The 68959-nt window shown below is 48.2% G+C and overlaps 5 protein-coding genes and 1 long non-coding RNA gene across 10 annotated transcripts in view; 5 read left to right on the forward strand and 1 right to left on the reverse strand.

The window, feature by feature from the left end:
- The window catches only part of RAC2 (ras-related C3 botulinum toxin substrate 2 (rho family, small GTP binding protein Rac2)), a 9127-nt gene extending 4624 nt beyond the window's left edge, over window positions 1-4503 (forward strand). Inside the window, exons 4-7 of the mRNA XM_017823487.1 lie at window positions 1293-1355; window positions 2045-2204; window positions 3121-3255; window positions 4030-4503. Of these exons, the coding sequence (XP_017678976.1) occupies window positions 1293-1355; window positions 2045-2204; window positions 3121-3251 (354 nt within the window). The 3' untranslated portion in view covers window positions 3252-3255; window positions 4030-4503. The remainder of the gene's footprint in view (window positions 1-1292; window positions 1356-2044; window positions 2205-3120; window positions 3256-4029) is intronic.
- Window positions 4504-7321: 2818 nt separating this feature from the next.
- SSTR3 (somatostatin receptor 3) lies at window positions 7322-12656 on the forward strand. 2 transcript variants are annotated; one of them, XM_017823301.1, is made up of 3 exons: window positions 7322-7438; window positions 9566-9733; window positions 10549-12656. In XM_017823301.1, the coding sequence occupies exon 3, from the start codon at window positions 10604-10606 to the stop codon at window positions 11807-11809; it is 1206 nt and encodes a 401-aa protein (XP_017678790.1). In that variant the 5' UTR covers window positions 7322-7438; window positions 9566-9733; window positions 10549-10603; the 3' UTR covers window positions 11810-12656. The 2 variants fall into 2 exon arrangements, with proteins under 2 accessions (XP_017678790.1, XP_017678789.1); XM_017823300.1 differs by lacking the exon at window positions 9566-9733.
- A 10148-nt stretch (window positions 12657-22804) lies between these two features.
- On the forward strand, window positions 22805-28019 carry C1QTNF6 (C1q and tumor necrosis factor related protein 6). The gene is made up of 3 exons (XM_017823495.1): window positions 22805-22978; window positions 23876-24113; window positions 25495-28019. The coding sequence occupies exons 2-3, from the start codon at window positions 23882-23884 to the stop codon at window positions 26040-26042; spliced, it is 780 nt and encodes a 259-aa protein (XP_017678984.1). The 5' UTR covers window positions 22805-22978; window positions 23876-23881; the 3' UTR covers window positions 26043-28019.
- Window positions 28020-40242: 12223 nt separating this feature from the next.
- Window positions 40243-55060, forward strand: IL2RB (interleukin 2 receptor subunit beta). Its single transcript, XM_017823494.1, has 10 exons — window positions 40243-40454; window positions 41708-41805; window positions 42133-42259; window positions 43789-43900; window positions 45096-45204; window positions 46187-46335; window positions 46757-46943; window positions 48692-48788; window positions 50575-50659; window positions 52034-55060. Exons 2-10 carry the CDS (start codon window positions 41724-41726, stop codon window positions 52853-52855), a joined length of 1770 nt encoding a protein of 589 aa, XP_017678983.1. The 5' UTR covers window positions 40243-40454; window positions 41708-41723; the 3' UTR covers window positions 52856-55060.
- On the reverse strand, window positions 45060-47596 carry LOC108501526. The gene is made up of 3 exons (XR_001876198.1): window positions 47449-47596; window positions 46491-46584; window positions 45060-45168 (listed from the first exon to the last, which is right to left on the reverse strand). It is a non-coding gene; the product is annotated as an uncharacterized LOC108501526 (long non-coding RNA).
- Window positions 55061-58064: 3004 nt separating the features above from the next.
- Window positions 58065-68959, forward strand: part of TMPRSS6 (transmembrane protease, serine 6) — an 18871-nt gene continuing 7976 nt past the window's right edge. The window contains exons 1-10 of one of the 4 annotated variants that reach the window (XM_017823362.1): window positions 58065-58774; window positions 60427-60583; window positions 60753-60895; window positions 61085-61152; window positions 62393-62577; window positions 65261-65302; window positions 66173-66377; window positions 66715-66851; window positions 67410-67522; window positions 67989-68098. In XM_017823362.1, coding sequence (XP_017678851.1) covers window positions 60427-60583; window positions 60753-60895; window positions 61085-61152; window positions 62393-62577; window positions 65261-65302; window positions 66173-66377; window positions 66715-66851; window positions 67410-67522; window positions 67989-68098 — 1160 coding nt within the window. In that variant the 5' untranslated portion in view covers window positions 58065-58774. Of the gene's footprint in view, window positions 58873-60426; window positions 60584-60752; window positions 60896-61084; window positions 61153-62392; window positions 62578-65260; window positions 65303-66172; window positions 66378-66714; window positions 66852-67409; window positions 67523-67988; window positions 68099-68959 lie in introns of all 4 variants that reach the window. The other 3 variants (XM_017823361.1, XM_017823364.1, XM_017823363.1) reach the window with 3 other exon arrangements.

Here is a 68959-nt window from a genome sequence, read left to right on the forward strand (position 1 = left end):
TCCCATGAAACAGTGACAGGACTGTTACTATCTCTGCATTTTTCTGAGAATATCTCTATTGATATACAAGTGCCTTGAAACCCAAAAGTTAAAAGACAGCTAAGGATATTTTGGAGCCTTTATCTAAACTTCCATTACTGGTATAACTGAGCAAGAAAAGCAAGACATTCAAAGACACTTTTGAAGCCAGCTGACACTGACTTCAGTGTGGGGCAGATGCCTTACACAGGCCTGGTAAAAAAAATCTCCTTTTGTAAAGTTAGAGTGGCTTGAGGAATTTAGGAGCTGAGGCAGGATCTTCTCACATTTTTGTGAACCCACTATTCTGGATTCTGCCTTTTAAAAGATATCTGATGTGTGGACACCTGTTTGATCTGCTAATGCCTGGAGCAGAACAAATGGATGCCTCAGATACTGTGTTCACCATTTTTTTATCACACTGACAGAGTGATTTCAGGGTTTAAAGATCATCTTCCCTAGAGAATGTTTTTCAAGTAGTCAGTTAGGAAGCTCAGAAAGACCCTGCTGCATCAGGTGCTGGTCTGAAGGTATAACCAGGTATAAGCTGTTTGCTTAAGCTGCATTCTGCAGTCAGTACAAGCAAGCATAGTTAACAACATGCTCGTACCCGCTCTAGGATGCATCTCAAGGGAAGGTGGGGGAATGGTTCTCCTAGGTTGTTGTCTCTTATGGTTCTAGAAATATGGAAATGGATAGGTGGGTCTGACACCACTGTTCCAGCTAGGTGAAGCTGGATGAAATAATTATTACCTTGATGAGCTGGTTTGGTTTGGTTATAATGGAAGTCTAAACTCTGCCATGCCATGCTATGTATCTCTTACCTGGAGAACTGAAACTCCACCTCATCTGAGTCCTGCATGTGCACTTTTTGGATTGAGCCTAGCTCTGTCTCAGCTGTAGGCAAAATATTATTTTGGCCTGAAAGCTCTCTCGTGTTCTGTGAGAAATGAGCAGGACACTGTCAGGCCATTTCCCATGAGGATGAGTGTGCCAACCACAAAAACCCCATCCTCATAGCTGACCATTTGGCTCTTCTGATAGTGGTGGCTATGGTTACCATGAGTCATGGGAGCAAACATCCTTCTCTCCTCCAGCGGCAAGAAGCAGCAGTCAGGACTAGGACTGTGTTACATTGTGAGAGACAGCTTCCCCTGGCATGACCCTCTGCTGCAGAGGGAGTGTGCTTCCCACACAGATCTTCTCTTCCCTCCCCGACTCCTCATGCCATCCCATGCTCTCATCCTAACTGCACCATGGTTGTATGCCTACAGGATGTCTTCCTGATCTGTTTCTCCCTTGTCAGCCCGGCATCTTATGAAAACGTCCGTGCTAAGGTGAGACAGAGTATGCTGGTCCATCAGGGGGCAAGGGGGATGAGGTTGGTGGTGGTCTTGCAAAGACAGTGACTGTGGGAAGAGACTACCAATAGAACGTCTAGGTTTAAAGTGGTCATATCTTTTTTCTGTGGGTCAGAAGGAACTAAAATATCGGCCTCCTTCAGACGCCTTTTCTGGTTCACCTCAAAGAAGGTGGCCAATCCTACTAATGGGCTAGTATTCATCTTGCTGGGCTGTTTTGCTGTCAGACCACAGACTTATATTCTGATGGCATCTTTCAGCCAAGACTGTCAAAGCACAGACATGCAGGATCAGTCCATAGGGTATGAGAAGCAGGTACCCACAGCCTTTAGATGAAAAGTGAGGGAGTAAGGGAGAGACTAATGAAGAGAACAGCAGTATCTCCTTCCTACCACTTTCAGGTTCCTCCTGGATGGGAGGGTGAAGGGTAGAGAGCAGATTTTGCTTTTGCTTAACAAAATTTGAGCTCCATGTCAGGTTTTGCCTGAGGATTCAGCAATAGGGAGTGGCCTGGACCAGGTTTTAAGGTCCAACAATATATGTGAGGAAGGACAGGCTGTTAGCTGTCTTGCTGACATTTTTTCTGGAGTGCCTCTTTGTTTCCCTTGTGCATGCCCATATGTATGACCTCTTCTCACATCTTTGCTATTTTGCTCCACTGGTAGTGGTTCCCCGAGGTGCGGCACCACTGCCCTAGCACTCCCATCATCCTTGTGGGCACAAAGCTGGATCTTCGTGATGACAAGGACACCATTGAGAAGCTGAAGGAGAAGAAGCTATCCCCCATTACATATCCTCAGGGCCTTGCTCTGGCCAAGGAAATTGGTACGTGTTTGGGGAAACATCTTGAACCTACTGAAAGGAGAGAGACAGAAAATAAGGGCTTCCCCTCAACCTACTAAGGCTTTTGTAGAGGTATCTCACAGTGGAATCTCTGAGAGACACGAGGAGACACATCAAAGATCATGGGACAAAATGTATTTTGGGAGAATCAGGAAGGACATCTGCTTATTAAGGAAGACTCAATCTGGCAATGTTCTCTCTGGTCACCATCCTCCACATAAACACACAAATACACGCTTTTACATTCCCCTCCCCTTTTACTCTGCTACTTCTATCTGGGAACAATATTTTTCTGTGAAAGCCACATCTGCCTTGTGGGCAGAGGCCTCTCCTCTACATCCGGAAAGAGGTAGAAGAGTGAAGTTTTTAGCATCTCAGGAAGAGTTGCAACTGCAACTTCCCCTCTCTGCTTCTGTTCTTCTGGGGCTTATACATGCAGCCCCAGGTATGAGCTACCATTCAGCTCAAGGGCATCAGCTCCCCTCTATACCTCAGAACATGCATAAATGCCTGCTCCTCTCTTCTCAGAGGTGGCACACAGAGGTAGGAGAGAGGGTAGGAAACAGTTTAAGAGAGAAGTTTTCAATCAGGAGTTCAGCAGAGGGGATGTCTGGCCAGGATAACATAGCCAGACAATGGCTCTGCTCTGGCTACAAAGGTGGAGAATAGGGAAACCTTGGTCTTGTACAGCTGGCAAGCTTTGCCTAAGAAAAGACTGTGAGTGAGCGAAGTGTGTCCTGACAATGAGTAATGTCCTTGATCACTTGACATATATTTATTCAATTCGGGCAAGAGGCGGGTGCCTTGCTTTCTAGCACAAGCAACAGAAACCTGGGTACCCCACTGCCTACCCCAGCTCCCTTCCTCCCCATTACAACACCCGGCTTCCTCCCAACAGACTCTGTGAAATACCTCGAGTGCTCGGCTTTGACGCAGCGCGGCCTCAAGACGGTGTTCGATGAGGCCATCCGAGCAGTCCTCTGTCCACAGCCCACCCGGACAAAGAAACGTGTATGCAGCCTCCTCTAAGCAAGTAAGTGTGACAGGGATTCCAGGGAGTGACACAAGTGACACTTTCCTGTTCCTGGACCTAGATGGTCAGGGCTACTGGGTTCCTGTGACCTGCTGAGCCTGGTGGAATGGGTCATCCTCAAAGAGAGAGAGGGAGACAGCAGTCCTGCTTGGGGAAAGGACAGGACATAGGATGATGGACCCCAGAACAACTTCCCCCTCCTTTCTGTTTGACTATGGGCAAGTTTGCTCCCATCTCCTGGTGCAGGGCTGCCTAGGATTTTCCACATTTGTCCTCACAGACAAGAACTGTCTGTCCTTCTGCCAGAGGGAACTACATCCAGGCTGCCCTGGGCATGACCTGCTCTGAAAGCTATGAAGCCGTAGCCTTTGTCTAGAGGAATGGAAAAAAAAAAAAGAAAAATAATTAAAAAAAAGAAAAATCTGTTCCGTATTCATGGCAGCTGCCCAATGGCCCTTCCTCTTACCAAGCCCTGCTCACCTCAAGGGGGTTTTTGTGTTGCCGTTCATTGGCAGGCAGCAGCTTTTCCTCCAGAACTCCTTTACTCCTCGTATTGTCCCTAATTGCCCTTCCACTTCAGATCAAGTCAACAGAGGGAGGAGAGAGGCTTCAGCATGAGAGGCAAAGCTGGCCAAACTTGATGGGAGAGAAGAGTGGGAGCTTCCTAATTGGGACCCCGCCCCTTCATACTCCCACCATCACCAGGGCAGAGGGAGGGAGGGCAGGAAAATAGTTGAGCTGGTATTAGGAGGTCTGTTGTGTTTTTGGCTATAGATCCTGGCCCCATCCTGACCTCAGGTGCTGCCCAGCACACAGGAGAGTGACGGCTCCAGCTTCCCAGAGCTCAGCACCTTGTGGCGGTCATTGTGCTTTTTTTACTTCTGCCAGCTTGAAAGACTGTTGTGGGTCTGTAGCACTGGTGTGTTAGTTTGCACAACTTCCCCACACTCAACTCACCCCACCTGCTCCTGCCCTTCTTACTGGGCCCCTGAGGTTACAGCATAGTGAATAAGACCCAATAAACAGACCATATTCTTGCCATGTCTGCGAAGTGTTGCACCATGGGGGGACACAGCCCTGAAGCAGTGAGCAATGAGACAGCTGGGTGGAGGCACCTACCAGCTGTGCCCCTCCTTCAGCAACAACAAGCCAGGCAGAACCACACTGAGCTTCATGAGCCCCAGCCACTATTCGATGAAGAGACACGGCATGATTCATGCACCAAGTTGCTAAGTTCTCAGCTGAGACCCCTGCGTTCCTCAGTAAAGTGCAAATATTGTGTGCAGTGGGGTGATTACATCTTCGCTTTTGCCTATCCTCTTCTCAGTCTCCATGTGTCCAAAGGAAGAGTCGTCTCCCCTCCAAGATCCACAGAGGATGGGGTGCAGGCTTTGGGAGGGGACACCCAGACCCAGATTCCTCTCTGTGAGGACTGCCCCTGCAGGTTGCTGTGGACATCCTTTCACCAAAACACTGCTGCATTAATCTTCCTAAGCTCACATCCCAAGGAGTCATATCAGTACTAGCATTCACGCATACTGCTAGGCACAGTCAGAAAGAGAATAGGGAGGGGGAGGGCAGGGAAAAAAAATTAAAGAGGGAGGAATGAGTCACCAGTCCAGACAAATTGCCTCCAAGACACTAAAATTAAGCTGAAGAGAGTGGTCCCAGAGGTACTATGGATCTGGCAGCTGTGAGCACCTGCCTTCCTGATGCATTGCAGGGACTTGAGAGTAAGTGTTACAGGGTGGCTGCCACTGCCACTGCTTGCAGGAGGGAGGAGGGCTCAGGGTGCAATGATTGGCACTGCAAAATCCTGCAGTCCTAGGAGGGCACAGAGAAACTATGGAGTTGGGTCAGGTTATCATTCCTGGATGCAGCAACACTTCTGAGCTTCAAAGGCTGCTTCCTGCACTGAGGAGGTGCATGGGTAGTGCCAGCTACAACCACCACAGTGAAGCCCCCGAGGTACCCTGCTGCCAGGGAAATTTCTGCAATTTCAATTCATGGTTGGATCTAAATAAGGCAGTTAACTCAGTGATGTGACACATTGCCTACTGATAAAGTCCAGAGCAACCCTGGAGGGCATCCTGTGGCAGTAAGTCCCACAAATATCTGCATTGCACATGGGCTGCTGGATGCTCAGGGCCCATCCAAAGGTAATGTAAATTATGTCAGCGTAAATCCAGATGCACAAAAATTAAGTCTCTGGTATGGGCATATACCTGTGGAAGGGCAAGGGACACAAAGCCCTTGAGAATGGGATCTAATCTCCTTTAAAAATTCTAAGCATTGCTCAAACCAATGTATTCCCAGTGGTTTATTACTTCCTCTCTAGTCTTTAAGCCTTGGCTTTTACCTTCTCAATCTGCCTCGTCCCCACAAACAGCAATACTGACCATGTGCATGAAACAAAATTTATGTATCTTCCTACCTGTGGAGGTGCACAGGCTGAGCTCTCATCCCAACAAAATTTAAGCAGTTTGCACAACCCTGTTAGAGCTGAGAATGGGGCAGGACTTGGAGCACTGGGGAAGCGATCTGGAGACCTGGAATTTGTGATCCTGTGACTGTGCTTACGCTAGCAAGTCCTGCAAGGGTCAGCAGGCCTTCTTAGAGCTCTGCTGTTGTTTGGCTCTGTTTCTTCTAAGACAGGAACTGAGGGGCTCCTGCATGGTGCTACAGATACTTGCTCTGCCATGGCAAAGAAAACCTCTGGGTGCTACCCATGCCATTTTTTCCACAATGAGGCGTCATATCTCTTGTGTGTCTCCAGATAGCATTGTGGTGAAGTTCCGGCCTAAGGCAGCCTGACAGCTTTGAAGTCCTGTACTGCCTTCATCAGCTCACCTATGATCAACACTGGCTGAACATAAAGTTGCTCAAATAGATTTGGAATGCCAGATTAAACCCTGGCTATGTTCTGCTCGCAGAGATACTGCCTTCTTCTGTTAAGGCTGGAATTGGCCCTAGGGGCCTCAAATGCTTGCAACAGCAGTGCCAAATGTCAAGAAGTGGGTGACTGCACAGCACGAACAGTCACCGATGTTGGCTGCAGGGCCAGGAAGGGGGTGAGAATGACAGGAAAGGCCTTTGTGCAGGGAATGGAATGGGAAAATCCTCATGTCCTTCCGGGGAGAACTGTTCAAACAAAGGATGTTAATTGCCTTCCTAGACCCATTTCTTCTGGGTCTACATTTCCAGCAGAGATGAAATCTAGTAGGAGAGTTCAGGGCTGTTGAACTAGAGCATTTTCCCAATGAAAGTGCAAAAGACAAGAGATTGTTCATGGAGTCAGATAAGAGAAGGAGTTGAAACATACAGCCCCCTATTTGGCTGTCTGCCCTCATCTCCATCCATCTGGAGATGCTCATAGGGCAGAATAGAAGGGACAAGGGTTTGTGTGCTTAACATCTACCTCGATTTCTGAGCATCTTGCCAGCCAGAAGGTTTTGCCGTGTCCCTGCAGCTCTGAGCAACATGTGTCCTGCTTGCACGACCCTCGGAACAGGGAGGCCGTCTCCTGGGTGCCTGCCTAGGGAAGCCGAGTCGAGTCACCCCCTCCTGCACACCGCTCTCCCACCACATAGCTGCTCTCTCTATCCCTCTTCTTCCTCTCCCTCTCCCCTACACTGTCTTCAGCTTCTTTTACCGCACTCCTCATTCCTTCATCCTCCCCGTCTTCCACGCTCCTCTATCCTTTTGCCCCTCTCCTTGCACCTCTCTCTCCTCCTTCTATTCTCCATCCCGGTGTCTCCTCCCGCTCCTCGTTCTCCTGCCCTGTCGTCCATCCCCTCCTTCTCCTCCTTCTCCTGCCGGTGTTTCCGTGCGTGGCGCCCATTGGCTGCCGGCACCCGTCCCCCGGTGCCGCCGCTCCGCTCCCTCTGCCCGAGCCCCGCAGATGGCGGGGGCAGCGAGGGGGACAGACCCTCCGGCGTGGGGCTGAGGGACCGCGCAGCCCCGGCCGGCCGCCCGCGGGCACGGCCGTGGGCCCCGCTCCCACGCCAGCCACGGAGTGGGCGATGGGCAAGTGCGGGAAGAAGGACTCGCGTCTCCGGTAGAGCACAAGTGGGCGCGTTGCCTCCGGGACCGCTCTGCTCTACCGCTCTTAAGAAAGGGGAAGGGGAAAACATGACACGGATTCTCCCGGTGAAGCAGAGGAAAATGTACATCCCGACGACATGTAAGTACCCGGCGGCTCTGCCCGCGTTTCCCAGATGACACCCGTGGGCGTGAGTCCATGCAGAAGTTAACTCTGCAGTCCCAGAGAAGGAAACCTGCCGACCTCCCCCCCCGGCTCCCCACCCTCCAACTCTGCCAGTCCATCCTGGTCCGTACCAGACAGCTCAGCCTCAAGGTGAGACGGCGGAGTCCTGAGCTGGAGCAGGGCCATGGGAAACCGGGGGGGACAGGTGGGGAGGAGGACAAGAGGGGCTGCAGGTTATTGGTCTCTGTGGTCCCTCCCAGCTTCTATTCATGTATTGTAACCAGCTCGAGGCTCAGCTCTGAGCATCCACCTCCTCCTTTCATTCAATGCAGATATATATATAGATATATATATATATGATATATATATAATTTATTTGTTTTTCTAAAGAAAGCAATAGCACCAATTTTCCATCTCTTCCTACCTCTCTGCCTTCCTTCTGCTCTCCGGCTGCATGAGCCAGGTACATTCTGGTAGCACCTGTTAGCAGATCCCAAGCCTCTTGCAACAGGTGCTGTCCACAAAAGGGACAGACTCCAAGTGGATGCCAAAACACTATCAGTCTGAGGCCAAGGTTCCTCCCCAATTCCTACCTATGCTATGTGCTGCCAAAGCAGCCAGCAGAGTAGATCCAAGCTAGATGAGGCACTGGTATCCAGTGATTGGTCTGTCAAACTATCCAGAATGTATGACATGGTGTTTGAGCTGGTGCATAGTACTTAACAAAGTTAGAACGGCAGAAACAGACCATACCTGCTTAAAGTTTCTTCACTGCATCTCTCTGAGCAGGAAAAATGAGTTTATTGAAAATCCATGGGGTTTGCTGCATGCCCGAGCATTTTTGATAGGTTTTCTGGGGCCCTGAAGCTGGGTTTACTGTATTGCTAAACCACAGCCTGAACAACAAGCTTTGAGGTCTGGACCCCAGATACTTCTCCAAATGCTCTTCAGCCCCAGCATCAGAATCTTTATCCCCATTTGGTATTTGGAGGGCTCTCTTTTCAAATGTTTGGCTTTTTTTTTTTTTAATTCATTTGCATGCAGGAGGAACATCCAAAGGAATTCCTAACTACATCCTCACCTTTTAGAAGATCATCTTTTTATGAACATACTGTTCTGGCCTCTGCCAGCCTTTTCAGGGATCTTTGTACCTAGAGCAGCCATTGCCCTCCTTTTTCCTCCAACAAGTGATTTGTGTCATTAGAACAGCATTGGAAAAAATATCAGAGGAAAGACTCCTCAGATTAGAGTTTCAAACCACTTTCTACTCTGCCCATTCATTACAGCCACTCATGATGTGTGGGACAATCCAGTGCTGCAGGACCCCAGTAGATGGGCTTCTATCAGGACAGTGTGTCACAGCCCAAGGCACCTGCAAATAAAGAAAATTTAAACAATTCCAGTCCTCCAAAGCTCAAATGCTTCAAAGCAGGAAACATTCATGCAATAGCCTGTAGAAATGGCCTTAAGACATAGTTGCCCAACTGTGTTTTTATGGGGCCTACCAGATGAGGTTCCTTCAGTATAAGATTGGATACATCTGTGGAGTTTGTTGGGTTTGCTTGTCTGATATCCAATGAATCCATCTAAAGCTCAGGTCTACCCCAGTGTTTCCAGAACTTGGTATGACATCTACAAAAAAATAGAATAAAAGCTGTAATATTAAGACATTTGTGAAGGAAGTTGTGATGCCAACACATTTGGGAGAATAGTCTTTGGAGTGTTTCTGGCCTCCTGAAAGTAGTTAAGATTGGGATTCCTTTCCTTTGAGATTCCCAGTTTTAATTTCAATAGAAAAAGAGCTTCAGAGTCCTAGGAGATTTGTTTAGATGTGTAAAGGTGAACCTCAGGGTCCTTGTTCCCTACTACTAAGTCATCCTCCCTTCCAACAAGTTAATTCATCAGGAGGATGACCCTGTCAGTCTACACCTCCAGAAGATTTTACCAGAGCTAGACTGATTCTGAAAGCATCACAAATCTCCCCTTCATAAGGTTTGCCAGGGTATCTCTGGTCTGTAGTATGTGCTGGGCTCTCTATTTCACATATCTGGAGCCCTCACAAAAGGCACGTCTGTCCCTTAACTGTCTCTTCTCTCCCTGCAGCTTCTCACCCAGTGTCAGCAGCGACCTCATGGTGAATGGAGAACTTGTTTGCTCAAGGCTCTCTCTCTAAGTGAGCCGAGCACTGTTTCCATGCCAAACCCTGACGTGATGGGCAATTGGGCACCTCAGATTAGGAGGGCTGGGACGCTGCTTTGGTGTTGCAAACAGGTGGGCAGGCAGGGCCTCTGTCATTAGCAGTGTGTCACAGGGTACAGAAGGAAACAGAGAGGCAGGGAGATTGAGAGAGAGAGAGAGAGAGAGAGAGAGAGAGAATGAGAGAGAGAGAGGGAGAGACAATAAGGCAGAAAATCAGAGAGAGATAAAGAGAGACCTGGACTGATCCCTCTTAGTATACTCAAAATAATCTGGCTCTTCCTTTGCTCTCAAACTGCCATAACACAAAACAGCTACCCTCCAGCTCAGGTGCTGACTTCAGCCTCTACTGAGAGTGAAGGTGCTTTTGCTTCTGCTGGTAGAGCCAACAATAAACTGGCCAGTCCAAACAGAGTTTCAGAAAGCAAGAGAATACTCAGAGAATGGGGGAGTCAGAACTGGAATGGCTTTGTTACTGGATGCTTTTCCCTCTTTGGTTTCTAAGGTACCTGCCACTCATAAATGAGAATCAGGCCTCTGGTGACCATGTCCTCACTATTGGAGCTATTAGCAGAAAATGAGAAATTTCCTTGCTCTTATCCTAGTCTGTTGTTATTTCCCTAGAGGATCTTTCCGTAGGAGAGACAATCCATTGGCTCACATTGAGCCATATCATTGTTTGACCCTCCATGCCCACTGTGCCTCACAGGACTAGATGGGTTTGATATTGTCCTAGATTTTCCAGTGGCTGCCAGCATCCACAAACTCACCTTGACTTCCCATGCCTGCCCATATCTAAAACACAGTTAATGTAGTGATTTTATCTGTGGCTTGTTCAGCTGTCATGTCCCCAGTATCAATGTGTTTTTTTCTCCCCCTCTCATTTCCAGATTGCTAACTGATCCTGCGAGGACACTGCCCCCTGCCCTCTTCTCTGCCTCTGCTATGAACACTTCTGCTTTCAGCCTCCCCACACCGGCAGTGTCGGAGGAGGGGAATGCCTCTAGCAGCTGGGAAGGCTTCACCACCCCCAACAGCTCCACCACTGTCAGCCCTGGTGTAGTTGTCAGCGGTGTCCTCATCCCTGTGGTCTACCTCATTGTCTGTGTGGTGGGGCTGGCTGGAAATTCTCTGGTCATTTATGTGGTCCTGCGGCACTCTGTGAGTGAGTCGGTGACCAACGTCTACATCCTGAACCTGGCCCTAGCTGATGAGCTCTTCATGCTGGGCCTGCCATTCCTGGCTGCGCAAAATGCCCTCTCCTACTGGCCGTTTGGTTCTTTCATGTGCCGCCTGGTGATGGCCGTGGATGCCATCAACCAGTTCACCAGCATCTTCTGCCTGACGGTGATGAGTGTTGATCGCTACTTGGCAGTGGTCCACCCAGGGAAGTCCTCCAAATGGCGGACAGCACGAGTGGCCAAGGCTGTGAGTGCAACGGTGTGGGTGCTGTCTTCAATAGTGGTGCTGCCCGTGGTTGTCTTCTCAGACGTCCCTTTAGGGATGAGTACGTGCCACATCCAGTGGCCAGAGCCAGCCTCGGTGTGGAGAGCTGGCTTCATCATCTACACTGCTACGCTGGGCTTCTTTGGACCACTGCTGGTGATTTGTCTCTGCTATCTTCTGATTGTTGTGAAGGTTCGTTCCTCTGGCAGGCGGGTGAGGGCTCTGTCCTCCAAGCACAAGCTTTCAGAGCGCAGAGTGACCCGCATGGTGGTGACTGTTGTGGCTGTCTTCGTCCTTTGCTGGCTCCCCTTCTATGTCCTCAACATAATCAATGTTGTTTGCCCACTGCCAGAGGAGCCGTCCCTCTTTGGTGTCTACTTCCTTGTGGTGGTGCTACCGTATGCCAATAGCTGTGCCAATCCTATCATCTATGGCTTCCTCTCCTACCGCTTCAAGCAGGGCTTCCAGAGGGCCATCTTCAGGCCATCCCGCCGAGTCCAGAGCCAGGAGGTGCCAGCAGGCCCCCCAGAGAAGATCGATGATGAAGGGGAAGAGGGCGAGATCAGCAAGATCACCCAGAATGGAAATGGCAGGCAGGAGCGCCCTCTAAGTGGTGAAGAAGGAGAGAGCAATGAGCAAAAACCACTCCCTGAGCAGCCTGTGGGATGTGAAAAGAGCAACAAGTTGCATGTCAGTTATTTGTGATGAAAGGGATGGTGTAGGGGAAAGAGACATTGGAATATGAGGTCCCCTTCACCTTATCTGCTTTTCAACCTCAAAGGCAATGGGAGACAAAGGCATATTAAAGTCCAAGAGTCTGTTTAAAGATGAAGAGGGCTCCATGAACTTGTAGAAAAAGCAAGACATTTTTCTTGGCTTTGGAAAAGACACCTGAGGTTTATGTGGTACTGGGTAAAGAATGGACTGCATCCAGGGGGAGCTGAAGAGGTGCTGGGCACTGACAATACAGAGAGAGCAAGATCAGCCCTAGATTGCATGATCTGTCCTTAAATGACTCAGCTGTGGAGGGCATCAGCTGCCATCTGATTGTAGCATGTCAAGGAAGTTCCCAAATGGCATATACTACACGTAGGCATCCCAGTGTAGTATCCTTGATTATCCTCCTTACAAACACAAGAAGTGGTTTACCCTGAAAGACAAACAGGGAGAAAAAATGTCTGCAGCAAAGACATACCAGCCAGTTGCATGCATGGCTGACCCCTCTCTAGCTCTTAAAAATGCCTTGGGGACAGATTTCCTGCCCATGCTGGTCATGGCTGGAGACTACTAATTGCTCAAAACCTCCTCTTTCTTTTTAAGGCTCTCATGGACTCTGGGCAGGCTGATGGGACTTACCTGGGAGAAAAAAATTGAACATTTCTTTCTTGCATCTCACATTCTTCAGGGTTTTCCTGCTGCCTCTGCACCCCGGTGGGAGGTGTAACAAAGGTAGAGAAAAAGACAATGCGACATGAATCAGAGGCAGTGTTTCTTACAAGCTGAAATGCCCTTTCCCTTTTCCTCTCCCTAAGCCTCACTGTAAATAAAAAAAAAAGCCTTTGGACATAAAAGGCCAACAGGACAGAATCGTTCTGTGTGTTTAGGGGAGGGGGGTGCTACAGATTTGGCCCTCCTGAGAATATACATTGTCTTTGGGTTGAGTTGATCTCTGTATGGAGTACTGTTTGGCTGATACAAGAGATCAAGGCATCTATCAGTACAGGAGAGGGCAGGAAGCAGAGGGAGGTCAGGGGATCTCCAGTGTGTAAGAGCTATGGTTGCAGAGAGTCTGGGCAATACTAGGAACTGATTCATCTTGTGGGAAATGGTATTTAGTTCAGGATGGTGAAGAAATGATGTTCATGTGTTTGCATGTGCACAAAGATTGTCGTATGCAAAAGTTTATTCCCTGGACTGTACATGTCTGAGAATGGCTGCAGAGGATGGGAGACAGAGGAGTCAGACTGGTGGGAGATGTGTGTGGGTTGGGCACTGATGCTAATCTGTGTGGTGTAGGTAAATGTGTACAGGCATACATAAAGGGGTGTGCATGTGTATAAGTGTATACAAACACAGATGGGGGAATGTGTTAATGTAATTGTGGAATGTTTCAGTGCAGGTATAGTTTTGCAGGCATGCAAGTATTTATGGAAATGTGTGTGCACATGTGAATGCTTGGGTAAGAGTGTGAGAATATGTGTGTTGAGTTGGACCAGTGCTTGCTCCTGTGCATTGGTTGTTGGAGGGAAGCTGTAGTGGGTCCATGTGAACATGTAGGTTAGAACAGCAGCAATGTACAAGGGTGGGTGGGATGAAGGTCTCCTTCTTTGCTTTGGCTTCATTCCTCCCACACCTTTAACTTCTCCATGAATACTATTGCTAAGCTACAGCCACCAAAATGGTCCTCATACCAGAGCCCTTGGTTATATTTGGGCACTTTTGTCTACAAATAATTTTGAGAAATGGGAAGGAGGCATGCACCAGAAGGAGACGTGTCTCCCTGAGGTCAGGAGATGTTGGAGGAGGTAGTCTATGGAGAGTCAGTTATGAGAGTTGGCTGAGTGATAGAAAGCTGTCTCATGGGTCACTTGAGAGAAGGCAAGAGAAGTGAAGGGGTGGCATGGGAACAGGTGTGCTTGGACAGAAGCCAAAAGCCCTGGGCTGGGCAGCAGAACAAGCTGCAGCAGCTGAGGATGGTGGCAACAGAACCACTTTATGAGGAAGCAGGAGTCAAAGTCACATAAAGGCAATGTGAGAAGTGAAGGCCTGGCAGGCACTAGAGGAACTGCAGTGCGGGGCACCTGAGTTCAGGAAAGGACTGTCACAGGGCATGAGGAGAAGAGACATCTCCTAGCCATGTTAGCTCAGGAAGGCAGAGAAGGGACTGCAAACACAACCAAAGACATTCAGCTGTGCGCTCAGCCACGGGTACTGCCATCACCTCCACGAGAAAGGAGGAAACCTACATCCTCATGTTTCCTCTTTAAGCCTGGAAAACCAAGCTGTTCATGCCTGCAGGCTCAGCCTGAGTAGCTGAGCTACCAGTGATACCATACAGCAATTGCTTAGCTCCTCTTACAAAGTGCTACTTGCCCCCTGAGCATGGGCCATCACCCAGGAGTGCGGGCTCAACTCACAGGGAAAAAAAAGTGCTTGGTAGCCAGATTCTATCCTCTGCTACCTTTTTACATCTCCTTCTCCTTCCATCCATGCATCAGGTTCCCACACTGTGGGCCCCAGTGAGAAAGGCAGCCAAACTATTCATGGGCGTGGGATACAATCTGTTGAACTAAAAAAAGCCTCTGTTTTATTTTCTTGGGGAGCTTCCGCAACATCTATTGGATGAAGCACAATCAAGCAATCCTAGCAGACTGAGGATGGACTGCCAAAGCTTCTGCCTCTGTAAGGGGCAACAAGCAGCAGGAAGAGTAAAAGGTCTGACTACCAAGTGGTCAGACAGATGGACAACACAGAACTTTAAACAGGGATCTGTGTTGCTCCTCTTGCAATGAGGAGCAGAGCAAGGCGAATGCTGGACTCCACTGGCACAGCAATCCCTGTAGGATAGAGGAAAAATGGTATTATCTGGGGAGCTTGTAGCACTGTGATCACTAGGCATTGAAGAAGGCATGTGACAGTGACTGAGGACCTTGTAGGAGGCAGCTCAGGTGGGTGGAGGGCAGATAAAGGGTGGGTTTCCTTATTCGTGGAGTAGCTATCCAGCTGCTGTGGGGAGATGGGGGAGTTCCCCAGCTGCCAACACACTTAACAGAGACAGTCTCCTTCGCCAAATCAGGATGAGACTTCATTTCACACGCCTTTGCAGCTCCATCTGCTGTAAATCACCATTCAAGAAACTCCATCGACTGGTTGGCTTCTTAAAATACTGACATCCCTTAGAGCCCAAGCACTGCAATGCCAGCACCAAGCAAATGTGCCAAGGAGACATTATTTTGATACACAGAATCCGAGCCCCCACCAAGGCAGCTCTGCAGGGGAGCCTGCTGGGGAAAACAAGATACGTTCCAGGGAGTCCTGCAAAAAAACCTGAGGTTTAAATAGGAGTTTAAAAGAAAAGAAACAAGCATCATATTTTTCTGTCTTGTGTTTTCTTCGCCCCCCTATGCTGCATCCTATTTTGCAGTGACAAATTGCTGAAAAAAAATGAAGATGAACAGAAAATAAGACTGGAGGAGGGGAAAAAAAAAGGGGCTTTTTTGTCCAAAATTCATGAGGAGAAAACAAATGCTACAAAATTCTGCAAAATATCACCACTGATTAAAAGGCTGTTTTTCATAGGAACAGGCGTTTGGAATGATGGACAGTACCCTGCTGCTGTCTGACCCCTGCTCTCTCCTCATCTCTGTCTCCCTGTTGGTGAATCCCCAGCTTTTCCTGTAGTAATAGCATTAATCTGACTGCCTCTGTGATCCCTCTCTCTCCTTAATGATGGTGCAGTTGACTCCAGGCAACCCAGAGGCCACAGGGACCATGCGCAGTGGCTAAGTGAAATTCTGGACATGTTCAGGGGGATTTTTTCCAGTCAGATATGGAAATGGAGTTTACTATTCTGAGTGCAGAGACACAGAGATAAGGGCTCCATCAAGCCCTGTGTTGCACAAAAGATTTTATTCTTGTCACGTAGCGATCGGAGCTGCAAGACCAGAAAGGGCCGCAATGATTTCAGCAGCATTGTGCAGTGCCTCCTCCCAGTAAACGTGTGATCATAAATGGGGGGTTAGAGACACAGGGAACGTGTTGTGTCAGCTGCTCAGAGTTCGCATGCACACGTCAGAGTGCACAAGAGCAGATACAGAGAGGCATTCCTATCTGTTGTGCATGCGTGCATACAAATGTGTTTACGTGATTGCATGCCTGTATGTGCGGCTACCTGCAACTGTGTGAATGTGTATAAATATACGTACATATTCGTGTTCTGTGGGTACACTGATTCAAGGGCATATAGATGTATGTATGAGACCACATGTGGCCACCCGCACAGACGCACACATATCCAGACATGCACATGTCTCTTGGCCTAAGCATGAATGCCAAGAATGCAGCACACGCACCTTAATGCACATAGCCCAGGCACGGGCTCAAACTGGGAGATGACATCTGGACCTTCCAAATGACCTTCTCCCCACACCCACCATACCTGCAAACCCAAGTACACAATGGTGGTCCGCGGCAGCTTTGGACCCACTTAGTGTGACCCTTCTGCTCTGCGATGGATCTTCAGGAGAGAATCTGGAAGGGCAGTGAAAGGTGATGGCTGAGGGGCTTCAGTGTGGAGAAGTGAGGGTGCATTCCAGGCTGTTACCAACACAGCCCACGCTTACGTCATTTGGAGCTGTTGTTAGGGAGCCACTGTATTTGTCATCAGCAGGGAATCACAGCAGCTCGGATCAGGCAACAGCAAAACGGTCCAGGCCACATTCTGATTCAGCTGTTCTACACGGATACGGAACAAGGGGGTGGAGGGGGCAGGAAGCAGTTAATCCGTTGTTGGAATAGGGTAGCCTGTAGAGATGGGGAGATAGAAGAAATGGAAACACCTTTGAAGAGAAGATGCTCCTGGCTCTCCTGAGGGTCCAACAGAGAATTGAAATGCTTTATCTGCTCGAACGAGTGGAAAATATGCAAATATTTGCTCATGAAAAATTGCTGGTTTTTGCCTTCCCAAGCATAAAATATGCAAACGCCACGCACACCGCAGCCGGCTCACGAAGATCTCACACTCACCACGTCACGCACAAACAGGCACACACGCATTCCCAGTACGTCAGTGCCGCCAGCCAAAGACACGTGCCTGGGCTGCAGCACGCAGCCTTCCCTACATGACAAACAAGGCCGCGGGGCACGGAAATACGGCTGCCTTGACCGACAAACTGAGCCTCCGCGGGCTGTGCCCCCACCGCGGCTCCCTGGAACCACCGCGGAACCACCAACCGGAGCGGCCGCGAAGCTGCGGGCGGGAGGAACGCGAGTGGCCATTCCGGTCCCGCCTGCCGTCGGGGACTCGGGACACCCGCGGCCGGGACCTCAGACGGACGGGAGGGGCGGGGGTGGTGCCGAGCGGGCGGGCGGGAGCAGGCGGGGACGAGAGCGCTGCGCGGTGCGTCCTGCAGAGGGGTGTCCGTGCCCGGAGGGGGACGGAGGGGGACGCAGATGCAGGGAGACGGAGAACGCGGCAGGACTCTTGCCCTGGTAGCTGGTGTCAGGACCAGGCTCAGGACAGTGCTACCAAGCGGCGGTGGAGCCCCTCCGTGCCAAACGCCCGCTGTTGAGGGGGACATGTGCGAGCACGAGAGGTGTGCGCTCGCAGCCCTGAGAGCCAGCCGTATCCTGGGCTGCGCCAAAAGAAACGTGGCCAGCGGGTCGAAGGAGGTGACCCTGCCCCTCTACTCCTCTCTGGTGAGACCCCACCTATAAGTGCTGCGTCCAGCCCTGGGGCCTCCAACATAAGAAAGATGTGGACCTCTTGGATCGGATCCAGAGGAGAGCAATGAGGAAAATCAGAGGGCTGGAGCACCTCTCCTATGAAAACATGCTAAGAGAAGAAAAGGCTCTGGGGAGACCGTATAGCCCCTTCCAGTACCTACAGGGAGCCTACAGGAGAGCTGGAGAGGAACTTTTCACAAGGACATGTAGTGAGGGGACAAAGGGGAATGGGTTTAAACTGGAAGAGGGTAGGTTTAGATTAGAGATTAGGAAAATGTGAGGATGGTGAGGCACTGGAACAAGTTGCCCAGAGAAGTTGTGGCTGCCCCATCCCTGGCAGTGTTCTAGGCCAGGCTGGATAGAGCTTTGATCAATTTAATCTAGTGGAAAGTGTCCCTGTCCATGCAGGGGAGTTGGAATTAGATGACCTTGAAGGTCCCTTCCAACCCAAGCAATCCTGTGATTCTATGATTCTATGGAGTCAGTGTGGTTCCCTTAGTGGAAAGTACCTGTCACAGATCCAAGAGTTTCTGTGAGCTCTTAAACACCAACTTCTTTCCCCATCTACCTGTCCACCTACGCCACTCCATCTCCACTGCCCCAACATCCTGCCACAGAGTGTTTGCTTCTTTGGTGAGAAAGCTCATGGGTACCACTGAAGAAAGTTTTCTTGCCTAACCACCATTCACCTTTCTCAGCACTCCTCATGAGAGTCGTTATGCCCCCAGTAGTGGTCTGCTGTCGATAATTGATCAGGGCAGGGCTAGGAGTGTGTACAGAAGATGACAGCACAGGAGTAAATACTTCTGGGCCTACACAGGAGTGGATGGGAGGAGGAGGCATTCAGGTGCACTCAGATGCATAGAAGCAGAAGGCAGTAGGCTTGGCTGAAGGTTATTTTTAAGAACTGGTTCAAACAGCCTGCAGTGTCACTTGGTATCTCCTACCCAGCCAAACTGCTGGCTCTAGATGTTCACAAGGCAGCAAATTCTTTCTGGTTGCAGTAGGGTTAGTCCTTGTAGTCGTATGCCAAAGTTTGGGGTGAATACCACAATGGTTTCTTGTCTCGATGGTCTAACAGGCAGAGTCACAAGGCGGGGGTAAGAAGTGGGACACTCAAGCTGGAAAAGCTACTGATGGGGAAAGGGGCAGCCAGGATGATACACCTTTAGCTGTGAGACATCTCCAACTGATGCAGCTTGTCAGCCACTGTCTGATACACTGCTCAGCTGTGGCTGGCAGACACACAGTGTCTCAAACTGGCTGTGGGGGCACTGGTGGGAGACAAGCTCATGCTTTCATGCTCATTAACAGAGACTACCAGGTCTAGAAACAGCTTTGCCCAAGTGATGAGTCCAGATGAAGGGCTCTTCCAGCTGCTCCTCAGCCACGTGGCATTTCAGCAATGCACAGTGAAAAAAAAAAAAAGGAAAAAAAGCAGAGTCTTTGCCAGGCCTTGATCTCTGTGTGAGACAGTCCAGGCCGCCAAGCAGCCCACAGCAGAAATCTCTGCTGGCACAAGTGCCCTCAAACTCAGCAGAAGCCTGCATAAAGCCAGAGAACGTGTCATCTGTGATTCCTGCTTTATCCAGGCCCCACATGGGCAGAAGTTTCAAGAGGAATGTAGCCATACAGCTGACATCCAATAGGCCTGCCCATCCTCAGAGACGTAGAAAGTATTCTAAGCCAGTAAATTTTTACCGGATTGGTGCTCTTGAGTAACAAGAGCTGGCTGTTACACAAGCCTCGTGCACAGCCATGTAGTCCACCAGCTGGAAAAGATTTGTCTAATCATAGTACCACAGAATATTTTGGGGTTGAAGGGACCTTTAAAGGTCATCTATTCTTCCCACCCTCCTCTGCTTCCTGTCCAGAGGTGATCAGTGATCCCAGCATGGAAGAGTGACAGCTGCTGTTACAGGATAATCTGAGGGCATCACAAAGTACTGAAGCATGAAAACACATTGCCACCTTTCCTTGTCTCAGATGTCCCCCTCCCTGTGTTTGCAGGCACTATGGAAGTGCAAGGCGAAGGTACCCAGCAGCAGTCGGGCTGCGATGGAGAGGAGCTGAGTACAGAGCCGTGCTGCTCATCACTTCCCAGCTCCTGAAACACACGAGCTCTCCTTCCAAGGGTAGCAACAGCAGTAGCCAAAAGCCTGAACTTTGCTTCCAGAAGGGATCAGCTGTTGAGCTGAGCAAATTATGATGCTGTGCAGGGTGGGTGGAAGAAGGGCGGGAGGAAGGGAGGGAGAGCCAAGCCTGACACGGGCCAGAGCAGGAGGGGAGGCACTCACAAAGGCCTTGGAGGCAGGATGGAAAAGACAGTAATTACATAAGAGCACTTGGCGAGCATCTGGCTGGAGTCAGCTGGGCCCTGCCTGCCCTCCCTCCCGCACTGCTAACCAGGAGCAGCTGAGGATACAGATAACTCAGCGCGGGACCCCTCCGGAGGGGAGCGTAGGTAAGAGGTCCTCTGCTTCCCCTCCCGGTTTGCGGTGCTCTTGGAGAGTGGGGGCAGAGGAGTGGAAAATAGGGAAAGGAAAGACAGCTGTGGTGGAGGGGAAGCAGCCAGGAAGGGGAAGAGAAGGAGCTGTTTCTCTGCCTCTTGATGTGAATGATACCTTTGCTCTGGAGGTTTTGGCGAGGGAGGAGCTGCGAAGGGTGAGTGTGTGGGTGTTTGTGTGTTTATGTGAGACAGGACAGATGATCCACAGGTATCATAGAGGAGCTGAGCTGTACACAGGGGCTAGAAAGGGGAGAAAAACATCAACTTCCTTCCTTCTATACCTGTGGCAGAGAGGTTCAGTAGGATGGATGCAGCCACTGGAGGAGAGTCAGGTTTTGTCCCCCTACTTCGCCTGTGTGGTAGGGGTTACAGGACAAAGGAGGAAATGTAGAAGAAGGAGGAAGCAGCTGCTTTTGAGCAGAGATTGTTGCAGTTCAATCCAACCAGTGCATCCCTGGGCTGCCTCCAAGGCAGAGTGTGTGACAAGGGAGAAGGAAGATTGTTGGACACACAGTGTCCCTTCAGACTTGGATTACACTTAAAAGTGTGGCTGGCACAGGTTTACTGGATACAATTCTCAAAACTTCCTGCAAATGTGGCTGCCCTGGCAAAATATTGCTGGTACAGACAGTTCTCTTCAGAGAACAGGGCAATATTACCCAGGCAAAAGTGTCTTTACTGGCGTAAACTTCTGCTCAGCTGGACAATGCCACTAGGGCAAGCCCTTGTTTGCTGGCAACCAGTGAGTCCCTACTGAGCCCAGATGAGACAAAGTCCTGTTCACTGCCCACTGTGAGCTGTTCTTGCAGTCTGATGAGGCACAGGCAAAGACTCCAGCTGATGAGGTCCCCCATGAAGAACATCTGCTTGGCTGTGAGCAACTCAGGAATGCAGATGGAAATGTGGGACGGAAATGAGGACAATGGACTCCCTGCTACCTGTTCCCCTTGGAAAGGTGGAGGAGGCCAGGCACAGGGCCAAGAACTGCAAAAATGGGTAATGTCATGTTTGGAAATAAGCCAGGCAGGAAAACCTGAGAAAGTAAGGAACTGCAGCAGCTTTTTTGGGATAGAGAGGAACTGTCTTCAGTGTCAGTTTCTGAGTTTTCATGCACCCCAGAAAATTTATTTGCCTTTAATAGTACTGTCAGCTGCCAAAATCCCCACCAGCAGCAGTCAGGAGAAGACAACACAACTGATCACAAACCCCCACTTCTGTCAGCTGGCAAGGCTCCATTAGCAAGACGTGTTGACCTAACCTTCCCCCCTCTCATTTCCCAAAAGGGAAAACTGAGGCACAGGAAAATGTGGGCAACTTGCAGTGGGTTTCATTGCATGTCAGTGCTGGAGTGAATTTTTTGGTCCTTTTCTTGCCCTGGCTAGGAAGCATGTCCACTCCATGTTCATTGAGCTCCAGGCTGACAGGCAGCCTGAGAATATCTCCAGGCCTCCCAGCCCCCCTTCCTCCCTTCCCCCCCTAGCTCACAGCACATATTTTCCCAGAGTTTTCCGCTTGCTTCTCCAGTGGTGCTGGGGTCCTGCCAAACGCCAGCCACTCTCTGGGAAGCGGGGCCTCCCATTCCCAAACCAAACAAATGGGAGAAAGGAAACAGGAAAAAAAAGTCCAAGCACACGTAGACACACACAGAACCCTTTCCCCCTCAGAAACCTTGGAGCCTTCTCCAGCTTCTCTTGGAAATTGTGGGAGGCACAGTGCTGACTTGGCACTTCTGGTCCCTGCAGAAGAGAGCTATTGTCCATCCTTCCTTCTGCCTCCCAAAGATACATATGTACACACACGGGGGTATAAATTTACAGATCAGTTTTACTACAGCATAGAATCCCCAAATTCTCTTCCTAAGAGATTCTGCAGCATGAGAAAAGTCTCCTATCTGTCCCACCCTACACTCTTCTGTCCTCCAAAATGCCCTTCGTTCCCAAGTTCTGGTGCAGCCACATTGTACTTACCCCAACAGCACAAGCTCGTCAGCTCGGCACCAGGCTGGGGGCAAAAGGTCACATCCAGGGTTTGCTTCCAGATCCCCAGTTTTTCTGGCAAGCACCTCCCAGCAGCCAGGCTATGCTTCAGGTCAGGCACACCCCTCCCATCAAAAATGCTCAGCCCAGGACCTAAGCAGGGGACATGACCAGGGGATGACACGAGCAGGAGTGCAAGGCTTGGGGCTCTGCCCAGGCAGAGGGGATGACCAGAGAGGGAAAATACTGATGCCTCTCCCAGCTGGCAGATGCATCTACTACAAATATCATGCCTGGGGCAAGAGGCCACAGTGATGTGTAGAAAAAAAAATGTGGGAGAGAATGAAAGATGAAGTTTGGAGACTAGCAGTGGGAAAGGCACAGCTGGGGAGAGAGCATGGCCAGCCAAGTGAAGGGCTAATACATGGGACAAGGGACTAGTGCACAGGAGTGAAGGCAGGGTCCTGTAGCCTCCCGCCTGAAGGAGAGTGTCTCTTGCATGGATGCACCTCACCTTGCCCATCCTGAGATGCCAAAGGTGGGACACTGCCCTGCTGCCTGCCCACCCTTTGCACAGGGTGCAAATCTGTGTTGCCTGCATTTTGCTGAGCAGGGTTGTGCTGGTTGGAAGCAAAAAGGCAGAGAAAAAGAAACAAACCCAACAACACATACAAGGAAAAGGCACTACCTAGGAAAGAGTTAAAAGGCGCCGAAACCCAAGCCGGTTTGCGATGGAGAGCGCCCAAAGCCAGGGAGGGAGAAGGAGGGAGAGGAGAGGGGAGGGAGCCGGTCCAAGCCCGGATTGCGCACCCAGCCAGCGCTGAGCAGTGCCTGTGCCAAGAGCCGGCTTCCTTAAAGCCATGGGCCCGGGGGCCGGCCCCGCAGGCGGAGGGGAGCCGGCGAGCAGGGGCCAGAAAGCAGAGAGGGGAGCCCTCGGCCCCCGGGGTGAGCTGCCGCGCTGCGCCGGGGGCAGGCAGCGGGATGGGGGGCACAGGCTGGGGCAGGGGCTTTCTCAGCTTGTTGGCGTGTCTATCTTTCGTAAGCATACTTTGTGCAAGCTGCCTGCTCCCAGCTCCACGTCCTTCACTCTCGGCAACAAAGAAGCTCTCGCCTCTGGTCTGCCTGCAAAGGCTGCACTCGGGGAGCCAACTGTCCCCTTGGGAAGGTGCTGGGCTTTGCCTGAGAATCCCCTGGGCATTGTTGGGAGGGGGCCGAGGCACAGAGAGGGGTGGGATTGAGTGGGAAAAAGGAGAGGCTGAAGTTAAGTTCCCAGCCCACAGAAGAGACCTCTCTGCCCAGAGATGTGGGTCAGACTCTGGGACATGGGTGTTGTAGGATTAGATTCCCGTAAAAGTTGATGTGCAGTGACTGGAGGGTTGGAGAATTTTTTACAGCCCTTCTTGCAGATTCAGCAGCCTACCACAGCATGCTTTTGCTAAAGGACTGTTGAGGTTGGACTAAATAATATTAGAGGTGTTTTTCAACCTTAATGATTTCATGATTCTATGTCTCCTTCCTCTATCCCAGCCTGGGGACTGAATCTTTTAGTGGCTCCAATGGTTTGCCTAGTCAGCATCAAGTCTTCTTCCAGGGTCAGCACCTAATCTCCACTGGCCTGGGCAGAAGGGCGTGGGACATCCTCTTGGGCCACGTGGTTTCTGCTCAGATTGCAGCCTTGAACATCCAGGCACTACAAGCATGTAAACTGCCTCCACAGGACAATGCTATTTCATCCCATCTCTGGCTCTAACCACAGAAAGACGTTTTGTGGTAACCTCTGTTCCATCCCTTGTGTCCTCCCCTTCTTATACCTCACTCTGGCACTTCCTCATATCTTCCTAGGTCACCATGGACATAATTTACCTGCGCACATCCCTGACCTTCCTTCTTCTCCCTCTTGTTGTGTTTGGGGCACCCACTGATGAACCCAATCTCAAAGAACCAGCCCCTGGTGCTTGCAAGCGCTGTTGTGACCCACTGGACTCTTCCACAGATGCCCGACCGCTCCCTCCCAGCCACCACCACTTTCCATACCCAATGCCAGAGGTCCGTCCCTATATCAACATCACCATACTGAAGGGTAAGTGTCCATTTTGGCCTCAGGATGCCAAGGCCTGCTCAGGGGCTGACATCACTGCACTGGAGGTGACAACTGGATTGCTGGCATGCTGGTTATGCTAACAGGCTGCCAGGTGCCATCCTTGAGGATATGTGCCCAGGGTTTAGATGTTTTGTGCTGTTATGAGGAGTAGTCTGGGGGGAAGGAAGTCAGTGCATATCCCTCACTCAGAAAGGTTGTGGGGAAACCTTCTCCAGATCCATGGGTCACATGGAGGAGGGCAAAGGGAGGCAGCAGCTATTTGCAAGCACCTCCAGGCTAAACTGGCAGTGACCCCCAGCTCATTCCACCCTGCTGTGGCTGGCTTGGCTAACGGGAAAAGGCTCTCTATTTTAGATCAGCTCCTCCCTTCAGGGCTCCCCTTTTAGCCTTTGCTGTGGGCAAAAGCCTGTTCCCAGCTGGATGCTGCTCCACTCACTCCTTGTAACTCTGTGGTTCCTCTGGGTTAACTGCCCAGCCTGGAAATAACTGCAATCCATCAACATTCAGAAGGGTGTGCGGGGCAGATAGAGGCCTAGAGTGGGGGTGTTGTAGCAGGACCTGCAATAACATGCAGGGGAGGGAGAGAAGGAAAACAACAAGACACAAATTTGGGATGCTGTCACTTTTGCTGGAGGCTGCTCTGACCCTATCTCTTCTCTCTATACACAAAGTACATTCTGGTGCTGGTCTCTCTCTGTATTGATGCCTGGCAAAGTGTGTGACAGGCAGTGCACACACCCCAGGGTAGAGCTGCAATATTAATTATATAGGATGCCCTAAGCATGCCAGTATTGTCAAAGTACCAGCCGTCTAACTTGCACTGCTCCATCTGCCTAGTCCAGCTTGGATCTTTTCCCTCTGACCCACCTCATTGTCCATCTCTAGTCATATTTCCCCACAGGCGTTAGCATTTCTTTCCCTTCTCCAGCCTACAGAAAGAAGTGTGCATCTTACGTGGATAATTAGGTCATAGGAGAGGTGGGTATGAGGGTAGGATCTCTGATGGCAGTAAAGGAGTGTGGGGGAGGAAGAAGAGGTCAAGAGCCCCAGTAGTATTTTGCACTGCTGAGCTCCCTCTCAGGCTGAAGTCTCCTAGGGACAGGTCCTGGTGCCTCCAGCAGGGCCATATCACTTTGATGGGCAGGAGACTCGTAAAAGAAGAGACTCCAGTCACACCCAGAGCTCTGCTAGCTGCTTTCCCATGAAGAGCAATGATATCATGACCCTCAGGACTGTTCCTTCTTCTGGCATTGCCCCATTCTTGTGCAATTCTCTGCCTCCTCATTAGGCTTTCTCACCACCACTTCCAGATCTCCTTCTGGTATCACACAGGAATTGTGTCCTCTGCTTCCTCTTGTAGGAGAGAAAGGAGACCGGGGAGAGCCTGGAATGCCAGGGAAATGGGGCAAAGAAGGACCACGAGGTGAGCGGGGTGCCCAGGGCCAGAAAGGCAGTAAAGGACAGATGGGCACAGCAGGAGACCCCTGCAAGCATCAGTACGCTGCATTCTCCGTCGGTCGCAAGAAAGCTCTGCACAGCAGTGAGGGCTTCCAGGTCCTGATCTTCGACACCGTCTTTGTCAACCTCTACAGCCACTTTGACATGTTCAATGGCAAATTCTACTGCTCAGTAGGTGGACTTTACTATTTCAGCCTCAATGTCCACACCTGGAACTTCAAGGAGACCTACATGCACATCATGCACAATGAAGAAGAGGCAGTCATCTTGTATGCCCAACCCAGTGACCGCAGCATCATGCAAAGCCAGAGCCTCATGCTAGAGCTTCAGGAAAATGATGAGATCTGGGTGAGGCTCTACAAGCGGGAGCGGGAGAATGCCATTTACAGTGATGATGTTGATGTGTACATCACCTTTAGTGGGTACTTGGTCAAGCCTAGTCTTGAATAACTGCCTCTCCTCTTCCTTGGGGTCTCTTTGACCTTTTCCTTCTTTCTCTCTCTCTCTCTCTCTCTCTCTCTTTACTGCCCACAAACACTGCAAATCACTTGGAAATGAGCCTGTCAAGTCTCAGGCACTGAGTGTGAAACTTGCCACACCAGCTCCCACCTCATGCCCTCTTGTAGCCAGACTTGTGTCTGTGCCATCTCTCACACCTTACCTCCTAAACCAGCTTAGGTTATTGGCTTCTTCCCAATCTGCCAGCAAGTTGCCTCTGGAATTTGGAGTCCTAGAGCAAGAAGAAAGCTAAAATGCTGCTCCTGAGGATGTGTCCCTCTTTGGGGCTTCATTCACAAAGGACTCCTGTAGAAAGGCCTAGAAAGTCCCCACTGCCCATGTACATCTTGGCTCCTCTCTTTCCCAACTAGACATACCAGTTTTGCAGCCTGAAACATAGTCTTAATGTCACCTCTGACACCTGTAGTCCGGAGAGCGGACTGGGGTCTGATGGTCTCCTGTAGCACAAGAAAGTTGTAGGACCAGTAAGAGAGGATAGTGTCTTTCCAAAAAGGGAACTGTTGGCCTTCTGAAGTGTGTCACTGGCTATCCTTAGACACCCTTCTGTGTCACAGAGTCCGGGTTGGCTGTCAAATCTAGGCCTGGTGGGATTGTCCTCCTCTGTGCCAGCTCTAGCTCTTTGAAGAGATAAAGGGCCAGACACTTGGCCAGACCCTTTATGCGCATCTGCTGTTGAATCAGTAGAGCCCACCATTCCATTACCACTACAGATCACAAGTAAAGAAGGAGAGAGAAAGAGAGAGAGAGAGAGAGACAACCCTCGAAAACCTCCCTCCCACACCTCCCCTGGTGTGCTACTCAATCTTGGCTCCCCAGCTGTGGAAAGCTAGGCCAGATAGTGAACTAGAATCTGCTCTCTTCTTTGGCAGAGGTGCCATTTCGTTGTCCTCCCGAAGGTGGTTCTCCCACACTGGTATTCAAGGACTGCTGTTTCAGGACCTGAAAGACTTGAGGTCTGGAGGGGCAATTGCAGTTAAATCAATTCCAAACCTGGACAGACTGCCACCTCTTTGCCTCTGTGATGGAAAAGAGATAGAGGTGAGACTACAGCACCTCACCCCAGGGTTAAAAGCTTCCCTGCCTTATGCTCTGTGCCCTTTTCTGGCAATCTCATCAGAGCAACTTAGAAAAGCATGTGACTAAACAAACCCTCGCTCTTCTTGTCAGGTTGGAGATGTTGCAGTGAGAAAGGAATGTCAGTGGTTGGGTTTTCTATTACTATTTATACTCGTCTCACACTGCTCTCACTTGCATCCCTCTATGGGGTATGCTACAGTCTTGTTGGGAGCAGGTGAGGCTGGCTCAGCACTTTAGGAAACCTACTTCCACATGTTGTAATGCTTCCATAAACTCCCAAGAGTTGTCTCTTTTTTGAGTATCAGGGCAGGACAAGCAGGAGAAACTGTATTTCTCTTCTGCCCATCACTGATAATGAAATCTTCTGATTTACCTAGCTTCTAAAGTCTCTTGATTAACCACGATCTTTGCCTATAGCACCTGGGACTACCAGAGCTCTCCCATAGGAGATGTGCATCATTATACAGGACTAGGTCTGGTACACTCAGCTGGAGATGGCAAAGCAACAGGGACTCAGGCCAAATATTAAAAATGAACTTGAGAAAATTGCAGGACATTTTCTCTCTTGTCCTGTTTACTTACCCTCCCTTCTTTGCTAAGGAAGCTGTACAGACTCTAACGAGTTTCAGGAACTTTCTGCTGTGGATCCTACCCACCACTGTCAATGAGGCAATGGGTATAAAAACAAGGTTTCTCTGAGGCAAGCCTGTTTTTTTCACAGAGAAACATTGATTATGGGATCATGGGAACTAAAGGAGACTGTGAGTTTCTTCCCCTACCTTAGCAGGCCAAGCGTGTGAAATTGCTCAGAGAGAGGATTTCAGACAGCACAGAGGACCGAATTTCTTTCTCTCTTCCTCAACAGGCTGCAAATGAGATATTGTCTCTTTACAGTGTATTGAGCCCCACACCTCCCTGAAGCGAAGAAATTCTCTCTAACACTGAATATCTCCAGAAACAAGCTTCATTCTTCCTCCTTTTTCTATTTGGTGATTGAATGCTGGTAACAGGTCTCATGTGCTACCCATGAGCAGCCAGATGGTGCCTGATGCACATGAGAGAGGAGGGCAGGGGGACCAAAGGGTGTGTTTAACAGGCTTCTTGGTGCTAAATAAGACAGCATTCCCTTGGTGCTAAATCAGATTTCAGGAGTATTGGGTGCTTTCTGGAAGGTGTAGTAGGCTGAGTTGTGATGTACTCTGGAATTAATGGTGCTTTATATTACAAAACAAAAAAACCTACAAGAACTTTTGTATATATATTTTTTTTCAGTGGTATTAAACTTTTTTCCTTGGTTGTTTTGCATTTAAATCTGATTTTCTCTCCTAACCCATTCCTTCTAGCACTGGTTATTGCTGAATGGTGTGATGTAAAAGATGTGGACCCAAAAGAGACAGGTACAAGGTCTAAAGAGACAGGTACAAAGTCTAACTCAGCTCTGAAACTTCCCTGGGTAATCCTTGGCAGTCTTGTGCCTGTTTCCTTTATGAAGAACCATTACCTTGAAGATATTTACTGCTTGAACACTTCTAATTATGACAACCCTCTCCTATTTTCTGGGAAAACTTTAAGCAAATTCAAAGAAGGAGTCTTTGGAAATTACAAAAAACCCAAGACAATACAATGGGTTATAGGAGTAGGCTTCAAGTACTTAATTATATTGAAGAAGGCTGGGCTACTGTGGGAGTTCTCTTAAGGGAGATCAGACCATTTATCTTGTGAAATTTTTAGCACATCCTTCTATCAAGTACTTAGTAAGCATGTGTGTTTTCTCTTTTCCCTGTAGCATTTCTTTTGTCTCTGCCAAGAGGTAAAGGCCAAAAAGTACAGACATAAGAGGGACATTAAACTGTTGATTGAACACTTGTGCTCCCTAACACTGGGGTGAGTAGGATTTCCAGGGTTAAGCTGGACATGCATATTTGGAAGACCTGTGTGTGATGAGAAAGGCTTGAGGTTCAGGTCAGAGGTGGAAAGGCAAGTAGTAATTGCCCATAAAGTTGGGGGAAAAGGGGAAACATGAGCAGGGAGTGGAGTCTTGGAAGCTTGAGTGGACGATCTAGAAGGATTAGAATCCTAAGGACAGGGAGATACCTTTTGGAGGTCTCAATGCAAGTCAAAGAGGTACATGGGATTTTCTTTATCATCTTTGGACTGAGAGGTCTCCTGCTGAGGTGGAAGAATAGACATGAAAATATGACAAGGTGCCCATATAGGCCATTCTGTTTTGAGTTTAATTTGTCTTTACACAGCTTCTCCTGTGGTTTGATCAGGGGTGGAAAACATAATCATATGCATCCTTACAGGCGTCTTTGGTCCTGTGTCAGGCCCAAAGTTAGGGCTATACATATCCTAGCAAATGCAATACTCTCTCATGTCAGAGCCCAGCCTTCTTCCCATTTTTTATTTATTTCTGAGGAAGAAGATAGAAACGTGTCCTCAGGAAGTGCAGTGGTTGTGTTTGTGCATGTTCCTGGCCCCTTGAGCTGAGATGATGTTAGATTGGAGGTGATTTTGTCACGCTTACAAAAGGTGAGGAGTGAGAGAGGAGGGGGGACCGGAAATGTGTAGCCAGACCTTCAAGAAAAGTTTTCTGTGATTCAGTCCTGCAGCTTGCCACCTGAAGAGTCTCTTCAGCCAAATCCATCGGGGCTTAGATGCATGGTGACAGGCAGGGTCTGTAGCTGGTGCCACCCATCACACCACGGATGCCTGACTGGGGAGTCAGAACTGTAGGTCAGGCTCAGCTCAGGCAAGGTGGACCCTGTAATGCTGTACAAGGAACAAGGTCTAGACTGGGTCAGACTAGCCCTGCTGCCCTGCCAGTGAGTGCACCCATGCCCTGAAGGCCACAAAACCTCCATCCAGTTCATTCACCACAAGTATGCATTCTTTTCCATGCAACAGAGCTGCCCTGGGGAATGTGATTCAGGGGTTGATGACAGCTAGTATCTCTCTCCTGGGCAAAGCAAGTGTGCCCTGGGGTGTGCAGCTATAGCACTAACTCTGTAGCTATGCCTCTCTTTCCCCCTGAAAGACTGGTCCAAACTCTGCTGCAAGGGGCTCTGTGGCTGCATCTCAGGCTTGTTCAAGGTATCTGCCACAGGCCTGGCCCTTTAAACGGGCTTCCTGCAGGTTTGTGGTCTTGCAGGTATAAAAGGAGGGGAGTGGGAGAGAGGAGGTGAAGGTCAGTATATGGTGCTGTCTCTCAGGAAGAAAGCACATGAGGGAAAAGCAGGGCAAGAAAAGGAACATAAAAGGAGATATTTGACCCTGCTGGGGGCACTCAGATGGGCACAGGTGAATGTGCCTGCACTCAAAGCACCAGGGAGAGCAGGGACACAGCATAGGAAGTGCAGTCATGGGAAGCATCTCTGGCAGCCCCTCAGGCCTTGCACCAGTTGCCAGCAATAGTGCAAGATTTGCCCCATATCAGTGCACTATTCAGGGGGTTGCCACACTGTATCATAGCAGGTTTCCCCTCTGCCTCAGCCTGGTGTCCCTCCTCCTCTCCCAAACCACCTAGACAACCTGCTTCATTTACAACTCAGCCTTGTTTGTCTCCCGGAGTCCAGGGAGGGAGAAGGGGTGATGCAACACCCCAGCCAGCATCACCCAGTGCCACAAGCAGAGCCACTGCCTCCCTCCGTCTGGCACATTGAAGCCAGATGCCAGCGGTGTGTTCAACCTGCCCCAGAACTCCTTTTTCTCGAACTCGCTTTCCCATTGCTGGCTGGGAGATGCCATAGGGCAGGGAGTGGACCCTGCTGCATGGGTGATGCAGCACAGCTGCACGGCTGACAGCAAATGTTCCACTACCTTGTGTGGCAGGGCCGTTCTCTGACCACAGTGAGAAAACAGGCCTTTGTCCAGCCATGCCAGGCTTCAGAGGCCAGCTCAGTGCACACTCTGCTATGACACCCACACATGTATACACACATACCAACCCCAGATGGACATCTCTCACCTTCCTGCCGACGGAAACTGTTGCCCTTTGCAAGCCTGGCTCACTCTGAAGATGCTATCAGGAGGTGGGCAAAGGGGGGCTGAGGTTCCAGGCCTCTTTGGTACAAGCACAGCTCCCTCACCTAATGATATGCTTTATCCTTCACCCACAAGCTTTCTGTGATCTCTTGACCTGCAGTTATACCACAATTGCGTGTCAGGGCAGAAGGTTTAAATCAAAGGCTTCTGACAGTTTCTCAATCCACAGACTGTTCCATCTTGAGTTTGTGTCCCTTAACTCACAAATGACTTGGGAATTATTGCAAAGTCTCACACCTGTCCCACCCTCAGTTTGCAACAGTTAAAATGGAAGGAAGAAGGATGGAGAGCTTTTGGCTTGGAGAAGCTAAAGAGTAGGGAACTCTCCATCCACCTGGAGTGGCTGGAAATTCAGCCCTGGGTGAGTGGGAGGCAGGAGGACGGGTTCTTTCTTGATTCATTTTAAAATACTTGCACCCATGCCAGTGTGGGTGAGGATGGAGAGCTGAGGGCTGACCTGCATCAGTCTCAGAGCTGCTGAAGTGCCTGCAGGACTGGGGAACCTAGACAGTGTGAACTGCAATGCACCTCTGAGGGGGGAGATGTGTCCACTTTGTGGCTTCAAAGTAGTCAGAGGAAGAAAAGGTCCATGTTAGAGGAAGGAGGACAATAGGTCTCCTATCAGACTGACCTTCATCCTCCAGGTATCATTTTCACTGTTCTGGTCCCCTGCTCTGAAGCCCCGACCACCTTTCAGGTGTTTGACAAAATGATGTCCTAGAGCAACACCCGGGCCAAGCATCTTCCGTGAGGTGCCTGATGGTCACTGCATTCTCTTGTTTGCCCCCACACATGCTTTCCTGGGCTCATGGCATTCTCACATTCACTCCTACAGACATTTTTTTTTCCTCACATGTCCTCAGTTCTTCCTCTGAAGTAGTGGAGTGGGGCAGATCACTAGATCACATGTCCCAGGCAACCAAGTCCTATCACCTTCAGTCACAGCCAGCAATTCAGCAGATCTTTAGGGCCCACAGGATTACCATTCCACACGCAGCCCAAAACACCTCCCAAGCCCTTGCTTTGTCCCAGCTCCCACTTTCCCTCTGTGTGGTATGCTGGTGGCATTGTTTGACTCAAAAATACTTATGCAGGTTTTTACAGCTGTACCACATTTTCAGTCTTGGTCCCTCAAGGCTTTAAAATGTTTTTTTTTGTAATTCCATTTGTTTGTGATACACTAGAGACTGAAGCACTCCCCTGACCCTCAGACAGGCTTGCTTCTCCTCCCTCATACCAAACGTGCCAGTTGTGGAGGCAGAACAGCTGTGCCTTCATTTCAATAGCTAGACCAGACAGGACAGTGGTGTATTGGCTCAGACCACAACTCTCTTGTCCTGCAGAATGGCAACCTGAGCCCTGAGGAAATGGAGAGAGGATCAATGCATAGCTTTCTCTTTGCTGCAGAGCTTTTTTTTATTTTACTCCCTCTCCCCCCCCTTACATTCTTGTGCCAGCTCTCCTCACCATTTCGAAGCACTGTGCAGAGAGCTCTCCGAGTGCAAAGTGCAGGGGAAGCAGGGGGAGGGTCAGGTGAGGACTGAGAAGGGCGAAAGGAAAAGGTCAGTGATGCAAGCCCAAAGCGATGGCTCTCAGCTGAGCTGCTCTGTTTGTCCGTGGTGTGTTATTTCTACTCAGCAACAATTCACACATCTGGGGACCACAACTCCTTCCACCACCCACGCTCTTCCCTCCCCCATCACGGGGACTGAGGCAGGGGAGGAGGGGAGGAGGGAGAGAGACTGAACCAGGCTGCCAGCATAATTTCCAAGACCGCAGGGAGAAAAGTCCTGACCGGTCCTTTTCATCAGCAGCTTTCCCTCTGAACACTGAGCATCTCTAATGAAGGAACCTGCTGCCTGCAAAGAGGGTTGGGAGAGTAGGAAGAAAGAGGGGGATCCTTTCTCTTGGGGTGCAGAGAAGGTCAGCACTGGGGAAATGTAGTGACACCCTCATCCTTGAAACATAAAAGCAACAGTGCATGTTTCCTATTAGAATTAAGTCTCACCTGAGACCATGGCTAAGGGAAAGGATCCTGCTGCCTGCAGACACATATTGTCCTTGGCCAGTTTCCAGGGTAAGCATTTGAGTGGAGCCAAGTGCTTGATGGCCTCTGTGCTTCCCCACTTGTCCCAACTGTGTGTATGTGTTTGTGTGCACAAATGTGTGCACAGGTGCAAGCAGAGGGCAGTGCCTCTGTGGACCTTCCCCACAGTCTGCTCCCAACTGTGGGGCGCAGCAACCTGCCTAAAATAGCCTTCCCATCCCCGTGATGGCTGCAATTGCTCTTTAGAGCTGCAGGGAGAGGGAGGATGAAATTATCGACTTCTTCAAAGCTCTGTACCATTTCCTGCCTCTTCGGTGTGAGGTACTGGAGCAGCAGGGAATGGTGATACTCAAAAGGAGATTCCCCTTCTGCCCATGCATGTCAGTCAGGAATAGAAGAGGGGGAAAGTGACACCCTGCAAGTCTTTCTATCAGGGAACCTAGTCCCATTTCCCCTGAGACCTCTACCTCCCATTTCCTAAATACAGGCACAGTCAATGGGGCAGATATGGAGAGATGTGGCTTGCACTTTGTGCTATGGCAACAAACCTGACAAGTACCACATGTACAGGGCTCTGTGTTGCATCTCTCAAGGAGAAACTGCAGGCTCCTCAGAGACCATAGTGGTGAAAATAATAATGTCCACACTGCTTGTTTTTTTTTTTCAAGTAGTGGTTTTGCAGTGTTCACCAGGATCTGGCCAGTAATCTCCACTAACAAGCAGTCTTGCCTACCTATAGCCAAAAAAATGGGCTTTTCACTTGTGTGCAGCCATATCCAAAAGCCTCATCAAGCTGCAGAGCCACTGTGATACAGGCAGTTCACCTCAGAGTAGGCTCCCTAGGAGGAAAAGTCCTTAGAGGAGCAAGCCCACAGCTGAAACCCTTGAGAGATGGTCTCTCGAGAGGGTTGAGGAGCCCCTTGGGTTGACCTGTTTTGCAAGGTGGTACATCACCTTGAAGTGATCTCAAGTCTTTGGGTCAGGTGATGGACCTGAACATCACCCTTCCCTTCCACTCCTTACAACCAGGCACACGGATTGTGCCTTTCTCAGCATGCCTTCTGCCTCCCAAGGTGGGAGCAGCGACACTAGAGGGCAAATGGGGGGAGAGCTGAACCTGGGAAACCACAGAGCAGGGGAAAAATGGCTCTCCTGTCTGATCCCAGGGGAGAGACAGGAACGCAATTCCTGAGCAGCGAGCTGTAAGAAGACAGGAAGCTGTCTCCAAACAAGTAATTTCTGTACAAGCATTTTAATGACGTGAAAGTTAATAATTGCCACAGTCACAAATCAGTAACCCTTGTAAGGGCTTAAGGGGGAGCAGGAATTTGGCCTTTGGGTAAGCATGACATCATCAAGCATATTTTAAAACAAAATCAACAATCTAATTAACTCCCTTTCTAGAAACTGCTCAGGCAAAGAGATGAAGAAAACGGAGGAGCAAGGAGAGCTCTGAGCAGAATGGGGGTGGTGGTTGTAATGATTTTTTCCTCTAGAGAAGGAAGGGAAATGTGATTAAATTGGGACCAAGCTTCACTAATCAAAGTACCTGAGGGTTTATTCTCAAGAATCTCCTTACAGTTTCGTGTCTTGCCTCCAAGCAATTTTGAATGTACAATAAATCTCTGAATTTTTCTCAATTTATTAGGTCTGGAAGCCATCATTGCTTCATATTAGGCTTGTCAAGCATTTGTACCCTCTAACTTTAAATAGAGAGAGATGTAACACATTGTCAGGCTGAAAAACAGAGCAGGGCTTTATCTCTTCAAGACTGCCCAGGTAACAAGGTAATGATTTCCCTCAAGGATGAAAGCAATTGCTGATGCTGAATAACAAATCAGGCAGCATTCAGCTCATTACCTTGCTTGGTCATAGATTTGGTGTAAGGCTGTTCTCTGAGTCCAGTGCTGCCTTCCTGTACAACATATAACTTGCGCAGACCCTCCCTCTTCAATACAGGTCAGTGAGAAAGTTCTGTAGGTACTCTAGCCATGCATCATCAACATTCAATGCCAGGAGAACCCTTAAGAACTTGCATGGGCATGTTTTAATACTAGAAGTCAATAATGGCCCTACAGACCCTGGCAATGGACACCTGTGATGCGGGACCTGGTGCCTGGTCTGTGAATTTGTTTCTGAAGACGGAAGGATGTCCATTATGCCCCTCTCTGCGCTGCAGAAATCGAGATGCAGAGAGGATGTGAGAGCTGTACATATACGTTGATAGTTCCATGGGTATGCCACCTTCCTTCCAGTTCACACTGCTGAGTTTTCTATGGCAAGTGTGCCAGGATAAGACCATCTGCATACACAGGCACCATGATTATGCTGACAGAGAACACTTGCCACACTGCTGTGGCTCAAATGCCTGCAGTGCCTCATGCACCACATCCACAGGCTCAGACAAGAGTGTAGATACTGGCCTTCATGTTGCTATCCTTAAGGGTATTGAGAGACACAGGGTGACAAGCCCAGGGTGACAGCCCAGGTCTTCACTGAGTATCTCTAGGGAAGGACTCTGGGTCTGAGCAGCTCTTGTGGCACCACAAGCATTCATCAGGGAGGCTCCTAAGAGCTTTCTTAAGGCTTGACTCTACTGCTGGGCTCCAACCTCTCTGACCAAAGTCCCGACACTGTCTAGTTCAACCCAAACATTATGAGGAGTTAGGGCTCAGGTCCTGGGTGGGGGCATCTCATGACTGTCTCATGACCCTGCTCATGAATTCATAGCAGCATTTTCACAGCCAGGCAAGCTAAGAGTGAAACTGCTTGAAAGTAGCATGCTTTCCCTCCCACCCTTGTTTCCCCACTTCTCTGGGCCTGTGGCCATCACTGTCAAGGAGTGAAAGTGAACACCTCCTCCATTGCCTCCCACCTGTGGCCCCAGACATGCCTCAAATGAGTGACTGTGAATGCCTCAGCTTCCTACCGATTTTGTCCATTTTCTTCTATGGCCTACAGGGCTAGGGAATTCCTACTTTTGAACATTTTGTGTATTCATGTATATATTTGATGCCTACTGCTTTTATCAGTCAGATCTATCAGGACACCCTCTGTAGGGCAGAAGCTGAAAGGGAAGAAGTGCAGGAACATCATCCGCTGCATAGTTAGGCTTAGTACTTGCTGCCCAGCATCGTTTGTTGTGGTACCTGATTCCAGAACTTAAACTCCATTGCTTAAATGCCTCTCCACTTAAACACAATGATGGAGATTAACCTGAGGGCAGTGTTTAGCCTGTAGCAGCAATATCCCTTGGGATGATGGAGCAGGAGAAAAAAACGTTGGAGCAAATTTGCCATTTTGATACAAAGCAAAGCCTCTTTTAGATTGGTAATGTGAACAAATTCAGTAAAGAGCTCACTTATACACTAAACAGTGGTTTCCTGCAAGGCCATTTTTACAGACTTTTTTCGGAGTAGAACCGCAATTTAAGGGGAAAATAAGTGCAGTTGTAGAACAATGGCAGAGTTTTGAGAAGCGCGCATATACAATTGGCAGGAAATTCAATGTAAAGGTTATAGTTAAAACAACATTATTTGGAAAGTACCAAAAATAACTAACACAGCTTCTAGAGATTTCACTGTGTATCCTGTCAGGAAGTGAATTTTAGTGTCCATCAGGGCATCTCTGCCCTCATCCCTTCACCTCCTGCTGGTTCTGCACCCTTTCCACTGCTCCACTTCAGAGGGCCCTGGGACAGGACACCAGGATGGATCTACTGAGCCCTTCACTGAGCTCACTCCTGGTGAGCTGGGTGGTTTACAAACCACAGGCAAGGCATCCCAGTTAGCCTGGCACTCTGGTTCCAGCTGGGAGCCAGCAAAGGGAAGGGATGTGCCCAGCCTGATGACACCTGATGAATTGATGAATTGTGGGGTAGTTTGACACCACACAATACTTTTGCACTTCACAATTCTTCACTGTCTCTGTTCTTGTCTTCACCTCTGCCATTTTGTGCAGACTCTCAGTAGACACGCAACTGAAAATGAGCAGTTTCAGCAGCACTGCTCCCCTCTCTGTGAGGGGAAAAAACAAGCTTGTGTGTAAAAAAATGTGCGTAAGCACATGCCTCAGTCTTGAATATTTTTAAAATTTGCATTGCCCCTGAAACGCTAATCTGGCCCAAACAACACCTTTAACCAAACCTCCATTAGCACACTTTTACCTGCCACTTTAACACTGAACAACAATGCTGACTACGGAGTTCACCCATCTCAGTCACCATTATGGGGACAGGAAGGTAGTAACAAGAACACCTCACATGTGTTGCTGATAGTGTGGTTTTGTTTGACTTCTCACATTGTAAATGGCACAATTCCTAACAATATTGGTGTAAAGGAGATAAAAACTGCCAAATTCTCAGTAGCACAATGTCTTGGGCAATCAAATCCAAAAACTGTGCTGACAGCAAGCGTATTTATCCGTGCCAAATGGGGTCTGGACTTAATACCATTATTTATGCCACAGAGTTGTTGCTTTAGTACCTTGTAAAGTGTGTTTCCAATGAAAATATGTTGAGGCAGTTTGTGTCTCCACACATTGGGATTTGGCTGTCTGCTATCTGATCCATCGGACCATTCCTTCTCCCTTCATAATTTTGGAAAAGTCAATCAATTCCAGTTGCCCTTGAGAAAGAGGTATATCCCTTACTACTGTTAAGCAAGGATGGCTGAATAGAAGAGTTCTGGCTCTCCATTGGGAGCCTCATTGGGCAAGTCTTCAATGTGACATCAGTTCTTACTAGACAGCAAAAAAAATCTGCATAAGCATCTATCATAGAGACATGGATCCATAAAAAACCAGTCTCCAGTGGCTGACCAGATAAATCCTTGTTTCCAACTGCTGCAACCCCTCATCTTCTATAAGAACTAACTGCATTGTAAGTTTTCCTCTTCTGCTATTTCAGGTACCACAGTGCACAACCAACCTAATCTGATTCTTATACACTAAAAAAAATTCAGCTGAGCAATAAAAGTGGGTGCTTTGTGCTCTTCCTTTCCCAAAGTTATCTCTGGTCTTAAGGAAGCTGCAGATTTCTCTAGTCTGAAGGATAAACAGGAAAATTTATGGTTAACATGAATGCTCCTTTGCAGCTGCAACACTGGTGATACCAAGAACTTACTCACAGAGGACTTCATGGTTTCAGTTTAGGACTTTGTGCCAGAATAAGCTGCATTCATTTTAAGAGTTCCTGGGAAAGGTGGGCTGTGGCCTGATGATCTATGCCATTACTGCTCCACCCTTGTAGAGCCTCCAAGGTCCAACATACACAGGCAGTGATTACCAGAGCAGGGGAGTACGCAGCCCATCTTTTCCCCTGCTCCTCTTCAACTAGGTTCTGATTCCCTAGTTGTCTTCCCAAAGATTGGCCACGACAAGGGTCTTCAGATGACTAGCAAGAGAATCCAGATGACATCTCTCAGACTCTCAGTCCTTGTTGTATGTGGTAAAGAAAAAGGTGTTGTGCTCCAATACCGCTGGCTAAGTGAGGGCTTGGTCTGGATTAACCACAATGCTTCCCCAGAAATTGCCATGAGGATCCACTATTGCAACCTCCTGCAAAATGGCTCTGCCCACGTGTTCAAACTACTGTTTTCCTCCAACGCTATTTCTTTTTGAGGTCTGATATCTTCTGAGATTCAGTCTCTGGGCCGGGTTTCTTGTGGCTAAAAGCTCATCCTCCTCCCATACCCTTTTTCCACTACCTGAATGTAAGATCCCTTTGTTGTTAAAGGAGGTTCCATCCTCCAGGTTTATAGAGTCCTCAAAAAGAAACTGCCTGGAAACTTGAGATTAGCCTCCTGCAACTTCTGGTCAGCCAAACCTTCTTGCCAGACCTGAGCTTGGGCCTTGAACTGCCCTGGGAAAGAAAGATGAGGAGCACAGAGTGTGGTGACCACTGTATATGTAAGAGGAGATTCTCATCATCTGGCCCCACACCAGCGGCCATCACCATGCAGCCCAGACCAAACAGGAAATGTGATATGCTGCACTTCAGAGAATCGTATTCATGTATGGAAAAAAGAGAGGGGTGTGGGGACACATGCAGGTGCATATCTATCCTCGAATGAGGTAGCTATCAGACTGTAGATTTGCATTTGTGTGTCTGTCTCAGCTTTGGATGTGAAGGCAAAGTAAGAGGTTGTCTTTCTGCAAAGGTGAGGGCACATGAAGCTTTGGAAGGTGGAAAATATTTTTTACATCCTTGTCTGGTCTATTGAACGGACAAGCCATGCCGAACAGGCACTGCAGCTACTGCAGGGCAGTGTTGCCTATCTGGACTAGCTGCAAGTCTCAGGTGGGAGGGGTTGATTCTTCCTTCTCTGGAGAGAGTGGGGTGCTTGACTGGGTAGGGAGGCCGTGGGATGGGTGTTCTTGTGGTGTCACACCATCTGTAAGTGTGAGGGTGTGTTTCAATCTTTGTCAGCACTGCCCTCATTCCACTCCTGCTCTGACCCAGGATGGATCCTCTGAAACTGGGACACTGATGTGGAATCTGGTTTCATTCTGTATTGCTCAGGTCAACAACTCAGATTATTTTTCACAAAGTGGTCTGTGGTATTTCTACTCTATACAGACTCCTGTCCCCAGTTTCAAAGCAATCTGTAAACTTGTGCAGACCCTGAAAGCAATATGAGTGATCAGTTTTGGTGTCTGAAAGAGGAAGCTATGGGTCACTTGCCAGTGTCTCAAGAGGATAAGTCCTTTCCACTCACTCTTTTGCCTCACAGCAATGGTTTGAAACTGGTCCCAGTATATCTGAGCACTGCAAGCTAACACCTGACCCCTCCACCCTTGTTTCTGCACCTATTGCTTTACCAGCAGGAAGTAGGACGTGGTTTGGGGCTTTTTATTCTTGGCCTCGCTAGCCTTTTCGATACTTCAGGGCCTTGTCTCAGTCTGACAAGGCAAGCAAGCAGCAGCTTCCTGTGCAAAGGTGAGAGGGAGAAGACAGAGAGAGACCATGCACATATGAGAGGAAGAACTCTGGAGTAGAACTGCTGGGCTGGAGGCACCTCTCCTCTTACGGACATACACTGAGCTCGGATATCTGCCTTCATCTCTCTCCCTTTTTGCACTCACCATTCCCATTGACATTCAACATCTGATTCCATCCAACATCACGACCCCAGCGACTTCCTTCTTCTGGACCACTTGGTGACTAGAACTGGAAGGTAAAGGGGGCAATGCCAGCTCTCTCCCACATGGGGGTGGCTGATCTGAAAAGCATCTTAGAAGGAGTTTCAGTCTGACAAACTGAATCTTGCCGTTGGGGAGGGCTGAATACGTATTTATCTCCCTGTCTGTCCGCAATCTTCTCAAATCATACCCCACATCTCACAACCACACCACCAGCTTTCTCTCTCTTTCTCTTCACTTTGTCTGCTCATGTATCATCATCATCATGTTTTTCTTCCTCTGAACCTAATCTTTTATCGCAACGGGAATTAGTATTTATAAACCCTCTCTTCCCGCTCCTCTGGCAGTCCCAGCAAGGTCTAGTGGGACTCCAGCTTGTTTTGCTCAGGTCTGCCTGGGCTCCAGGGTTGGTGTGAGGTGAGGGTAGTTCCTTCTCCTGCGGGCAGAGGCAGATCTCAAGAGACAGGTGTCCAGGTGGATGATGGGGAGAGAGAGAGAGAGAGAGAGAAGTCCGTACCAGTCTGTCTAATACGGAGCATGACTTTGTATGACAGTGAGGCTCCCTGGGTGCCAGGGGTGCATGAGGGGTGCTGCAGAGTTTCCTTATTACAAAGCCCAAATTTTCTGATATGCCTGAAAGCACGACTCCTTCCAAGGCAAAGAAAGGTCTACTCAGATGGTAGGTAGTTTGTGTATGACTCTGTAATATTTTTTGATATGGTAAAGCCTTGAATTTCTAGAACCTGGAAAACTCTTTCTTCTCCCTGATTTCCCCCCTGCTCCAAACATGCTGTTCAAAATCTGCCTTCTAAGCCATGGGCTCTGCAACTAACTTTTATCTGTTACAGAGACCCCTCTTACTCATCAAGCACCTAGTTATTTCAGCCTTAGGGCTTACCAAAAAAAGAAGCTCTTCAAAGCACAATACATGCGCAACCAAGGCAGCACTCTCTACCTGAGTCAGCAAGCAGCCTGAAACAACACACACGGACTGCTGTGCACTCACTCACGCGTTTTCAGAAGGCGCGATTCCTGCAAACAGCCTATCTGTGCTGCCCTGTGAACAGTTTCACTGCTGAGAAAAGCACCCAAGGCTGGAAAACAGTGAGGTGCTGAGGGAAGAGCACAGACTCCAGAGTGGAAGGGATATGGGTTTCTGAGCCTAGAAGACTGGTAGTGGCTTTAAGCCCTGCCCCAGGACAGTGGATGCCTCCTGTGAGATGACTTCTTGACATCTTCCTTACTTACGCTGCTGAGCTATGTTGTGGGGGTGTCTTCTCTCTTTCAGTGTGTCACCAGTACAGATGAAGCCCTCACTGCTGCTTCTGTCTCACCTCTGCCTGTTCAGCCTCACGCATCCCTTGTGGGCATCAGACTCAGCACAAGGTATGAAGCAATTCCTTTGACCTGTGCCGGCTGGGTGGGCAGGGAGGGGAGTCAGCCAAAGGCATGTGTGTGCCATGGTATGTTGCTGTGCAATGTTCTTGTTGTAACATACAGCCAGAGGAGGCTGCAAGAGTCACAAGTCTCTTATGAGCACATCAGCCTCCAAGGACACAGAGAAGTGAGTGGCTCTGCCTTTCTTTTTTGTTGGAGTTATCCAGCAGAGGAGTCTGTAGTTTGGGATGGGGCAGAATTGTTCAGGGTGATGGCTAACTAACTAATGCCAAGCTAACTGAGCCACACTGCTGTCCATCTCTTCTCTGCTGGCAGGTGCCTCCAGCCTAACTTGTTGGTATGACTCACGGGCGGCTCTCTTCTGCGACTGGGACCCAGGCAGGGACCTGGCTGAAGCATCGTGTCAGCTGGAGATTTTATCAAATCAAGGTTTTTGTGACAGGTAGGTGATTGGAGAGGCTGAGGAAAGCCAATGCCACCTAACAAAAATGTAGGCTACCCTGTCCCAAGCCAGGTGTAGTGGAGTCACAGAGCTGAGGTGCTTTGTCTTGTACTCTGTCTCTAACCCATGTGGGCTAAGAGGCTGACAGCCACTGCTTAATGTTTGCCATCTGACAGTCACAAACTGTCTTGCACAACCCACCTTCCAGCTCCATGGCTCTATCCATGCTTCATTTAAAAAAAAAAATCCCTCTTCCTTGTCTTGTTAGCCACCCTCTGGACTGAAAGACATTTTCAATGGAAAAGGAGGATGTATAGACATGGGGGTGGAGAAGGGTGGATTTGAAGTTATGCAGAGGTCATTTGCCCATTGCCGGAAATAACTGCAATGTTTCGCCCTGAGTAAGAACAAATGAAGAAAAATACTATCCCCCTTCCCTTCCCTGGCCCTTATATCTCTCTCAGTTCATGATGTTTTCCTCTCCCATATGCCTCCCAGCAGAGGGGAGGTGTGTGGCCAGTGCCGTAGTGGAGGCTGGCTGAGTCTGTGTCATTACCTAATAAGACATCTCTAGTCAAGAGGTTTACCAACCAACCCCAGGACTTCCCTGGGTGCCTGTCATCAGGAGAGGCTCAGTCTGATTCTGACAGTGGGTAGGTTACTTGTGACTGTCATGGAGACACCTCCAATGGGGTTAGATGGGCAAGTATATCCTGTGGCCTGGTGCATGGACCTAGAAAGCTAAAACATTTATGTTGTTCCATGGGTATGAATCACAGAGGCTGGGGCTGGAACTTGGGTTGGATTTGTAACTATGCCATCCTTGACCGGGGCCCTAGGACAACACCTCTCCCCACTCTCAGCAAGTTTCAGGCCTGATCTGACCTTACAGCTGGATCAGGGACCTCAGTCAGATACCCCTTCAGCTGCAGCCCTACAGATGCTCTCCCATCCTGTCCCCCCCCATGCCATAGCTCAGCTTAGGCTGTCCAGGTGCTTAACAGAGCAGAAGAGAGGTCATGGTGTGGTGCTGCCATGTGTGATGTACAGTCCTCACTGACTGGGATGTGACTTGGTTCAGAAGGTACATGTTACTCAGTATCTGAGATCCTACAGGACTTTCAGTGGTTTTAAGGAGACCTGTAAATCCTAGAGGGGCTGGAAAAGGCACCTGTCTTCCAGGGCTGCAGGGTGTGGTTGTGGGCAGCAGGTGTGTTTGGGCTCTGCATGCCCTCTCCTATCAACAGGATGCAGAGAGGGTAGGAAGAGGGTTTTGTAAAGTCTTTGAAACTGGAAATCTACTGTTATCTTTGTCCTGAAATTACTGGGATGCACTGACTCTCCATGTGCCAGCATGTAAAATTTGTTTGAGTGGGGCAGTGGGGAGAGCAAGTAGGATTAAATCTTTGCTGCAACCTGTTGAGCAAATATATGAGGATGCAAAATGCTTTGAGAGCCCTTTAGTGTTACATAATGTTTGACTAAATACAAAACAACCTCCCTAGCTCATTGTTGTTCTCTACCTTGAGTCTCATGTCATCTCCCTTACCCGGAAAAAACAAGAAGGACTGTGAATTACTCAAGACAGAACACAAGAGAGGACTGAGGACATGCATCAAGACCTTCAGCCAAGACAATAATGTGAGTAATTCATCTGGGATGGCCTAGCTAATGACAAGGTGGAAAAGATTTTTATGTGTATTTTGGGTGTATAAGGAGTGTGACATTCAGGAGCAGTATAAAAAGCCCACAGCTAATCCTTGACTCCAGTTCTGGAGTTGGGCTTGGTGCTGTGTGTTGTTGACATGCATTGCTCCTGTGGGTTCCACTGCAAGAGAGATTGGCTTCATTGTTAGCTGGGCCATGCTGTCCTGACTATGCAGAAAAGGTGCAGGACAGACAGATCATATGCAGTATCCCATGTCTCAGTTTGCTGGGTTTGGCCCTAACCCATTCCTCTGAGGAGGGAGGACATCACCACCAGCTCTGAAGTCCTCTCTTGATCTCATTTTCTTTGAAGAAGTCAATATCATTTTCCAGATTATTAACTACTGTGAAGTCTGGTTAGATATGTCAAATGCAAGATGCAACAGCAACACATCACTAGAGCTAATGGTGATGCCAACCTTCTAAGTATTATTCTTTATTTGGATCAATCTTATTTTAGACTCATTATGTACTTCCTTCAGTTGTACCCAGTTACTGCAGTCCCTGTGATTTCAGAAAATGCCCACCCAAATATGAGCTAATTCTCCTTATTGTTAAAGCCACAACCAGTTCTAATGATAGATAAGCTTTCTTACATTTGCATATCATGCGCAAAGACAAATTGCAGGGTTGGTAAATAGTTCCAAAATCTTTTCTTTCTAATCAAGCTAATTTCCCTATTGCTTATTCAATAGTGTATGATGCACGTGGTCCTTCAGTATCATTGCATTTCAAGTGTAACATTTAATGCTAAAGTGGTTTCAATCTTACCAGTGAACATAAAATGATTTAGTAAAAATAATTTTTCTCGATAAATGTCACTCATAGAGAGTAACTTTTTTTACTGCTTAGTCAGCACATATAGGAATCTTAGCAAACTAGCGTATCACACTACTTTGTGCCCTTCTTGCCGTACACAAAAAAAATCCAACCACATATAGTATAAATCTTATATAAAGTATAAATCTTTGGTTCCTCGTTCACCACTGAGATTTATGCCTTTCAGCCACAAATATCTTCCATATTTATTGTCCAGTATTCCTAAATATCTTATACACAGGCAATGCTTTGAAATTTGAATGCATATTCATGAGGCTTCATTGTCACTAGTGGTTAATTTTCCTTGCAGACTCAATGCTTCACCAGGTCAGACCGTCTTGCCATGTCTGTCCATTGCCAGATTGGGGAGAATAAGTCTATACCTGCGAGAATAGAAAATTTCAGTCCCCTTGCAAATAGTGAGTACTCATTTGTCTTCCGGTTTCTGAAACTTCCCCATGAAAGGATGGTTAATTTTTCTTCCCCATCCACCCCTATGCAATACCCATACCTGATTTTAGGTTTCTGTCTTTTGCTTGTCCCCTGCTACGAGTACAGGTGGAACACACTGACTTCTGCCACTTGCACCTTTATCATGCAGATTCATGCCAATCCCATCCTGTCCTGTCCTGTGTCTGGGACACTGTTAAATGAGAGTGCTTTACCCTAGAAGTTCTGCTTCAAACAGGCAATGGCAGCTCAGCTCCCCTTCCAAAAAATGTTTTGCAAGGAGTCTTGCAGCTCTTCCTTTGCCCTCCTACTAGGTGTGTGCTTCCACCCTCCTTTAAGCCAGCTTTGGCACGCACCAGTCTTTGCTGAAAGGATTCCCCTCACTAATCCTAAAGCAAAACATCTGCTTGGGACATTTTTTTGCTGGATATGTGAGTTTACCTGTCTCAAGGAGATGTCCAATAGAGCTGCTGCGAGACGAGGCATAAGAAGGCATGGCTGGAGTCAAGGATCAGGAAGAATCAACCATCAACCTAGACAGTCCATGTAACTCCATCCCTGTGGCTGTAGCCCTCTGAAAGAGCATCTGGGAAGCAACTGTCTCCCCAGCCATGTTCTGTTCCTATCCATACAGTTGCCATGCAGATCACCCATATAAGACAGGATGCTTGGCCCCATGGATTGATTGCACTGACTGCAGGGGCCACTCTCACAGGCTCACAGGAGGAGCTGCCTTTAACATAGCCCAGAGGCAATACGCCTTTTGCAATTAGTGACAGTGGGGGAAAAGGAGGAACAGAGAGGGGGAATTCATGAACTCTCTCATGTGGCTGTAGCTTGCTAGAGTCTGTGAGCACAGCCAAGACACCAGCCTTGCTGCCATGGGGCTTGGCGTGCAGTCCTGCTATGGACAGAGTGGAGATATCAGCCCTGCTCCTTCTCTCTTTCCAGTAAAGCTGAGGCCTCCAGGAAATCTTCATCTAGTTAACATAACTGAAAACACCTCCAACTTAACGTGGAGCCTGAATATTTCCTCTCACTATTTGAATGGGGAGCGGGAATACCAAGTGCGGTACCGAAACATGAGTCAGTCCTGGGAGGTGAGTACAGAGTGGGATACTGGGACCTGTTACCATACTAATCCTAGTCTTCTTTATATCACCCAAGACTTGCTCCTGGGCCTCTCTTCAGGATGAAACCAGTTTTAGTGAAGCTGGAGAGTGGATGACAACCCCCACCCTTTTATCTCTGTCACCTGCTGCCAGTGTTTGGTGATGACAAGGAGGCAGATGGGGATCCCATTTTACTCAGTGCTGTCGCAAAGAAATTCAGACAGTTCCAGGGCAGACCTGAAAGGGATGAAAAAAAGCAAAGTGAAGAAAAATTTCCCTCCAGGGTGAAAAAGCAGTGCACAAGGTGTAGCAATTTGAGACAGGTCTTCTCTGAGGGCTTTGGAAAAGATGACTACATGAGGCTGTAAACCAGGGTGTTGACGATATTCTAAATTTGCCCTACTCCCAGGAGGCCATGAACTTGCCCATTGAACATGACCAGATGTGGGCAAATTTTGAGAGACTCTCACCCAACTCGAAATATGAGGCAGCTGTCCGTGCAAGGCCAAGTGCCAGAAGCACCTACAAAGGCGCGTGGAGTGACTGGAGCAAGCCGATACTGTGGAGGACACATGCTGACCATAAGGATCAGCCAGGTAGTCTAACTTGGAGGGGAAAATGGGGACTCAGGGAAAAGAAGGTAGAAGGGCCAAAGCAGGCTGGGAAGCTGAAGGAAAATGGGTAGGGAGTACCGTGTTGGCCAAAGAGCAATAGAAAGGTTGGAAACAACCTGTCCCTCATAATCAGTTAGGTCAGACCAGTTCAGCAGTGTTTAAAGGCAAAGACCCCCTGACTCCAACAAAGCCCCTCTGACATCCAGAAGCCAGACAAAATTCACAACTTGTAAATCAGGGACTGCTTCTCCAGAGCAGTAGGGCCATATGTCTGACCTGCAGAAGCAGTAACCAGGACTGGCATTTTCCCAGATGCTAACATTACCTAGGAATATACATCCAGCTTCTTAAAATGGCTCGGTTCACTGGAGGTACTAATCAGTAAAATGCAGTGAAATACAGTGAAACAGAGCTCTCAGCTCCTGAACTGAATGACGCCTGAACCTAAGAAGCAGAGTCTCATGGAGAATGGAAGAGACAGACTTACATGCATGTTAAGTCCCTCTCAAAAAGGTCTACTGAGACTTGCATCAGTCACTGCATGAACCTCCAGCCTTGAAAAATAGTGCCCTTTGATGAGTCACTGGCTGTGGTCTCTGTCATTTTTTTTTTCCGAATTGAGCAGATAGATGTTATTCCTTCTCATGTCGCCCCCACTCTGCCCCTGCTTAAGCCCTCCCTGTTGTGCCTGGTGCTGATATAAACAGAGGAGCTATGTTTAGAAAGGGCACTGTGTTGCTGTGGCAATCAAATTTTGACAGTGTGTGATGTCAGTGAATAGGATACAGCCGCAACCAGTTGTCATAGCAACCAAGACCCAAAGATAACCAGGATACCCGAGGCAGAGCAGTCAAAGTGATCTGAGTAGCATCTCAAGGACAAGGAAAGAAAGAATGTACTAAAAACGTCTCCTCCTTCTTTTATTTTTCTCTATTCCCTAAAAACTACTCCAGAGATGCTCTGAATGCCCAGACCAAGGTACATGAGGGATGGAAATGAGGGGCAGGTGGGGGAAACAGGCACCAGAATAGCAAGACCAAACAAAGGTGGATTGGGGAGATATGTTTGAAATGATGCCAAACAAATTTGAGGAGTGCTGGCAGCCCTGGTACTGTGGGAACTCGGTCTCTTTCTCCTAACGCTACAATCCAAGTACTAAAATATGGTATAAAGCTGTAACCTTCCTAGTCTCCTAAAGCTTTGCTACAACTCTCTAAAGAAAGAAGCCAACCCCTTGATCCCTAACCATCCTTGTCCTTCTGCCTTCTCAGAGACCTGCGAACCCTATGACTCTGTCTCCCCCCCGACTCATAATGCTGTTTCAAGTCTCCAATCCCACTTTAGCTGGTTTGAGGAGAACCTGCTTTCCTTTGCAAGGGGATAGACAGGTTGACGGACACTTCAAACAGCAGTCTGAGATACCTTATGTACGGCAAACCCTAGTGGTGGCGCTGTTATGAACAGGGGGTTCAAGCTCTTCAGCTTGAAGTTATCTGTTAAGCAATGCTTAGACTCTGAAACCCATATCAGCTCAAAGGCATCCTACACAACATGTCAGAACTCAAGTATCTGACCTGTATATTATAATTCTATATACTGTAATCGTATATAAAATTATAACAAAGGCTAACTTTGATCACCTTGAACAGCCATGAAAAGGCTGCAGGTTCTACCTCCAGAATCCTGGTTAAATTTTCACAGCAATTTCTTTGTTCTTTCTCATCTTGCAGAAACATCCTGGCCAGCCCTGCAAGCTCTTATAGTGAGCATTTTCCTCTTCGTCATCGTTGGGACTGCCTTCCTTATGAACTTACGGAGCCTGAAATGGTAAATGAGAATCAAGTTTTCATCTCCGTTCCTCTCCTGTATCTTGTATGTATTCTCAAAATCTGGGTTATTTTTCACTTGGTAAGAAGTCAAGGTAGAGATGACTTTGAAATATGGTTTACAGGCCAACCTTTTGAGGCTAACATTTGCCTGGGGAGACATATCACCACCCAATATGATGTGGTTTCACCACCATCATTGTATTGTGCCACACTGCTGTGACCTGGTGCCACGTCCTGGCTAAATTTAAAACAGCTACCTCAGCACATTTGCTGCCCAGGGCTTAGAGTGGTGTTTCCTTGCAGAGACGCATCAAAATTGCCTCTTCAAAAGCGGGTCACTGGGTTGAGCACTCTCTCAGTAGCAAGGACCAAGCAAGCCTAGGTACCACTACCTTTTCATTTAAACGCTCCAGCAAGAGCTCAGGCAGGACATGGTGACTTTTGGTCTGCAGGCAAAACTCCTGAGTGAGGAGTACAATTCTTCTTCTCCCTGGTCTGTGCAGTCCTCACACACTGATAAACCTCTATATGATGCTTTAAAGATCTCTTTGCCAGCATTTTTACCCAGGCATTGCTTTTATTCAGGATGGAAAGTGTCTCACAAGGTTAACCCATGCAATAATAGGAACAGTGACCTGTCAGCAGGATGCTGTTAGAAATAGCTACAGGTTTTCCCATCTTGGATCAGGGGTGAAGAAGCAGGGTGCTGATGTTCATGACAGGGGGCAGGGAGAAATATTTCCAGGGATGAAGCAGCAGGGGCTGGATGGTTTCTCTGTAAGGAAAGAGAGAACCATGTTGAAGGAAGATGGATACTGAGAAAGTCACCGGTCACTGTTTTACCCTGATCATAACACAGAGTTGAGAAAGTGCTAGCTGTACAGCACAGAGAGAGTTAAAAAGGCCTCCTTAGCCTAGGGGAATTAAATGGAGAATAATGCTGAGGTAAGATGCAAGAAAAGATTAGACATGCATGAATAAAAATAGCATCTGCAATGATGTAAGGTAGTTTATATGCAAGAACTAGCAACTTCTAATGCTTCAGAGAGTACACTGATTGCCTCCAGAGGTCAGGAGGGTCTTTCCTAAGAGCAAAGCTTCAGGAAAGAGATAACAGGATCAGCCTACCTCTCTGAGGAACATAAGATCAGATTAGATCACTTCATGCTGCCCCAGGATGACAACACGCTGGTTCCAGTAAAGCAGAGGCCTCTGTACTGATGCAAGGCATACTCACTCAGATGGCTTGCACAGCCAGTGTGCTACAGCTATACCATTGCAGCATCCTGCTAAGAGGGCAGAGAGCTGTGGCAGAGCTTTGCTGGTGGTGGTCCTGCTCAGGCCAGGTGGTCCTCCAAGTCATTGTGGTGGCAGCAAAGCAAAGAAGGGGTAGCTCACAACAGCAGGAGCTTGGAAACAAGGGAAACCCGCTCAGCTTGTCATCAGGACAGGGGCTTAAGGGGGCAGGTGGAGAGGTTAAAGCGACCGGCCAAGGCATGGGAGAAACCAGTGAAGTGGTGGTTGCCCTTCCCTAAAGATGCTGAGAGCAATGTATTTTCCAATGCCAGCTTTAACTGTCTCATCTCTATACCTCTCATTCCTCAGCTACTGCATGTCAGACCACTCAAAAGCAAGGACAGCATTCAGGCTTGTTCCTATTTTACCTCTCCTCCATACTAGACTATTACCCGTGAGCTGCAATGCTCTCTCCTACGCCTCCACAGTGACAGAGAGATCAGGGTCAGGCCCTGTTTCATTTGTTCTTCTCCTTCTCTTTTGTCAAGGTTTAAAAAGATCCTGAAGATTCACATCCCAGATCCTGAGAAGTTCTTTCCCCCACTTGTTTCGCTTCACGGAGGTGACATTCAGGTATTGGACTGGGGATGGAACCATGTGGTTCCAGGAGGGAGAAATGAGGGGAAGGAGTGTCCAGCTGCACATGCCCAGGACAGATAGCCTGTCAGACCTACACGTGCACACACGACATCTGTGCCTGTAGCACCAGCTGCTGAGTTCTCTGCTTGACTTCTATTTTCTGACCTTCTAAACCTGACACTCAGCTGAGGCATCTCTAATTACAGAACTGAGAAATGGCAAACCACGCAAACCTCGGCACCCTGCTTCCAGAATGGGCAGTCTGAGAAAAAACAAGGGACCTGCAGGAGGGAGATTGGCCTCTCCAGATCCCCTTCCACCCCATTTTGGTGTCTCCCTGCTTGCCCTAGGCTGCCCAGCTCTTCCCCAGATTTCCTGCTGTGATCCCCTCCTCCTAGCTGTGAGCCTTTCCTCTGTTCCTAATGTGAATTGCCATCCCACTGGGTGGCACTTAGCTAATTTCTGCATTCTTGTCTCTTTTCCTTCTTCCTCCGCTCCACTTTTTCCTTTCCCCTAGTCTCACTGTGAGTATGGGCAGCTGCAAGGAGACAATTACCATTCTGTGCAGTATTAAAGGGAGTGTCAGATGCAAGACGTGGGAGGTGATCCCAAGGGGCATTTTGCTTTAAGAAAGATGGAAACAAACTGCAGAGGGTCCAGAGACAGCAAAGCTCTGAAAAAGCCTAAGTGCAAAAAGCTTTAGAAAGCTTAAACTACAGGGAAAGAGTGCAGAGCAGGGGAACAGGGGTGTGCAGCAGGCACTGAGGACACTTTATCAGCGCAGAAAGAACTTGAAAAATTGCCTTTATGGGCCATAAAGGCAATGAAGCTGGATGTCATCAAAACCAGTTTATTTTTAAGGATAATGATGCACTGCAGGATGCTGACCAGATGAATGTGGAAATTAGACACAAGGGGCCTGGAAGAGCACTTTAGATGAGAAATCTGCATATGGCCATGTAGATGTATTAGGAATAGATTGCATGAGATGCACCTCAGTACTGTTTTTCATGTTTCCACCTTCACTTCATCTTATGGTCTTCTAAGGCTTTTTTCCTTCTTTGTTTTTTTCCTTCCTTTCAGTTTAATTCTCCATCTTCCATTCCCTGCTCCAGAAATTTCAAAACATAGGCTTATAAGATCCACTCTTGATTTCAAAGGGACAGAAAGACATAGTCTCTCTGAAAATCCTACAGATGAGACATCATGAATGTTAAATTTCCTCCTGGTAACTGGTGCTTGGACAGAGAAAAGATCATTTAATTGTTGTGGTCACTCAGGAAAAGAAACCTTTTGTTCCTCACTGAGTACTATACTTTGGGTGTCACAGTCTCTCTCTCACTCTCTCTCGTGTTTCTTTCCCATTAGAAATGGCTCTCCTCCCCATTCTCCACATCTTCCTACTGTGTGAACAGCACAATCCCAGAGATCTCTGTGCTCGAAGTAATGCAGAAGAGTGACCAGGAATCCCGGTTTCTACTTTCCAAGGGATCCCTGACTCCTGATCCTCCCTCAGAAACCAGTGTGCACTCTGTATCCAGCTGCTTCACCAACCAAGGTTACTTCTTCTTCCACCTTCCCAACTCCTTTGAGATCGAGCCCTGTCAGGTCTACTTCACCTACGAGCCTTTCGCTCAGGAGGGCAGTGGCAGCAAGGATGGCAAGTCTCACCATGCTCTCCCCTCTCCAGACCTCTGCACACTGGCAGAGGACATGACCATGTTGTCCCGCAACTTCTTTCATTGTATCAAGGCAACCCAGGGCTTCCAAAACAGCTCCGTCATGAGAGAGACAGAAGGTGAAGCCCAGCAGGCCATGGCTGTTTCTGGGTCAAGTGAAGGCACCTCACCAACACCAGCTCTGAAACAGGATGAGAAAGTGATGGACAACGCAGTTTCACAACCTGATGAGGCCCTGTGCCAGCAGCTGAACACTGACTTTCCCGATCCAATGGACCTGCATGACAGCAATACTATCAATGCAACAGAGGGGAGTGGGAAAGCAGACCCTCCAGCTGACCCTTGTACACCAGCAGCAAATGCTACCTCTTCTCTCTCCCAGCTTCCACCTCTAAGGCAAAGACAGGATGAGGATCCATGCAAAACAGCCTTCTCCAGCCAGGTCCCAAACACTGATTCCTACCTTTCTCTGAAGGACCTCCAAAGCCAGTATAGCCATTGCTCGATCTAGAATTGGTCTGGAGGAAACCCACAAATGGTAAAAGCCACCTCTTCAGGGAAGGCTAGATTGACAGTTTTTCTATTCAGGACATGAATGTGACTTCAGTAGCAAACCTATTGGGACTGCTCATCAATGAGGCTGGAGAACATAGGCCAGCAAAAACTCATCTTCATAGGTGAACCTGGTTTTCTGTTATTATTGGCTCTGATGGTATGGAAAATGCTTCTCACAATGCTCAAGGAACATCCTGAACCACACCACCTTGCTTTTCCCTTCCCAGCTCCCAGTAGGAGGCTGTACCAGCATTTCCATGCTGTGCAACTTGGTGTAAAATAGGACTCAGCTTTGAGGCTGAGCAGGTATATGGTCCATTTGCCTTATTCTGGCCTGAAAACCTCTAATGGGAGGGAGAAATGCCTGAAGAGGTGGAAATGAGGTTTTGTACAGGGGACAATATCGCTGCCAGTCAGTGCTGGGGCTGATGATGAAATGGATGAAGACATCTCCTCCTGACTGACCAAGGGTGTGATTTTTTCCTATGGTGTCCCCACTTCAGGTTTTAATCAGAGATGACATTCTAAACTAATCAGTCCAGCTTTAGATTAGAGTCCCCAAGGTCAGCTCAGAGCCACAACTGTGTCAGCAGTGCAATGTAAAAAAGAAATCCCCATTATTGGGTTAAAAATACTGGGGAAATCCCCTCCCTCTCTTTCTTTCCTCCAGCTCTGATAATGGCAGTAGAAAGAACTCACACAATTTCCCATTCTTGCTACAATATTTTTCATGAAATCGAAAGCCTCTCTGCCCTTCTGGCAAACTACAGTTACTTGACTAACTTAAGCTGATTGCAGAATAGTTCATCCCACATCCTGTATTAGTGGAAAACATCACAACCGTGCTGCCCATTCCTTCCATTGCTCAAGAGAAACCATTACCTAATTAGTAGCAAAGATGCAATGAATGAGACCAGAAAACTAACCTGCAAATCAGCACCTTTACTGAAAAGAAAACTTCAATCCACTCATAAAGAATGGAGATAGCACAGACTTTGTTTTTGTTTTTCCTCTACATGCACTTATCTGGGTTAAGAAAAAGCAACACACCACAGAGGAAAGGTGGCAAGCAAAGGAAGACAAGTTGTTCTGGTTACATCGATCCTTGTGTTCAACATCTGTACCATCTGTCCACTTTCTTGCCATATGTCTGGACTTTTCAGCAGTGGGAGAATACCACCCTATGCTAAGAGTTCTTAGACTTCCTCTAAGAGTTTTTCTAAGAGTATTTATACCACAAAACTCAAGGATATTGAACTTGTTAGTACTTCTGTCACACCTGTGAGTGTTAACAAAACTAATTCTTTCCTATCTCTGACTGAACAAGCGTCGAGCTTCCACTTTGTCCAGGTCCTACACTGTTACCTGACCTTGCATTATGCATCCTGAATGTAATTAGGAGTCCCAGCTACAGGGTCACCCACTGGCTTGGATTTCCCCTCAAAAGAGCTGCTCAAAGAAGTTGAGTCTGCCTGTAGCTGAGAGGGCTGTGGGAACTGTACCTCTCCTCTCATCAGCTTCTTCACTACCTGTCTCAACACATGGACTACTCTGTTGTCTCCAGGAGACAACAGGTGAAGAAGACCCCTCGGCTTCCCAGATAAGGAAGCGCAAGGCTTTCCCAGCTGTTTCATGTACTTTGAGAATCTTCCAAGATGAACTTCAAAAAGAGACACTGAATCCCTTGCCCCTGATGAGTAATTTGCTATCTTACATGGGCCAGGGATCCTAGTTGCACCGGTGGGTATCTTGTCCCCATGTAGATCTTCATAAGCTTTTCAATTTTCCTTCATAGAATCATGGAATCATTAAGCTTGGAAAAGATCTCCGAGATTATCAAGTCCAACCTTTGACTGAGTACTACCATTCTCACTAAACCATCGCAAAGTGCCATGTCTACTTGTTTTCTGAACACTTGCAAAGATTGTAACTCCAGCACTTTCCTAGGGAGTTTATTCCAATGTTTAACAGTGAAGAAATTTTTCCTGATACCCAAAGTGAACTCCTCCTGGTGCAACTAGAGGCCATTTCATCTTGACCTATCATTTGTTACCTGGGAGAAGAGACTGACCTCCACATTGCCACAACTGCCTTCAGGTAGCTGTAGAGAGCAATAAGGTCTCCCTTGAGCCTTCTTTTCTCCAGGCTGAACAACCCCATCTCCCTCAGCTGTTCCTCATAAGACTTGTGCTCCAGATCCTTCACTAACCTTACCCTTCTCTGGACATGCCCCAGCACCTCAATGTTTTTCTTGTAGTGAGGGGCCCAGAACTGGACACAGCACTTGAGGTGCAGCTTCACCAGTGCCAAGTACAGAGCGATAATCCCTTCACTAGTCCTGCTGGCCACACTATTTCCAGTACAGGCCAGGATGCCATTGGCCTTCTTGGCCACCTGGGCACACTGCTGGCTCATGTTCAGCCAGCTGTCAACCAACACCCCCAGATCCTTTTCCTGCTGCATAGTTTTCCAACCATTCTTCCCCAAGCCCGTAACACTGCGCAGGGTTGTTGTTACCCAAGTGCAGGATCTGGCACTTCATCTTGTTGAACCTCTACAATTGGCCTCAGCCCATCAAGACAACCTGTCCAAATCCCTCTGTAGAGCCATACTACCGTTCAGCAGATCAACACTCCCATCCAGCTTGGTGTCATCTGCAAACTGACTGAAGGAGCTCTCAATCTCCTCATCCAGGTCATTGATAAAGATGTTCAACAGGACTGGCCCCAACACTGAGCCCTGGGGAACCCCAGTAGTGACTAGCTGCTAACTGGATTTAACTCCATTCCCCGTAACTCTTTGGGCTCAGCCATCTAGACAGTTTTTTACCCAGCAAAGAGTACATATACCCACACCATGGGCTGCTAGTTTCTTCAGGAGAATGATGTGGGAGACAGTGTAAAAGGCTTTGCTAAAGTTTAGGTAGACAACATACACAGTCTTTCCCTCTTCCACTGAGTGGGTCACCTTATCATAGAAGAAAATCAGGTTGATTAAGCAGGACCTTCCTTTCCCAAACCCATGCTGACAGGGCCTGATCCCCTGGTTGTCCCGCACATGCCACATGGTGGCACTCAAGGTCACCTGCTCCGTGACCTTCTCTGGCACCAAGGACACCTGGATCCTCATTCCAACCATTTTTGTAGATGTGTGCCACACTGGCTAACTTTCAGTCATCTGGAACCCTCCTGGTTAGCCAGTACTACTGGTAAATGATGGAGAGTGGCTTGATGAGCTCTTTTGCCAGCTCTCGCAGTACCCTTGGGTGTATTCCATCCGGCCACAAGGACTTGTGAGTGTCTAAGTGGCACAGCTGGTCACTAACTACTTCTTCCTGGATTATAGGAGGTTTTTTCTGCTCCGTGTCTCTGTCTTCCAGCTCAGGGGGCTGGGTACCCTGAGGACATCTGGCCAAGAAGGCATTAAGTAGTTCAGCCTCATCCTGGTGGCAATGTTCCCCCTCTACATCAAATAAAGGATGGAGATTCTCCTTGACTCTCTTTTTGTTATTTATGTATTTGTAAAAACATTTTTGTTTTCTCTTATGACAGTGGCTAGATTGAGTTCCAGCTGGGCTTTCTCCTTTCTAATTTTCTCTCTGCATGGCAAAATGACATCCACGTACTCTTCCTGATTACATCTTGCTGCTGAGTACAAAAGAAAAGGCTTGCCTCTTTGTAAATAAAAAAAATATTAAGTAATCTATAGTGTTCTTCTGTCCTTTGGGATGGAGAGAAACAATTAACAGCTTTTCTAAATAGGGAACTAGGTAAAGCTTTGCTCGGACCAATATACCTTTAGCTTTCCTTCCTGCTCCCTTCCCTCAGCCACCTAAAACAGAAAGCAGAGTTGGAAGTGATCCTACTGCAAGCCCCTGAGGACCATCCTGCTGGCTTTTCTGCCCCCCTTGTGAAAATGGTGACAGCTTTTGCAGCCATGCTGGGTGTGAATGTGTGACACACTGCGGCAGGAAGTGCTCGATGTCAGATCTGGTGATAACCGGACCTTTCTTCCAGGAAGATGAGATCATGTGGTCTCGTATGTGAGTAACCTAGGTTGTGAATACCAAAGGCATAATGCTCTCAGTGATTTGGGGCCCTTTTGCTTCGGGGTCCCCAAGAGCTCTTTGGAAATGTCACACGGGGAGCCGTCTCGTCTCGAACCAGTACGAACATGGTGTGTGGTTCACAAAACCACAGAAACATGCTACAGTGATGTCCATAGGTAGCAGAGGCAAACCCAAGCTGAACAACAACACCGTGTGGAAAATATCAGTGTGGAAAATATCAGTGTGGAAAATATTGAGCTAACAGCCACAGACATGACTCTTCTCTTTATCTTAAGCCCAGAGACAGCAGAGACAGCTGTCACACCTCTCATATCCTTCTTTCCAAGGTACTTTGTTCACAAATAGACATCACTCTCAGTCTCCTCCCACACCCCTCCCTCCTTTTTACTGTGAAGAAACAGAAAGTAAAGGGTGCTTGCAGTAAAGGAATTCCTCTGAAGTCAGATCTGATCAAGCTTTTGGGTCCTTGGTTGATTCAAAAGCCTGTGGTGACAGATGTGGTATCCTTGCTTAGATAGATCAGACTGAGATTCTACATTTTTGGTTCTGATGAAAACACCAGAGAAGGAAGATTCTTCTTTCCAGGAAAGTCGAATGCAAAAAGTAAGGTCTTTGGCACTGGGAAATACCCTCAGCTGTGTTATGACCCACTGCCCTCATAGTGTAAACTAAGCAAAGCTATATATGAATACATATATGTCTAATGAGGCAGCTAGTCCCTCATTATCTGTGGAAATTTTGGCTCAGAGTAAGTTTTAAAAGGGAAATCAGATCTCAAATCTCTTAAGCAGTTCTGAAAGCATTCCCAGTCAAACACTACAGCTTTTTATCCACATTTAACATTTATTTACTAGAATCCACCATGAGGCAACTTCAGAAATGGCTTTTGGTCTTCATGCAGTCCCAGACTAAACATGATCTAGTGGCAGAGCTAAAAACGTCTATCTCTGCCCAGTTGCCAAAATGAGCCCAAATGAGCCCTGGCCCAGCTCAATGTCACTGGCTGGAGCTCAGCCCCGTGTCAAGAGTCAGCCATGTGCCCATCCCCTCCACTCATTTATTGACAAGATAACTCTATTTACTCTGCTCTGGCTGCAGCGCTGCTGCTTTTTGTGAAAAACGAAGGGGCACATAGAGAGCTGTGGGGCTGTAAGCAGAAAGTAGTACAGGAAAAGTACCTGAGAAGGACCTGGGCTAGAAGAAAAGCAGATGCTTCAGGGGGGAGTGAGTGGTCGTGCAACTGCGTGCAGGGAGCCCAGTGTCAGGAGACTGGACAGCGAGAAGCGCAAGACAGAGGGAGTCTTGCAGGCTGGGACTGAGAGGCACTGTGCTTTCCTTTCATCTGCCTGACCACTGTGGTAACCAGACGCGCTGTCTACTGCCATCTTCCCTCCATCCAGTGATCTACACCTGCCAGACAGAATCTACTCCATCCCTGTGCTGGGGACCATACCCTATCGTTTACCTCTCCCTCCAGTAGGACCAAAGAGGGTGGCCAAGGAATACAGCATCTGCTCAGCAACTCCCTGTCCCCTGAGGAGGACAACATAAGCTACCTGTGCCAGCCTCCTGGGTTGTTCTTCTCTGCACAGCTGGAGGTTCTCTTACCCTGACTTTTTCTGGATCCCCTCTGCTCATCCTGCACATCTTCTGTCCCTGTGAGCCTCCAAACCCTCCATTTCAGAAAAGAAAAAAGTGGTTGTACGGGGTGTTCTGACCCATTGTGGGCAGGACGGTGCAGGACAAAGGCCGAGCTGAAGGGACGTGACAACAGGTTATTGATCGCTGCAGAGACCTTGAGCTCGGGTAAATAGATGTCCTACTTTCTCCCCCACTCCATGCATGTGTGAGCTGGCTGGTTAGGGGTATGGGCCAGGTCTCACAGGAAGCAGCAGGCTTTAAAGGTAGGTCTACAGCTCTGGGGGAAACCCCAGTGCCTACCATCAAATCTACTAACAAAGAGGCTCTTCTGCTGCTGCTTCCTGCCCTACTCTCACTGCCTCTCCATCTGTGGTTGTGTGCTTATGCCTGCTGTTTCTGAAGGGATGCTGTGATAGTGGAGAAGTGCCCTTGCTCTCCTGCACTGCCTGACTTGACTCCTTGGGAAGGAGATCCTCCCCAGGGGTTGCACAGAGAGGTGCTCCACAAGGAGCAAGGGAGGGCAGCCTGTGCTGGGCCTGTTTATACTGTCTGCCTCTCTGGAAGGGTGTGTTAGAGCAAGAGGATGTGTGACTGTTTGTCTGAGTGATGATGTTCATCAGGCTGCGTTTAATGTTCCAGAGTGAGTTACCTGGTGCTTATGTTCTGCAAATGTGTTCCCACGTTGCAAGGCAGCCTGGAGGGCTTGGAGCTCCATAAGGGGGAAAAGGAGACTGAAAAGCCCTCTTGCACTTGTGAAGTGATGCTCAATGGCATCCACACAGGGTAAAATGTGCATGAGGCCAACCATCTCTTTCCACATCTGTAGCAAGTCCCTCACATGCACTCCTGCTCTCAAGCTCACATCCACATGCACATACACCAGGCACGAAGAGGACTCACAGGCACATAGACAGGACACAGGCATTTCCCAAGAGCTCTGTCCCCTCCCATGCGGATGCATTCACATCCCTTTCCTCTCCAAACACAGAAACACAGAATGCCTTTGGGGGAAGGCATGCACTGGGTGGTGGCAAAGGAAAGGAAAAGTAAAGTGGGTGAGATAAGCAGTATTAATGTGGTCTCTTGGGCAATGACATTTCTTACCCTCAGAGTCTGGGGCTGACAGAAGGGAAGCAGTCAGAGAGAAAAAAAAAGAAGCAGCCTGGGGTAGATGAGGGGCAAAGAAGACAGAAGGTGTCCCCTGGCACAATCAGAGGGTGGTGGAGGGCTGAACATTAACCAGGTGCTCTCTTCTCATCAGCTCAGCTAGTGAATCAGTGCCAGCAACATCTTTGCCTGGGAACACATGGTCTGGTGGGAATGGCAAGGTTTGCTTACTTTAAGGGATCAAGATAAAAATGGCACAGTGGGCAAAGTGCAACTTTGGGCTCCCAGGCTGTGGCTGCTTTGTGCAATTTCTGCATACATTTGAGGTCACAGATTTTCTTTTACATTTATTTCTGGGTCAATATAATACCAGTTTTAAAACAATTCCCATCCTGGGAGGACAACACTTTTGCATTCAGAAAAATGCATTATTGTATTCATTTGTGGTTTTGGCAGAAGCAAAACCCAGGGAATACCTTTGAAAACCAAGGATTTACCAGGAGGTGCAGACAGGATGGTGTTCTAGAAGCCAGTCTCCCACTGATTTAGTTTTACTCACATTAGCTCTGATCGAAGTCTTTGATGGCTGGCCCCAGAGATCTCTTGGGGCTATAGATCTTGGGAGAGGACAGAGATGACATAACACCTGCAGAGACAAGTGAAAAGGGAAGCATAAAACCCAGCCTGACAATGACATGCTGTGTCACCAGATGCCCCTGATAGAGGCCGAAGAACAGGAGGAAGACTCCAGCTCCCTCTCAAATGACAAATTGGAGAGTAACTCACATCACTGCCTCTGCTATGTGCCCCTTGGGATTGCCCTTCTTGTGCTGGCTGGAGCTGCTGCAGCAACCTGGTATTTCCTAGGTAAAAATTCACATTTTTTCCCCCCTGCAGGAGGTGGATGGGGTGTAGTCAAAGCAACGCCCAGCCCAATGTTAGTGACTCTGAGTGATCTTTAGACACTCATACACAGGGGTAAACCCCACTCTCCTACATATCACCAAGGTATTCCAGTAGTGTCTTCTGTTGGCAGACTACAGACCATGGCACCTGGAACCATCCATCCTGCAGTTTTACTGTGGCAGCCTCCAGGTCCTCAATCGCTGGTACTCCCCGGACCTTGGGCAGGTGGAGTCCAGAGCCTTCTGGTTGGAGTCAGCTAAGCTCCAGAACACGGTGAGAGCAGTTTCATGAACAGTCCCTGAGGCCTTTCAGTGAGTAGAGAGGAAGGCGTCAGGTACCCACATCCAACGACAGACTTGGTGGGTCTCTACAGCAAGAGGGATGAAAGTCCAAACTGGCCGTAGGTCCTTTGTCCTGTAATATTGCACTATAGTTACTAATCAGATGACATTTTCTTTTCAGCTGAAGGAACTGATTCGTGCCACAGAGCTGGGTCGATATTACAACTCTAGCACAGTGTATGCCTTTGGGTGAGTAGCACCCACAGCATATTTGCTTGTTCGTGTGTGAAAGCTTCCAGTCAATTGTACTCTGCTTTTGCTGAAACCTGGCCGTGACAAATTTCTGCAGTCCCCCCACACGAGCTCCAGACTAGGCTGGATAGTCCAGATTCAGAATGGTTCCAGCATAACACAGCTGAGGATATTTTGATGTTCTTGTTCATCCCAGGCCATGATGAAAAGCCAAAACTGAGAAATTTTTCAGAGAGGCAAAAGTTCAAGGGAGGAAAAAAAATTCACTGGGAAGAGATGAAAAAAAATTTTTGGCTTGGCATTATCAGTAGAAACTAAGCAGCTGGAAATTAATTTGTCTAATCCCAGGAAGTAATTTTATGGCCTGATTCTAGGCACCAGAAGGGAGAGGTCAGAATGCACTATGGAAAAGGTATTCCAGCCAAGAAGCGTGGACCACCTGGGAACAGGATAACAGTGGAATGGGACAGATGTGGGACTGCAGCTTTACAGATCATAACAATAGATCATGATAGCAGAAATAATTTCCAGACTAATGGACATGTGCTTCTGATTTTTTTTTCTATGCATCCCTAAATTTGTCCTTCACCTAAAAAAATTTCCAATTTTGATGTCATTCCATTTTCAACTGGGGAAAGAAAAGTCTCACTTGCAACTCTTCCTCTAGCCTTTTACTGAACAAAGGTTTGTTTCAACAACTCTTTGCTTTCCCCCACCCATTTTACTCAGCTAACTGGTTGAACAGAGCTTTCCCAGTCACAGTCTCCTGCAGCTTGAGCCTGCCTAGCGTAATGGGTTGTATTAAGGTACTGAGTCATAAATCATCCACTTGTCACCATTTGTCACCACTGGGAGGTGGGACAGTGAAGTCTTGAGTGTTTCTTTTCAATCCCTGGTCAGTAGTATCCAAAGATCATTTCTACCTGAAATGAGACTACTCATTAGACCAGTCCTGATTAATTATCACATTAATTTGAGCTCATATGGTCATCACTAAAGCCAGATGGCATAAAAAGACTTCCTCCCACAAAGCACTATGCATTGACTCAAACCATGGACATTGCAGCTCTCCTGCCCCACTCAGAGATGTTCCTCTGGATCACAGCAGCAAGATGGAACGTCCACACAGATATGTCTGATTTGTGGAAAAACAGTGTGTGGGGGTTAATCTCTAGGGTTTGTCTCTCCAGTTGTTCTGGAGATGTAGAGAATATTTGACATGATATTTCCCTGTTAGGGAGGGGGCTCTGACCTTCTTCTTCTGGTTCACCCTCCAAATTCCTGAGAGTCAGCAGAAGGAAATAACTGCTGAGAGGGTAAACACAGTGCTCCACCAAGAGCTCTCCACCAGCTTCAACAGCTCAGGCAGCCTGTCCTACCAGACGGAGTACAGGGTCAACCCAGACTCGCTGGTTCTCCTGGGTAAGTACCAGCTGCTCCCCTGTGGCCTGAGCAATCAGAAATGCTCCCAAGATTTGTAAGGTTAGGAGTCACTACTGAAGGGGACAGGGGAAACCTGAAGAAGAAATAGTAAGGATCAGAAAGACAACTACATTTATTTCTTCCTGATAGAGAAGAAATGAAGTTTGATTTAAAAAAAAAAATCATTGTTCCTTTGAAGGACTAAATATTGTTGGAGATATAGCAGACCATGATCAGCTAGGTATTTTTTTTTTTCCACCCATCAGCTTTGGCTTCTCTGGAGCAAGATCTTAGACAGGTCATGACTTTGATCAGCTCAGCTTGAAAATAGCAAGCAATTAGGTTTCCTACTTTCTTTTGGGAGATTATTCCAGACTATTTGATAGAGAGAACAAAAGCAACATACCTGAGTCACCACTAAGACTTCTTCTGAGACAAAGTACCGTTGCCACTTCAGTACCTGACTGATTTTAAATCTGATGATTTTAAGGGTTATTTATTGTTGCCCACAAAGAAGGTCCCAGCCTGTTTAAAAAGCCACCCATACAAAAACTGCTCTAAAATAAGTGTTAGGAAAAGGACTAGGGATGTGTCTATATTCAATGCATCCAAGTTCAATGGAATTTATATTTGGTCTTTATAATGAAGCTTAACTTCTCAGCCTGGTCTGATCCCTCTTAGAGTTCCAAATCTCCCAGGTTTTAAAATACATTATTTTTCTTCTCTCCTCTTGGGAGTCCTATTTCCAAGTTTCTTCTTCTCTTGAAATGTTACATCCCAGGTTTTTTTCCCTCAGACGTGCTAACTTGCACTTTTCTAAGATGAAGCTTCTTTCATTATATGCCACCCATATTTTCTTTAACTTTTCCCTCTACATCCCAATTGTTTTGTGGGTCATTTTTTTGGTGTGTGTAAAGAAAATTCTATTTCCTCAAAACGATTTTCACTCCCTCATCCAGACCATCATTTTAAGATCTTATTCTGAAGCTGCATTAGCATCTCATGAAGACATCTCCTCCTGCAGTTACCATCAGTCCCTTCTACTTATGATTTGTTTCCAGCATACCAGACCTTATGTTCAGCCAATCTAAATGAACTTTCTTGACAAAGAGATCATAAGAAAATATGCTAAATGCTTCCAAGTGAGCCCATCTAGCATTTTCCCTTTATTTTCTCACTTCATAATGTAACTCACAAACAAATAAAAATGATGGTGCCATACTTTTAGCTATTCCCAGTTCCCTCTTACTCCCTTTGCATCTGTTTCACTGTTTTATTCATTTCATCAGACCACATTTCTTTCTATTTTGGACCTAACACACCAGTTACAGTTTCTCCAGCTCCTTCTGCTTTCTCTAGTCCTTTCCACCTCCCTCTTCGGTCAGGAGCACAGTCTAGCAGCTGAGGCAAAAGCCAAAAACCTCTTATACTGCTGGGCCAGGGTGACCTCAAGCCAATGGCTTAACCTCTGGCTTCCTCTGCCCTGTAAAATTAGAGTGAAAAAAATAGCTAGCTAATAGCATGTCATTAGCACTTCATTGCTTTCTGACAGACTCATTTGCTGGCCTGTTTAGCTCTAAACATTCATTCTGCCTTGAGACACAGAGCTGGAAACCATTGACTAGTGCAGGAAAATCTCCAGCATCTCCAGTGCTTTATTTTTATTAGCAGCTACACTCGCCCCAGGACACCAGTTTCCCCTTTCCCCAGAAGTCTTTCAGGGCATCCTTTTCCCTACAGGAACTCAGTTATATTGCCTTCAGATACAAGAATACTTACTATCAGCTCAGCACACACTCTTCCCTACAGCACATAAACTTCTCTAGGAGCCTGCCTTATGCCTGCAGGATCCTCTTTTCCATAACATCTGTTTTTGCTATGACAAAACCATTCATTTCTCCCCACAGAATTGCTTAGGAGCTACAAAAAACCAAAGCCCTGACCTAGGCAAGCCCCCAACAGCAATTCTTACACCCAGCTGACCTCACAGTGCCTTTTATTTTGGCAATTACTCCCAGTAGCACCTGATCTTTGGCTGATTCCAGTTCAGCTGGGAGGCTGGAGGAAAGCCCAGCTCTCTTAAAAGTGTTGTCCACCCTGTGACTCTGTTTTGCACAGATTTATAGTCCTTGCTGGCGACTTTCTGTGCATCTCCCTTCTCCAAAGTAGGACTCTATAAGGATGTTGAGTAGCTCATCAACCAGTGATCATCAAAAGAGACCTCCTTCTCCACCCTCAGTAACTCCTGTATTTTTCAATGAGGGTTCTTTAAACTGGGAGAGCAGATGGTGAAGGCTCTGGGAAGGGGGGCTGTGCTTGTGGTGTGACTGCCAGAGGAGGGAAATGACTGCCTGAAGCAATGCCTATCCCTCTTGGGAAGAGGTCCTGGAATAGCACACAAAAAATGGACAAGGCAAAAAGCAGAGAAGTCCGTGGTGGGCTGGAAAGCATGAATTGGGGCTGTTGGATTTGGGGTAGAGGGCAGAGAGATGGGTTGGGGAAGGCATGGCTGAAACAAGTCCCCAAGAGCAGACAGAGAGGTACCTGGAGGATACCCCTTGCCGAAGCTGTGAGTGAACCAGTTACACAGGAAGGAAGGGAGTCCTCACCTGCCATGCTAGCATTCAGATCCAACCAGTTTATCTTTTGGTTTATCTTCCTTTATATATTTTCTTTCTAACAGAATCCAGTGTGAAAGACATAGCAGTGCTGAAATCCACTCTGGGTAGGCTACCTTTTCCTTTCCTTTTGAGTTCATGACTTTGTGGGAAGGATTTTCACAGGGGACAGAAAGCTTGTTGGCTTCCTGGAGCTGTAAAACTTGGGAAGGGAAGAAGAGAGTAGGAGCAAGGGAACACCAGTGCTGCTGCTTGGCCAGATGCAAACTACATGACTCAGCTGTATGGTGGATGGCTCTGAGCATCCTGACAATGCCGCCCCTGTAGGCCTCCACTAGGCAGAGATATCAGCTACCAGGGGCAGTGCAGCCACCTTAGTCTTGTCCTGGTCCGGATGAGAACTGTTAAGTAGCTTGGTAAGCTGGTACAAGTGCTAATTTCAGGCCCCATGCAATGTTGCTGAACGTGTGTGTGGGTGGGGGCGGTGGGCATTTCCTGCATGGCTCTGCATTGGATGTGCTGTCAGTCATTTAAGAGTCTGTTGTCTTAGTAATGTTTGAAGATGCTTTAAGTAATTTTGGCCAGTGTTGTAAGTGCTGTGGCTGGCAGCTTGCATTAGATATGCTGTTAGAAACTCACCTTTAAGCTGATATTTACTCAAAAATTCTAGTGTGAAAGTCTTCTGAAACCTGGAAATCAAACGAGAGAGATGTAAAGTCAGGAAGAATATGAGGCTGAGAGAAGAAAAAGGTGAAAAAGAAAATAAAGCCAATGAAAGAAAACTGTGCTGTGCTGATATTTAAAGCCTGAGGTAGTATTAGCTTAAGCAAGGACAGCCTTACCCTAAAATGGGGTTCACACTGATGTCCCTAGCAATCTCACATCTTAATTTCCCTTACAACCATCCCTAAGCCCCCCTTTGCCTCCATTTAGATCACCCGAATGTTTGAATCCCTCTATCTTTCCCTTTGATTCAGGTTGCTACAGGTACAGCTACGTCCAGGAGGATGACATCCTAAGGCTGGAGGGCCCTGACTACCTGGCCTCCAGTTGTCTTTGGCACCTTCGTGGCCCCAAGGGCTACATGATCAAGCTACACCTGGAGTGGACTCTCCCTGATTGCAGGGACCGCCTGGCGATGTACGATGCAGCTGGGCCCCTGGAGAAACACCTCATCACCTCGTAGGTAGCTCCTGAGCTGGGGGAACACGGTGGGGAAGCCAGGCAGGATGGCGTGACACACCACAGCAGAGGAAGGTGTTAGACTACATCAGAGGAAATTCTCTTTGATGCAGAACCTGCCTCTTGCTGATCAGCTGAAGTCACTGATGTGGGATATGTATTGCACAGGCAGCTGTGCAGCACGAGCTGTCTCGCTGTTGGCCCTTTGGTTCAGTTGTGCCTCACAGCAAGCATAGGCTGTGTATGGATAACACAGACCTCCATTGTCTCTCTCATTCTTCTCTTTCATTTGTTTATTGCTTGCTGCACTCCCATCTTTTTATCTCTTTCCCTTGAGGATCTATGGCTGCAGCCGGCAGGAGCCCATTGTGGAAATCCTTTCGTCTGGCCCTGTCATGTCCATTGTGTGGAAAAAAGCCATGTACAGCTACTTTGACCCCTTCATCCTCTCAGCACAGGCGGTGCCCCTCAAAGGTGAGGAAGGCTGGAGGAGGGCGGCTATAGATATAGAAGACAGGTCATCTCCAACAACATCACAGCTCCTAGAGGTCCATCATCCCTATAAGGGGCAGAATTCACTCTGAATTGCAAGGGTAGAGGTGGTCAGTAAAAGGCAAGTTAGGTGTTGCTCCCTCACTTGTACTCACACACTAGCATGTGGCTCGAGCCTTTAGAGCTCAGGCTCTGGCAGGCAGAGCCTGAGAGATCACGATACTTTAAAAGAAGGGTCTCATACATGGACAGACCAGATGTGGCCTGGACATCACATCCACATGCACTCATAGATAAATGTCAATTCTACATAAGACTCTTAGACAGCAATAGACATTATTATTACCCTTCTCTGGACAAGAGGAGGATGCTAAAAGTCTTGCTGGGTAGAAATGGCCACTTGAAGGGAGATGGCAGAACACCCCAATCACCTTTAGCATCAGTCCCTTTTATCTTCTTCTCTAATGGGTTGGATACACAGCATCTCCACACTGAGACTGAGCTGACAGATAGCAGGGCCTTGAATGTCTGTATTTACAGCTTGTGAAGTGAATATAACTCTGCGGGAGGACCTGGAGCTGCAGGGGAAGATCGGCACCCCACATTACCCCAGTTACTACTCGCCCAACACGCAGTGCACCTGGCACATGATGGTAAGAGCCAGCTCCCAGAAGGGCATCCAACCCATCCCTGAAACCCGGGCAGCACTCCACGTGTTATGGGGAGTACAGCCATTTCTCTGAGTCAGACCATCATGAGAAGCAAGCAGTAGGTGACAGCCTGCCTAGCCTCCACATAAGGTGTGTTTCTGAAGGGTAAGGAGTCTAATATTGCATACCAGCACAGAGATGCCATAGCTGAGGAGGAATCTGAAGTCTGGTCTCCAGAGGAGTTCTTCAAAGCAGAACCAGAGTGCTAGGAATTGCCAGGTTTAACACCAGCAGCAGAGCCACCATGGGCTATGGCATGGCCCCGGTTTAGAGAGTGCTTCCTTCTGACCAGCGATGTGGCCAGACACATCTGGTCTTCACATCTGCGCTGCTCATTTCTGATTTATGGAGTGTGCTGCAACACTTATAGGAGCCATTTCTCCTCTGCTCTGGACACTCTTGTCTGCAGGTCCCTTCCCTCGACTATGGAGTCACCCTCTGGTTCGATGCCTATGCACTCAGCAGACAGAAGCATGACCTGCCCTGTACCCAAGGCCAGTGGATAATTCAGAACAGAAGGTGTGTGTTGGGGTCCTGGTTTCTGTCTCTCACTTCCCACTTGGGATTAAACTCGTATTAAACCTCTGCAGGTTCCCTGCTCGCTTCAGCCACCATACCTGACAAAGGCAAGCCTACACTCAGTGGCCACTGCTTCTGCTGGTGCCTCTTGCTTTTCTATTTTTTCAGCTTGCCTTGTTCACTGTCTCCCCAGTGAACACATTTCTTATGGATTTTCTTCGAGCTACCAGCCTGCTTTCTCTGTCTTGCTGTTTGCATCAGGCTTCTTAGTTTTCTCCTGTGTGTGTAACCTTGGTGTCCTCCCACATCTCCTGTGTTTGCAAATCTGCCTGTCACCGCCTCTGCAATATTATCTGTGTGTGCCATTGCCTTACATCCACCTCCGTACAGATCTTCCCCTTAGCTCCATATCCTCCTTTTTTGACTGCAGCCACTTCCCCCTGCAGGACTTCTCAAAATTAGCATCTATATTTAGCTGGGGCTCACCACTGCCCAGGTGCAAAGGGTGGAGAGCTGTTGTGCTCTCATCTTCCCAAAGCAGGCTCTGAGATAAATGGACCCACAGCTTTTGGGTTTCCTCCCACTTATTGCAAAATTGCCATTTTCCCTCCAAAACCTCCCCCAACCCATGTCATTAGTGTCTTCTCCACTGTTCCTGTGGATGTAACTTTTCCTTTGATGAGTATGATCAAGAAGCTGTGTTCCCCTGGCTTAGGATTTCTACTTTTTCTCTCCCCACCTTCAACTCTTAAACTGTCAGTGCTTGCCAGAAAGCGGGAAGTGTCCAGGGATAGTGGGGTCACTCTGGACTCTCTATCTCATGCATATTTAAGGCATTTTCCCTTCCTGGTTTTCCCCCAA

Source organism: Lepidothrix coronata, unplaced genomic scaffold (genome assembly GCF_001604755.1).
Source record: "Lepidothrix coronata isolate B3197 unplaced genomic scaffold, Lepidothrix_coronata-1.0 Scaffold102, whole genome shotgun sequence".
Lineage (NCBI taxonomy): Eukaryota > Metazoa > Chordata > Aves > Passeriformes > Pipridae > Lepidothrix > Lepidothrix coronata.

Excerpts from the sequence above, each read along its gene's own strand:
- SSTR3 (XM_017823301.1), top strand. The coding sequence starts at position 10,604 with ATGAACACTTCTGCTTTCAGCCTCCCCACACCGGCAGTGTCGGAGGAG.
- C1QTNF6 (XM_017823495.1), top strand. The coding sequence starts at position 23,882 with ATGGACATAATTTACCTGCGCACATCCCTGACCTTCCTTCTTCTCCCT. Across the intron at positions 24,114-25,494 it reads CAACATCACCATACTGAAGG|GAGAGAAAGGAGACCGGGGA; the intron begins GTAAGTGTCCAT and ends TTCCTCTTGTAG.
- IL2RB (XM_017823494.1), top strand. The coding sequence starts at position 41,724 with ATGAAGCCCTCACTGCTGCTTCTGTCTCACCTCTGCCTGTTCAGCCTC. Across the intron at positions 42,260-43,788 it reads AATCAAGGTTTTTGTGACAG|TCTCATGTCATCTCCCTTAC; the intron begins GTAGGTGATTGG and ends CTCTACCTTGAG. Across the intron at positions 48,789-50,574 it reads AACTTACGGAGCCTGAAATG|GTTTAAAAAGATCCTGAAGA; the intron begins GTAAATGAGAAT and ends TCTTTTGTCAAG.